Source organism: Schistocerca americana, chromosome 11 (genome assembly GCF_021461395.2).
Source record: "Schistocerca americana isolate TAMUIC-IGC-003095 chromosome 11, iqSchAmer2.1, whole genome shotgun sequence".
NCBI lineage: Eukaryota > Metazoa > Arthropoda > Insecta > Orthoptera > Acrididae > Schistocerca > Schistocerca americana.
This window is the reverse complement of record NC_060129.1, coordinates 133,783,648-133,855,736: the sequence shown is the minus strand read 5'-3', so window position 1 is coordinate 133,855,736 and position 72,089 is coordinate 133,783,648.

The following is a 72,089-nucleotide window of genomic DNA, read 5'->3' as shown; positions in this document are numbered from 1 at the left end:
TGTATTCGGCCACTGTCCATGACATATTTCTGTGCCTAAGACTTCGTCTCCTAAATGTGGAGGCACCACCAGAGGCAATAAACAATGACACAACACTAACTTGTGGAAAGAGACCTATCTGAGATTTCAATTTTGATGTATTCTAGAGCTTCCAGCAGATAAGGGCAACGCTACAATGCTCATGAAATAATGAACCTACTGCAGAAAAACTTGCGTTGTATTACAACCACGAAGGTACAGTGAGATTAAAAGCAATCTCTCAAGATCAGTACTTAGGGTAACGCATCAGCTAGTAAAAGCCTCTTCGATTTCTCTCACCAACTAGAAATGTCTTACTAAATCAGAACTGGTCCCATCAAGATTGTGTGGTATACCAAAAATTCACAAACCCCTCATTCCATTAAGACCAGTTGTTAGCGCTAAGGACTGTTCGACAAGCGTGACTGCCAAATAGCTGGACAGTCTTCTACAGACCTCTGTAGCAAAAAAAGACGTATAAAAGGTTCAGTTCATTATGCAAAAAATAGAATCCTTCATGTCCATCAGATATTAGTCCATTGACACGTTCTATTACTGCTTACTATAGTTGCTCTTAATAAAACGATGTCACATATGGAATTTACACTCTTAGACAAAAAAAGGAACACTCCGTGAAGGAAATATCCGAAAGATACAGAAAGTAGGAGTTGTGCTGTACATGAGCAGACAAACAAGTGGATGACTTCTTCAAGAGCGAAGCTTAACAAGTTAAGTAAGTCAATAATGCGTCCTTATGTAAGCAATTTTTCATCTTGACATTGATTGACAGAGTTATTGGATGTCTCCCTGAGGAACATCATGCCATATTTTGTCCAAATGCTGCGGTAGATCGTCAAAATCCCGACCTGGTAGGACGTCCCAGCCTATATTGCTCCAATTATTCTCAATTGCGAAGAAGTCTGGCAACCGTCCTGGCCAAGGTAGGGTTTGGCAAGTCTAAAAACAAATAGTAAAAACTCTCCCCATATGCGAGAGGGCATTATTTTGGAAAAAAAGTTAGCCAAGAATGGCTTACCTTGAAGGCAGCAAAACGGGGTGTAGAACAGCATAGACGAACTGCTGTGCTGTAAGGGTAGCACAGATTAAAACCAAAGAAGCCCTGCTGTGAAAAAAATGACACCCCACACCATCACTCGAGGTTTTCAGACCATATGGCGGACGACAGTAAGGTTGGTATACCACGACTGTCTGGGGCATCTCCAGATGCGACTTCGGCCAGGAATCTCATTAACTGGAACAGTCTTCTATGATGACCCTCGCCTCTAATTGAGCCCCAATGTCCAGCCAAGATGTGTCTGGAAACGCCTTTGAGATTGGGGGTGGGGTTCCAACCTGACTGTCGCCCACCATGAAGCCCAACAACCGAGAGTGATGGTCTGCGGTGCCGTTCACTTTCATAGCAGGACCACCTTAGTAGTCACCCACACAGCAGAGCGATACGTCGACCATATTCCACGTCCAGTTTTGTTGCCCTTCATGGCAAGCCATACTGACATTACAAATCAGCAAGGTAATGGCCGCCCACACACACAACGAGTGTTTCTATTGCTCGCCAAACATACCTTGACTAGGAAGGGCACTAAACCTCTCCCCAACTGACAACGTTTGGGGCATACCGGGGAGGGCACTCGAACCATCTCGGGGTTTTCATGACTTAACCTGCCAGCTGGACATGATTTCGGACGAAGTCCCTCAGGAGGACATTCAACAGCTCTGCCAGTAGATGCGAAGCCGAATAACTGAGGCGGACCAAAGCGTTATTGACTTCTCTCAGTTTGTGAGGCTCTGGAATAAATCATCCAGTTTTCTGAAACTGTACTCATTACAACATTACAGGAAACACACTCAGCACAGTTACAACGGAGTTTTATATGTAAAACTGGAAGGAACAGCTCATCAGCCCAGCAAGAAAAATCACTATCGTTGGTTTTGTTATATTGATGATACTCATACTTCGTTATATAGCCTCATGGGCAAAAAGAACTCAGAATTTCTAAACTTTCCGAATGATATTAGTTATAATATAAAATCCAGTATAGAAAAAGAGAAAGAAGTTGAAATATTTTAAAATGTACGTCTACTTAGAAAATCCACAGATGTTAGGCACAGAAGGTCTGCAAAAACCTCACTCACACATGTGGATACATTCACAAAAATTCCAGTCATTGTCACAAACTGAAAAGAGCGGTAATGAGAACATTGGTGTGCTTGGCTTAAATAATGTGTCACCAGAGTAGTTGGAGGAACGCTCCGACCATTTAAACACTACTTTCAGAATAAATGATTAATCTGAGAAAGAGATAAGTAGGGCAATAAGTCCATAAAGATATGGAGCTTCTCGTGAAGAAGAAACAAAGATTTACTCCCATTCGTAAAAGCAGTCATGGTTCACATGATCAGAGTACGAGGAATACATAGTATTGATGCAGTGTTTATACCAATTACGAAGGAGCGTGAATGTTTCGAACACTGTAAAGAATGTACGGCCAGCACTTGCCACAGGAGGAATATATAAATTGTCTTGCACACACAGTGAAGCACACATGTGTAGTACAAACAGAAGTACTCATTTCTTGTTTAGGGAACAGAAGAGTAGTTGTCATTTGCGAAATAGCAATAAATCGGCAGTCGCAGGACATCCACTCGGACCAGGGAAACTAAAAATTCGTCTCTGCAATACAGAACCAATATTACTGTGCTTGAATTTACAGAGAGGGCATTCAAATTCCAAAGCACGAAAGCAACTTTAACGGAAAGAGGAATGAGAGAAATTAGACTAGTTGCTGGCCTCAGTGCTGAATACAGAAACCAGCGCCAAGTGTTCCCCAGCAGAAGCTCGGCAACACACGCACTCGTGGCTCTGCGCTCTTATGCAGCCGTCTGATGACGTCACAGCCCGACTGGCAGGGATCCGAACAAACAGTTCAGCTTGTAGAGTTTATAGAAGTTTCAAACTGCTGCCTGAGCCTTTATAGCCTCTGAAGATGTCTCCAGCATTTTGAGACGAAACGTTAGAGACCTTTCCATTTTTTTTTTTGAGTCATCTGTCTTCTCATTCGTTTGATGTGGTCCACTACAAATTCCTCTCCTATGCCAACCTCTTCATCTCAGTGTAGCACTTGCGACCTACGTCCTCAATTATTTGCTGGATGTATTCTCCAATTTCGTACCATGGAAGTCACTCCCTGATGTCTTAGCAGATGTCCTATCATCGTGTCCCTTCCACATATTCCTTTCCTCTTCCATTCTGCGCAGAATCTCCTCATTCCTTACTTTGTAAGTTGACCTACTTTTCAGCATTCGTCTGTAGTACATCATCTCAAATGCTTTGATTCTCTCCTTTTCCGGTTTTCCCACAGTCCATGTTTCACTAGCATTCAAGGTTCTGCTCCAAACGTACATTCTCAGAAAATTCTTCCTAAAAATTAAGGCCTATCTTTGATACTAATAGACTTCGCTTGGTCAGGAATGCTTTTTCACCGGTGCTAATCTGCTTTCGATGTCCTCCTTGCTCCATCTGTCATTGGTTATTTTGCTGCCTAGGTGGTAGAATTCCTTAATTTGATATACTTCGTGACAATTAATCCTGATGTTATGTTTATCTCTGTTCTCATTTCTGCTACTTCCAATTCCTTTCGTCTTTCTTCGATTTATTCTCAACCCATATTTTGTACTCATTAGACTGTCCATTCCATTTAGCCCATCATGTAATTCTTCTTCACTTTCACTTTCAGGATATCAATGTCATCAGCGAATCGTGTCATTCATGCCCTTTCAACTTGAATTTTAATCCCACTCGTGAACATTTCTTGTATTTCCATCATTGCTTCATCGATGTACATACTGAAAATACGGGCGAGACACTACATCCCTGCCTACATCCCTTTTAAACCGAGCACTTCATTCTTGGTCATCCACTCTTATTATTCCCTCTTGGCTTTTGTACATATTGTGTATTACCTGTCTCTCTCTACAGCTTACCCCTGTTTGTCTCAGAATTTCTAACACTTTGCGCCATTTTACATTGCTCAACATCTTTTCCACGTCGACAAATCCTATAAACGTAACTTTATTGTTCTTTAGTCTTGCTTCTATCACGGACAGCAACGTCGGAATCGCCTCTCTGTTGCATTTACCTTTCCTAAGGCCAAATTGATAGTCATCTAACTCATCCTCAATTTTCTTTTCCATTCTCCAATATATTATTCTTGTCAGCAATTTGGATGCATGAGCTGTTAAGCAGACTGTTCGATAATTGTCGCACTTGTCAGCTCTTGCAGTCTTAGGAATTGTGTGGATGATATTTTTCTGAAAGCTAGATGGTACGTCGGCGGACTCATACATTTTATACATCAACATGAATATTCGCTTTGTCGCCAGTTCCCCCCAATGATTTTAGACATCCTGATGGAAGGTTATCTACCCCTTCTGCCTTATTTGATCTTAAGTCCTCCAAAGTTCTTTTAAATTCTGATTCTATTACTGGATCTCCTCTCTCTTCTAAATCGACTCTTCTTTCTTCTTCTATCACATCCTTCCTCATGGAGGCCTTCAATGTACTCATTCCATATATCCACTTCCTCCTCCTTTTTTGACGGTGAAATTCCCACTGCACTCTTAATATTACCACCCTTTGCTAACAATTTCACTGAAGGTTGCTTTGACTTTCTTATGCGCTGACTCAGTCCTTCCAACAATCATTTCTTTTTCGATTTCTTCACATTTTTCAGGCAGCCATTTCATCTTAGCTTTCCTACACATCCTGTCTATTTCATCCCTCAGTGACTAGCATTTCTGTATTCCTGAATTTCCCTGAAAATTTTTGAACTTCCTTCTTTCATCATGGGGAATAAAAGAAATACTTCAGTTATTTATTTTAATTCTCATGGTTTCTTTGCAGTTACTTTCTTTATACCTATGTTTTTCTTTCCAACTTTTATTATTGTCCTTTTCAGAGATATCCATTCCTCTTCAAGTGGACTGCCTACTGGGATATTCCTTGTTGCTGTATCCATAGCCTTGCAGATCTTCAAGAGTATCTCATCATTCCTTAGTACTGCTGTATCTGACACATTTGCGTATCGATTCTTTCTGACTTATCTCTTAAACTTCAACGTACTGTTTATCATTACTACACTGTGATATGAGTCTATATCAGCTCCTGCGTATGCCTTACAATCCACTATATCATTTCGGAATCTCTGTCGGACCATGATGTAATCTAACTGCAGTTCCCCATATCACCCAGCCTTTTCCAATTATACATCCTCCTCTTGTGATTAAGAGTATTACGCTATTACTAGCCGAAATTTATTACAGAAGTGAGTTAGTCTTTCTTCTCTCTCATTCCCTATCCCAACCCCACGTTCTGCAGTAACCATTTCTTCCACGTTTTCCCCTACAACTGCATTCCAGTCGCCCATGAGTATTGGAGTTTCATCTCCCTTTACGTACTGTATTACCCTTTCAATACCTTCATATACTTTTTCTGTCATTTTAAGCTTCCGACGTCGGCATGTAGCATCTGAACTATCGTTGTCGGAGTTGGTTTGCTGTCGATTGTGATAAGCGTAACTGTATCACTGAACTGTTCACTGTAACACACTCTCTGCTCTACCTTCCTAAAGAATCCGACTCCCGTTATACTGTTTTCTGCTACTGTTGATATTACCACAATAGCAGGCCAAAATACGACCGTCCCGCCCCGCAGCAGAACCCATGGATAGAGAGAGACATGCAGCGGTGCCTGGTTACCTACACAGCCTTGTACGACGATCCCCAGTCGACATTCGAAACCTGTACTCGCCGGTGAACACAAGCCCACTCCACTGATCCAAGTTCTGTTTCACGTGTCCCCTTAGGCAATTTCTTCGCACTCCAAGGTACCAGGTAGTTTGTTATTGTTGTTCGTAGTGGTCGCCTAGTGACCAAATTCATCGAGTGAAACTGGCTACTTAATGACTGTGTCGACGAGCCTCCGAGTTGACACCAAACAGATGGAGTACTTTTACAGATAGAGACTCCAGCAAAACACAAGCGGAACTTAGCCCACAGAGTTCTACCTCCATGATATAGAGGCACACAGGCAGTCATATGAGCCCCTGGATAGGACCAAAATTTCCTGCAGCTACTTCCTTAATTACCTTGGTGTCTCCCTCTTCCCGTCACTGTCATTTATGCAGCACTGCGCGGACCTGTGAAAGTCGTTTGGTTCTATTCTAAATCAACTGTACTACATTCCTGCAAAAAAACTGGGGAGCAAATGTAGACAAACAAAACAACGCTGCAATTTCTCTTGGTTATTGAGCTGTCGCATATTGTGCTAAAGCGTGGGAGAATGGCACTCATACAGTTAAGACGTAAGGAGCCATGTTGACTATTAATGACATTGCTACAACAGCTCCCACTTAGGAGTTGCACGTTCTGTCAAATTTTGTCCCTGCTAATCTCACAATCAAGGATGCCAAGGTGTTAATTTCTAAGACAGAGTGCTATAAGAATTCAGTCCAACAGAGTAAGGTAGCGCAGTATGGTCTTTCTTGTCAGGAGAGACCAAGATTCAACCTCATCCAAACGGCACAAGAGAGACATGGCAACGTCTTGAAAACGTGGTATTATAGTGGAAGTGCTGCTCGTGACTATGGCGCCAAGGAGCAGACGGTGAGCCATGTTGTGGGGGAGCGCCCACTCCATGCCTTTGAAGGCGGTCTGCTGTGATTGTCCAATCATAGTTCTGGCTGCATGTTTGTATGTGAATTCTTATATTTCATCAGAAATGATCAGTTCGCCAGAATATGTTAGCAGACTCGCATACCAGTCATAATGTACGCAACAATTCCTGTCTGACACCTCGATTCGTCTCTAAGGGCCTGGCGACCTCTATCAATGGGAAACGTAAAAGCTGGAGAAAGGCAAGTTGAGTTTAGTTTTCCTGTTCTATTCTACAAAATACAGTCAAGTTTCAGAGTATCATCTGTCACATAAGCTGACTCCATTTTATTTTGAAAGGTTGAACAACATGGAATGGAACGTGACAGCGCTGCAAGCGGCTGATCTGAGGCATCATATCCTGTCCCAGTCAGCGCATGCTGTTCGACGCATCACAAGAGCCACGGCCAGCAGGATGAACTGTCAGTGGTGGCGTCATGTTCAGTTTGAGTGGAGGGATAAACCTGGTGAGTATATTATTTGGAAGTTCGTTATTGCTAAATAAAGTGTAATGTGCTCATTTAGGTATTCTATAAAAACTCTCGTCGAGGCTTATGAACACATGATGATGGAGTAGCACCACATTTGAAAATTCAGTCCCAATAACAGTGCATAGAAATAAAAACATCAGAAGTAAATAATAACCACACTGGAGAAAAGAAACAGTTAGCTAATCACAACCAATTGCATCTAACAAGAGAAGATCACCAACCTGGTCTGATATACAAAACGCACACTTGCAAGGTGTGAGCCCCAGCTGTCTATGTCGCGCGGAGATTTGCGCCACGATTATGACTGTACGCAGTTAAGACCTTCTGAACACATAGGTTTTCAACGCTCGTGTACCACTTGTTTCTGGCACGCTCCGCTGCGTTCGCCCATTGCCGGAGCTCGAACTACTGTACGGTACGGTGAGTAAGAGGTTCGCGTTTATAGTGCCGGTGAACCGACAAGCTATAGTGTGGCACGTCCAGGAGCAGTATACAGCGACGGTCAAATTGCCACGTTTAAACGTCAAAGCTCGCGACAGTTGTGACCGGTAAGCGTCGTTACATGTGGCTATTCGACTAACTCTTACACGAGGCAAAAGAAACTCTATGAGCGTTTCTTTGTGCTACTATTTGTACCTTGCGATTTAGTTGCGGCAGTCATAGAGAAGACCCGTTAAATGGAGAGAAGAATAGTTGATTGACGTTGGACTATTCTTTATGAGAGGATGGTGGTGACAATGATGACGAAACCCTTTCACCACGATCATTTTCGTCAAACAACTTCATTGGCAGAATGCGACGGAGACGTAAAATCACGAACTGACTGTTTAGGAAGCTTGCGTTGAAGAAGTAATATTGTCAGATTTCACCTTGCCTCTATCCGTAACAGAGATCTGTGTGTGTGTGTGTGTGTGTGTGTGTGTGTGTGTGTGTGTGTGTGTGAAACACATGGGGCAGACGTGACCGGCTCCACGCATGTCTTCCCACACTTGCGACATGAAGCAGGTATGAGGGCTCTGGACGTCACCCCGCTGCACAGTACTCTGCACTCGTGCATCAGGCAGCTGCAGTAGGGCGGAGCCAGTGGCAGGCAACCTGCACATGCAGAACTTTAAAAACTCTGCATTCAAGACGTCTAAAATGAGTGTTATCTCAAGTATGGCCATTTATTTTAAGAGATGGCGGGTGTTTGGTATCTAGGGTTGAGATCTCGCAAGTGTACGTTTTTCTCCTTACAAAACAAGGTCGAGTTAGTTATATTTATGTGGAAGGTTACAAGTAATAAACATGAAGGTTGAGGACAGATTTCATTCGATGTCAGATAAAGAGAGATCATGCTGACACAGGAGTAGAGCACACCGCCTCTAGCCTCGACAAGGGCCTGAGTTGGCCGACAAGGAGAGTCCACGAGTCTCTCCAGTTGTGTCGTGTTCAGCTGACGTCACTCAGCAGGTCCCGAAGACCCGCCAGATCGCAGGGACGTTGAGACCGCCGCTGTCCACACGCTGGTGCCAGACATTTCCTGTGAGGCTGAGACCGGATGGCTTAGCGGGCATGTCGGGATGCGGCAGGACGGCTGAGTGTTCGGTCTTCCAGCCAGGAGCGTGTCCACGCGGCCTGTGAACACAGCTGCTGTCTTGGGAGCGTCCCCAGGGCACTCAGCATGAAGGTAGCGCACAGGTCCGGATTAAAAAATCACTATGCGATGTGATGCGATCTAGACTGCTCGCTCACTAAACTTCAGCACAGATCTCTGACACGTGACGTTTTAAGACTCCCGTTCATTGTAGTTGCAATAAGGGTGACAATGCAGGAAGGTACTGTAACTTTTACGAAATTTTTAGACCTTTAATGCCATATGCTACAGAGCGTACGGGGATCCACTACACGATGCCAACCCCAGCAGAACAGACACTAAGAGTCGCAAGAAAAGACATAGCCCATGTCCTTAGAAATAGTGTAATGTGCGTTATAAAAAGTAGCGGAATTTGGCACATTGTGTACATTTATTTACTTCTTTATGCGTTTATTCCACCTGATAAAATTAAGGCATTCGTGCACTCTCTTATATATAACCTGACAACTCAATGAGTCAACATTACGACATGCGAAGTACACGGGCAGCACACGGTAGTGATAACTATACTACTTCTGCTAATAACAACAACAAAAACAATGGAGACACATAAGAACACACGTTTCTTTTGATGGGACATGCACAACTGTTGATACACATCCCAGTGCTAAAATCAACTGCTGATGTATAATTTTCCAACTGTAGCAGGTATTATGACTGATGACAGAAATTAATGTATGGGGTTTCATAAATTCCACATGTTATGCTTTATATCAGAATACACATACTACAAAATTGTAGCTCTGCATCTTTAAGTTGACTTAGATGTAAAACAGTGTAACTGTTTCAAACTGTGGATGCATTACTTTTACATGTTTGTTCACCTTTCTTTTAACAAATTACATAATGATAAAAATATCAAAACTTCACGTACTGCAATTACATAACATTATTGCTTCAGTACAAACAGTCATGATTGCACACAACGTTTGGCCTTGGAGCGGAGTGGAAGAGAGGGGAGTCCCTTTTTCTCTCCCTCTGTCACTCTTTGTTTTAACTTTGTTTTAACTCGAAACCGTCGGTAGCTATAGAAAACTCTCGCTTCCCCACGGGAGGTAGGCTTCGAAAAGGATGGAGGCACAGGAAAGTTCCATGTGACGTAACGTCCTGGTGAGACTCTTGTTGATACTCGTACTTCTGTATTTAGGGGAAGAATTGTCCGATTATCTGTGTCTAGAAGTCGAAATCTATCGTTTTGTAAATCCTGCTCTTCGATTGTGTGGCACACCTAGGGCCAGACATAAGCTCAGATGTCAGTTGAATTGCGATCAAGGGTGGATTGAAGTTTAAGAGAATGGTCTGGAAGAACAAAATGCGGAGAGGAGTGGGACACTAAAGTGCAAAGCAATCACGAAATTCATTTGAATTTCTCTTGGTCTGTAGATATTACGTTGATGAATACCACACAGGCAGTTCATTTGAACAGAAATGGACACCTATGAAAAGGGCATCATAGAAATTGGGCAAACAAAGATAGACATAAGGAGCTAACGGAAAAGAAACCTTGGGAAACAGAAAAAAAACATAGCAATTGGCGAAAGTGTCAACCAAGAATTATTGAAGTTGGCGTCTAGAATATACGAGAATGGTGGTATACCATTAGACACAACAATGGAGATAAGAGCAGAAACTTGCAGGCCTATCGCATAACTAGCATAACACCTCATGTATGGAATTTGTCGACAGGACTAATATATACAGAGGAATGGAAAAGATAATAGAGAATATGATAGATGACGATCATTTTGACTGTCAGAAGGCTAATAGCATGAGAGGGCGGTACGTCTGATATTGTGACTGATGAGAGAAACAAAACTTGGAAAATAAAATGGCCACATTCATAGGCCCTAAAGACCTAGAAAAGGCATCCGGAAATGTAAACTTCTGCAAGATGTTCGAAATATTGAGAAAAATGGGAGTAAGTTGCAAAGAAGTACGGGTGATACGTACAAGAACCGAGAGGAAACAATAAGGTTGCATGACCAAGAACAAAATACTGTCCTATCTTCCTACCAAAGCGTTTGGTATGTTCCGTTCTTCACCGATTCTGCTGAGAACCTCGTCATTTTTTCTTTTATCAGTCCATCTAATTTTCGACATTCTTCTCTAGCACCACATCTCAAACGCTTCGATTCTCTTCCGTCCCGGTTTTCCCACTGTCCATGTTTCACTTTCATAGAATACTGTGCTCAAAACTTAAGGGGTAGATTTTGGGAAAGTCACCCAGAACTGTGGGTCAGGGGAAACTTACTGTACGAGATGAGAAGGGAAGACTAACTGTTAAAGGACTGCATCGGACGAGATTTGAAAACCTAAGAGCTTAAGACAAGGTGATATGCACGACAGAGATTACTGCTAAAACATTGATCACAAGTTATTAAGAGTGAGAAGGTAAGCACATTGTACATAACAGAGGTGGGATGGGGCTATTGTAGGAGGACACACTCTTGTTAACTCAAGATCAATGTTTTAGCAGTAATCTCTGTCTTGTATATTACCCTATCTTCCACCTTTAAGCTCCCTGGATGCGGTCCCCAACATTCCTTCTCATCTTGTACGGTAAGTCTCCTCTGATCCGCGGTTCTGGGTGACTTTCCCAAAATCTACCCCCTTTCCCCCTTTTCCAAGACCTGTCCAGTCCTTTTCCTTAACCCTTCTTCCTTCCGTTTCAACCCTTTTACCTGCAGAAGGAGCCACTGGCTCCGAAAGCTTGCCAATCACAACAGTTTCTATGTGTGTTATGCCGCTGCTTCGTAAGTCGATTCTTTTATCTATCCTATTAAATAATTTTATCAATGATTGTTTGATTTCGTTGTTACAAAACTGGCAGTTGATTTTAGTTGACTTCATTTGGCCGTGAACATCCTCTTTGAATGTTCTTCTCTACTCTTTACGTTCTCTTTCATTTTTCCATTATGAGTTAGTTTGTCCTTGGTTAAAATGGCTCTGAGCACTATGGGACTCAACTTCTGAGGTCATTAGTCCCCTAGAACTTAGAACTAGTTAAACCTAAGGACATCACACACATCCATGCCCGAGGCAGGATTCGAACCTGCGACCATAGCAGTCTCGCGGTTCCAGACTGCACCGCCTACAACCGCACGGCCACTTCAGCCGGCTACTTTGTCCTCAAGGTAGCAGAATTCTTTCAGTTCGTCTTGATCCTCGTCTACAATTCTGACAAGTTGAACACTGATCTGATTTCTGCTAGACCTCATTAATTTAATCTTTCTTTGGTTTAGTCTTAATTCATAGAGTCTACCCATTAAATTGTTCATTCTACTCAACATCTCCTACTGTTACCTCTGACTTCCATTGAGAACAGCAATGACCTCAGCTATTCCTGTCACTGATAACCTTTCAACATGGATTTTAATTCCATTTCTGAACCCCATTTTTAATTCCGTCATTGCTTCTTCGATGTACAGATTGAATCGTAGGGGCGATTAGATGTATGTCTTTTACCTTTCCTAACCTAATCTGTTTGTTATTGGTCTTCCTACTTTATCCTCTTGTTTGATGTACATATTGCACGTAACCCTTCTTTCCCTAGAGGTTACACCCATTTTCCTTAGAGTTTCGGAAATCCTGCAACATTTTAAATTATCGTACGATTTTTATCTAACTACAAATCCTACGGACATGCCTAGATTTTCCTTAAGCCTCGCTTTAATCATCAATCGCCAACTGAGAAGTCCTTCGCTGATGCCTTTATCTTTCCTAAAACCAAATTGATCGTCATCTAGCACTTTCTCAATCTACTTTTTCCTCTTATATACATATTCTTGTCAGCAACTTGAGTGTGAGAGCTCTTTAGGTAATTGCGCGGATGTCCTCGCACTTATGTGTCCTTGAACATACAGAACTATGTGAATGATATTTTCAAGAGATACTGATTGTTTATCTGGAGAACCAGTTTGAATAATAATTTGGCTTCCAAATTTTCGAAATTCCTAAGAACTCTTCCACATTCCTTCCACATGATTTGATCGCGAGTCTTCCTGTTTGTTTCTGTGGGCTGCAGAGGTAGGCCCCTCGACGACCGCTGCTTCCCGTGACGTCTCACGAGGCCACCTGAGGACAGAGCAGCGTCGACCTGACCGCCACAGGCAAAACCGACTCCCGCCGCTGAACACCACAGAACGCCCTATACTATGCTGCTTGTGGTGTGGTGTCAGTGGTAGCCACAGATCTCAACCCAGGTTACATCGGTCTGTCTGTGATGGCTGGTGAACTTCTCCCAACCCGTGGCTATACATTCTGCAGTCGTTGCCCTACAGCCAGATGCCAGTGTAATGTGTCGGTACGATGCTCTCAAGTCCCTCATGCCGATGATTCGTTTTTTTACAGAGACATAATGATGCACGTTCTTTGGACTTTCTCTTTTGCGATTTGCGCTGAGTAATTCCAATGCAGTATTTTTCTTAAAGACGTTGTGTCTGCCATTAACTGTAACATTATTTGTTTTCACGACTACATTTTCGATCCTATGCCCTTTATACAGGTATACAGCAATAACCGAAAGGTGAAGTGCAGATGGCATGTATAGAACGCCACTATCCTTGCATACATGAGGCAGTTATATTACAAAAAATGCTAAAAACAGCACATCACTTGCATCGGGCCACTGAAGGTGTCAAAATTTACAAATCTTCTGACGTGTGTATATCTCACTGTTCTCTCTGTATGTTGAGTCTCCTAACTCCGAGAGTACATCAACGTTAGATGAGCGTAAGGATCATAGCAATGGCATAAGGTAAATTTATTGTTACTGATGTTAACATCACTAACATGAATCTCCACAAATGACTGTTCATGTTGTTTATACGACAACTGAGGCGGTTGGTGGGGAACATATTCACAAGTCGTTTCCTCTTTGCTCTTAGCAGTGATTGTACATGCCACAGTAAACGTTTTATACCAGGGTATCTTAATATCGTGTTTACATTTGTTAACAAAATTTGGCATTCTGTTTACGATACAAGCATTTGATGTAAAGAAATAAGATAAGACATTTCTTTATTTTGATAGTGCGTAATAGTACATATGGTATCATCCATCGTCAAAGGCTTACAGTAGCTTGGCTGCTCATAAAAACATGGCAGTAATAATTATATATATCACAAAAGTATAAATCGCATTCACAACTCTCGTACATGAATTGATCGGTTGTCACAAATTACAGAACATTATGTGTATCATCATGTAATTGTAAAATGTACTGTTAATATGTAAGGTACTGTACCAGTACAAATGTAGTTATACATTTCCATGGTCCTTAGAAAGTTTAGGCCGAGAATGGCTTTTTCAGCTACACTTGCAAAACACCTTATTCAATTTTTTACTGCATTACTAAAATATATTACTTATGTTAAAATAAATACATCCTAAATATAAAAACGTTGATGATGTCCGTGCTGTAACTCATATGATTACTGACATTGTATATTGATCTAGTTTCAAAAGGTAAATGCTACCTGTATACACTTTGTGGGGGCAGAAAGTGAAAGCTGTGCTTCCTACAGAAGTCTGATCCACTGGCTTGTTCACCAGTCCGTCGTCTCCCGTCTTGTGCAGAACTGCAGGTCCAGGCGGCTGTTTACTGGGAGCGACTCTCCAGCTACTGGCGGGACTTGGCGCAGCTGCTCTCACTCGGTGCGACGCACGCCCCACAGCTGTTGGTTCCCCTCGCATTCGAACGAATGGTAAGTGGAGTTTTTTCCTCCTCTTATAAACTGTATTATACGTACAGGGGGTGAGAAAATGACACACACCACATGGTCAGTTCTTGGAGAGTGTTTCCCAGTTTACCTTCTTCACACTGTAGCTATCTTTGGCTCTCCAGTTCTAATACTAACCATCTGGAAGAATTCTGAACCAACCTCTACTTCTGTGAGCCTTTTGGGGCTATGATACCGGAAGGCTAAGCTCGAAATGGTTCGAGATCGAAGAAAATCGTCTGTATCTTTCTTTTCTCGTATTTTCTAGCTACTTCTTTAACAGATTCAGATAACTTTGCATCCAGTCCTGCTTTACAAGCTGAAGCATGTTAGCTTCATATTTAGTGGAGTGGTCTAGAGTCTCAGTGTGGCATTTCAAGTCTCCATCAGCATCTTCTCTTCCTAAGAATCTCTACTCCATATGGAAGGCCTATAAAATTACTTCTCTCAACATGGAGGTTCGTCAACTTCAAATCTCGTAATGAACCTGTATACATACCACATAATTTATACAGTTCGTTACAACTGCTCAAACTCTTCCCACCTTAACATTCACGTGACCATTTCCCACGACTCCATGGCCAGACGATAGCGCAGCTGACACCTGTGGCTCGACGCCATTGGTGGCCCCCTGTGCTCACCACTGCCATCCAGCACTGTCCGTGTGACACGGCAATGCCCCAGCCGCCGCAGCCACAGAGGACGCGCGTCAATAACGAAAACCTGCAGTTGAGGTCCACCAGTTGGAGCGTGTTGCGTCTGCGAGTGGCTTTGTTAAAGGCACTGTGCTACTACAGTCACAACCAGAACATTTTATGAATATGTCAAGGCCAATGAAAATCTCTGTCAGACTAACGTGAAACCGGATGCTGCTTTCTGAGAGCATTCATCTCAGTCGTTAGCCTTTCTGCACGTGTCTCGTGGCCTAACTCGAACCATTATCGAGTCTGAATTCTCTGTCTATGATTTATGAACACCACCACCAGTGATTTTACCACTACCGAGAGTAAAAGCTATGTGCTCTTAACACATACACTCGACTCGCATTCGGGAGGACGACGGTTCAATCCCGTGTCCGGCCATTCTGATTTAGGGCACGGCCGACTTCCTTCCCCATCCTTCCCTAATCCGATGAGACCGATGACCTCGCTGTCTGGTCTCCTTCCCAAAACAACCCAACCTTAACGCATAGAATGGCCACTGTGCATTATGACTGTTTGGATTCTGACAGTAGTATACATGGAAAGCACAAGGACGCAATATGATCTGTGTCTTTGTGTAGGTTTTTGTGGCGTATGTAGCAACGTGCCAGTCCCTACAGTATCGCGTGAGCCTCATTTTGGATCCTTTGAGAAGAGAATTACGCGATACCTGTTTTAGTGAACTGAAAAGGTTCTGGGTAAATTAAATCTTTTTTCTATAAATATTACGGATGTTTGCTGGATGGTAATTTCAGAGATTGATAGTTGCGGGTTCCGTATTTAAGAATGGTTTCTGCCGACATTGTATCATGTCCTGTCATTGCATCTTGTTTTCGTTACCATCATCCATGCATTTCACTGCAGCAAAGGCAATTTACCTGATACGTATCCAATATTTTGTAGAGTTAGTACCTCACAGCTTGCGAGAATGTTTAAAGGACGCCTTCTTTATTACGTTTGCGGTGCAGCTACACTTCGTTGATCATACACTGCACCTGCTTAGGAAAAGTGTAATTGCGAAACGTTATTCAGTGAAACTAATGTTGTACAGATAGTTTCGATTTAAAGACACACTTTGCTTTCTGAATGAAACTTAAGTCTTCCGACAGCTGCAGCAGTCTTGAGGTATTCGTATTCGAGATAATTCCTCTCGTGGTTCTTCACTACAGCCCTGCAAAGTAGTACGGCAGGGCGTGCTGTGGCCCAGGTAACGACGCAGCTCACGATTTTGACCCTGTGCCCCTGGTAACTGGGCTCTCACATAATACTGTGCACAAATATGTATGTATGTATATATGTTCAGAATAGTTGAAATGGCTCTGAGCACTATGGGACTTAACTTCTGAGGTCATCAGTCCCCTAGAACTTAGAACTACTTAAGCCTAACTAACCTAAGGACATCACACACATCCATGCCAGAGGCAGGATTCGAACCTGCGACCGTAGCAGTCGCGCAAATCCAGACTGAAGCGCTTAGAACCGCTCGGCCACACCGGCCGGCATAGATTAGGTCAATATGGCAGAGAGTGCAGTGGCACCATCGCAAGGACGACGGATTCAACGTTTTGGAAGGTGCCGATTCAAAAGTGTGCAGCACCTTCCAATTCACTGCTCCTGCACAACGAGGGAAATTCTGAATTTTATTTTTCGTTTTCTGTACTGCTTATCAACGTACGGGTAAGAGTCGACTGCAGCCACGTGTCACCACTACAGTGATTTTGGGTCGGTCCGTACGCCGCGAACCCTACTGTGTGGACTCGGCCCGTGTCGCTCGCTGGCCTCCCTCGCCCTGTGTTGTTGTGACGCCCACAGCCGGGCTGTCGGAAGCGCGAAGCGGCTCAGACCGCAAACGGGATGTTGGCTGCACGCTGACCGCTAACCGCACGCTGTCACAGCGTGGACGTGACACACGTCCCACACACACACACACACACACACACACACACACACACACACACACACATGTAAACGCGTGCAGTATTCCTGGCGCACATCCGCAAAGCTCTACTTACGCAAATACGAATTGGAGGCGATAAATCGCGATCCCGCCTAGAACCGGTCGGCCATATATGTATGTATGTATGTAAATTAAAAAAATATTGTATTCGAAAAGGATTTTTTTTTCTCTGGCACCTGCCATCAATATAAAACTTATAAAGGAGGTATTTCATTCAAAAAATATGAAAAAGAAGAACAACTGTATTGTGAAAACAACTGAAAGCTTTTTAATTTCCATTTTTTCTCGTATTTGTGATATACGTAACAGTTTTGTTATTTCGTAATTGATTCATTACAATATACACATTCTTTTGTGAATAAGGAAATTTTTTAATTTCCAATGTCTATTAAACACTTATTAGTAACTCAGAGAGAGAGAGAGAGAGAGAGAGAGAGAGAGAGAGAGAGAAGTCTTCAGTGTGTACATACTTAGAACAGCAACAGCAATGGCAGCTCAAAAACAATACACACACACACACACACACACACACACACACACACACACACACGCACACACACACACACACACACACACACACACACACGCACCGTAAACATATAAAATACTTTCTTTACACGGATGCATATTGTACATGTTCCACACGAAATATATACTCTCTCTCTCTCTCTCTCTCTCTCACACACACACACACACACACACACACACACACACACACATGGACGCACGCAGTGTGCAATGAAACATTCATAATCTCAAACATGCAGTCAGAACTGTGACAAACAGCTCATCAAACTATTCCACACACACCCAATCAAGTGGAACACCTTTTTACCTTTTTACTAACAAATAAACCCACCTAGACACGTCAGTAAATAATGTGAGTGCAGCAGATTTCCACACCTATGCCCCCCGATGAACCATTTGTGATCGTGGTAGGACACCCCTGCTTCCAGCTGGAATTGCAGTATATACCTCAGTAAATAACCTCAATCGAAAGGTCTCCTGATAAGCATTTGTGGCGCAGCGCCAATGCCCTAGAGGAGGCACCTGTTGAAGTCCCTGAACGTGAAAGTCTTTCAGGCTGTGCAAATCACCGTGTCTGTCATGCAGACTTGTGGGATAGTCCAGCTCTACCTCTAGGACATATCCCTCAACAGCACCAGCAGCCACATATTTGCTTTCCCCAGTCTGGTGATTTCCCCTTTGGACATCCATGAGAGCCCTTCAAAAGGGAGACTTAGTTGCACGGTTTGCCTTTAGAGACAGTTTACATCCAGGTAAAGGATGAAACTGAAATCGTCAGACAACCTGTACTCCCCCTCGATTATTTGCAAGCTATTTGCCTTGGCATACCTGCGCACACATTGGCAAAGTCACTTGTGGACCGCATGTTCCAGGAAGACATGCATCTCAACGTTGGTCAAGAATTCGCTGCTGGCTTGTGTCTTTCTTAACATGGCATCCCACGAAATCTCAGCCATATGCTACAGAACTTCTCGAAGATGTTGCCGGTCAGATGTACATTCGTGTTCATCATTTTACATGTTCTGATAAATCAAAGATGCCGAAGTCCTGCTGTTCATTCACCAACTGCCCGTTCTTTCCATTCATTATGGAAATGCCTCTTAGTTTACTAGAGAATCCAGATATTCGTATGGAAAGACCCCTTCTCCGTCACAAGTTGAAACTCTTGAAACTCTACATCATCGGGATAAGAAGTGTCGGTGACAGGCATTCTTAAACTTCGGGAACCGTTTATCCTTGATAAGCATTTCCACACCTATTGTTTCCTGGCTCTAGCAGTCAATCAAGTGTCTTTCAAGAAACATGCTCTTGGTAAACGACTTGAGCCATCTACAGCAAAAATATCTTGCACCTTTTTTGTTTTCATTTCAGAGGAACGTATGTGGGACATGCATTTTATCCATACTTTGTGTTGCTTATCGTCTTCAGAGATTAGCAGCAGGTCTACACTTTTTGGATGTTTCTCGGCTAATATGGACAAGTAGAGGGGACCGCCTAATTTACGCTCGACTTCTTTGTCGATGTGCCACACAGCGTGTTAATGTTTGTCTTCTTCTTATGGCTTTCCTACATTCGGCCATAAACGAGAAATTAGAACGTCAGTGGACATCTGGTGTTTGTTGTGTATCTGTATGCCCTGTATTTTTTGGTTAATTTCTATCACTAGTGAGAAGCAACCATGGAAATCAATTTAAATTCCTCTCATCATGATTCTGGGCATTAGGACATGCTTTTTGTTAGCAGTGTATACTTTTGAACAGAGATGTAACTGAACCCCACAATAAGTTGATCAAAATCTTATGAACATAAATCAAGGCAGAGCATACAGCTGAGTGTCTTACAGGACTCCCTTTCCTGCACCTAAGAAAAGTGACTCAGTATGACCACTCTGGTATCGACTCACCCCATGACGTCACGACAGCTCTCCCCCTAACTTGGACAATGCTCTTCTCCTCAACAACACGTCGAACTCCTAATAACTCTGCACATGAGAAGGAGAAAGAGACGCAGTTGATATCTAAGGAAGGAGAAATAAAAATCCGTATTCGTATAATAATAATAATAAATTCTGAGTACTTACAAGTAAAACTGTTGTTGTGTTCATTACTGGAATACACTTCCAGCAACTCATCATCAGTGGGCACGTTTGTCATTAAGGGCATATCCCACATGGGTACTAGAGGAGCTGCATGACGTCGGCAGGGGAATGTGTCTGAAAGAATATGGACAAACCCAAACGAAAACACAGGTGCAAAAGAACTAGTAGCTGGTGGTCGTGTCTAAACACCTATATTCGCATTGAGAACATCTACAAACTAGAGCATCTCAAAAATAACATTTAATACTGTAGAATAAGCGATATCTGCCTCTGAACGATCGAAGTCGTTCCCCAGAGATCGTCATCATCATTATCAGCTGCTGGGTTCAGATCCCACAGCGAGTAACGCCTGCTCGCACCTAGAAAAGAAGTAGAACCCATAAGAATCACTTACACTACTAACCATTAAAATTGCTACACCAAGAAGAAATGCAGATGATAAATGGGTATTCATTGGACAAATATATTATTCTAGAACTGACAGTGATTACATTTTCATGGAATTTCGGTGCGTAGATCCTGAGAAATCAGTACCCAGAAAAACCACCTCTTGCCGTAATAACGGCCTTGACACGTCTGGGCATTGACTCAAACAGAGCTTTGATGACGTGTACAGGTACAGCTGCCCATGCAGCCTCAACACGATACCACAGTTCATCAAGAGTAGTGACTTACGTATTGTGACGAGCCAGTTGCTCGGCCACCATTGACCAGACGTTTTCAATTGGTGAGAGATGTGAGAATGTGCTGGCCAGGGCAGCAGTCGAACATTTTCTGTATCCAGAAAGGCCCGTACAGGACCTGCAGCATGCGGTCAGGAATTGTCCTGCTGAAATGTAGGATTTCGCAGGGATCGAATGAAGGTAAAGCCACGGGTCGTAAGACATCTGCAATGTAACGTCCACTGTTCAAAGTGCCGTCATTGCCAACAAGAGGTGACCGAGACGTGTAACCAATGGCACCCCATACCATCATGCCAGGTGATACGCCAGTATGGCGATGACGAATACGCGCTTCCAATGTGCGTTCACCGCGATGTCGCCAAACACGAATGCGACCATCATGATGCTGTAAACAGAACCTGGATTCATCCGAAAAAATGACGTTTTGCCATTCGTGCACCCAGGTTCGTCGTTGACTACACCATAGCAGGCGCTCCTGTCGGTGATGCAGCGTCAAGGGTAACCACAGCCACGGTGTCCGAGCTGATAGTCCATGCTGCTGCAAACGTCGTCGAACTGTTCGTGCAGATGATCGTTGGCTTGTAAACGTCCCCATCAGGACATGGCTGCACGATCCATTACAGCCGTGCGGATAACATGCCTGTCATCTCGACTGCTAGTGATAGGAGGCCGTTGGGATCCAGCACGGCGTTCCGTATTACCTTCCTGAACCCACCGATTCCATATTCTGCTAACAGTCATTGGATCTCGACCAACGCGAGTAGCAATGTCGCGATACGATAAACCGCAATCGCGATAGGCTACAATCGGACCTTTATCAAAGTCGGAAACGTGATGGTGCGCATTTCTCCTCCTTACACGAGGCATGATAACACCGCTTCACCAGGCAACGCCGGTCAACTGCTGTTTGTGTATGAAAAATCGGTTGGAAACTTTCCTCATGTCAGCACGTTGTAGGTGTCACCACCGGCGCCAACATTCTGTGAATGCTCTGAAAAGCTAATCATGCATATCACAGCATCTTCTTCGAGTCGGTTAAATTTCGCGTCTGTAGCACGTCATCTTCGTGGTGTAGCAATTTTAATGGCCAGTAGTGTATAAACAAAAACAATGTAGAAAATATGTATACTTGCTTTCATCCTCAGCCAAGGTGATCATCATGAGTGACATCACACCGTCGTCGGTAAACAGTGACAACAGTGCGGCGTCATCATTGTTGTCCAACGTGCGTGGCCATGACTGCAGTCACCATCGTCGTCACGCATACCGCACGAGCGCTTGACTCCGATATCAGGGCTGGCTGGCAGTCGGAGAGAGAGAAAGACTCGGGTCGCCCTCCGCAGGGCTGTTTACAAAACCCTTCAGCCACGCAGCGTGCGCTGATCAGCAATTCAAGTCGCAGTTCATCACGCTTCTTCTCTCCCCACTAACATTACTTACACATAGCGCATTGCGACAGTGCCCAGCGTGTTGGTACACATTTGAACAGGCCCCTCTCAACTTGCTACTACTCTCATTACTTACCAAGCGTGGACGCAAGGCAGCACAAACGGGTTTATTTCTCGTAAGAAGAAGAACTTCCACATGTTAAACGAGTGGGATTGTGCTGTGACAGAAATGCACGAAATGGAATATGCTGGCTACAAGTAGCTGCTGATCGGTTACGTTTTGAGTGACACATTGCAGAAACTTGGGAAATCATCTCGACAGTTCTCCAAAAAGAGTGTAGATGTCACCTGGTAAATAAACGTAGCTGACAAAAGAACTGTAAAAAATGAGCTCGGGAGTATCTAAATAAATACAAAAATTTTATTAAGAAAATAATATTTGCACATATCTGCAACACAAGTAAATCCGTTTTTCTCTCCACCACCGTGCACTTGCCTAAGGTGTCTGACTGACATACAGTTGAATGATTCCAAATTCAGGATGGCAGTGTTCTTGAAAATTTCCCATATTCATACCACCACCTCACGACCTTTTGACTGCATGACGCTCTCTCTGTGATCACACTTTCGGAGTGACGTCAGCATATCCTCACAGGTCATTCCTGTATCGTGGCGGCTACTGCGATAGTGGAATCGAGTCAATCACGCTACTGTCTTCCAAGACATGTCACACTTTATTGTTCTGAGCAGCTGGGCGGAAGTGACAACTGTGTAGAAACTTGTCGAAACACAGACTGAGTCGATGTGTGTGACAACAGCTACATCTTTAATCATCTTTAAACATGAAGCGGCCGCACTCGTCGTGGAGGCCTCGCCCGTGAGCAACAATGTTGTACCAGGAGGCAGGCAGCTTGGACCCTGGCAAGCAGGTCTTCAGCTGTATCTACAGGTGTTTTGTACATAACCTCAGAGAATGAGGTCTAGGGTTGTAAGATCCAGCGATCCCATGGCCATCAGAGAAGACCCCCGTATCCAGTACTACAATGAGTGTGAGTATTCTTCAGGTGCTTGGTGCTTGCAAACATTAACATCAAAGTGGAATGATCTTGGATAATGCCCTAAAATACCTTGAATGAGAATCTTTGCTGTTGGCCTCCGATATGGGTGGCGTGGGTGTTGTCCTCATTCTAGATCTGCCTGTTTGGCTTTTGAAAACAACATCACGGATGAATGAGGCCTCATCCACAAACAATACAAACTGTATGAAGTTGGACAGTACAGCGCTGTGGAAGACACTGGATTGACACAAGCAGACATAGGGCTCAAAATCCGTTCGTCGCAGTGCTTGCACATTTCATCTTTGATTACTCATTGTGCAGTGTACACAGCAACACACCTCACCATGAACACGACACAAGCTATCTGATGCAATGGACAGCTGACAGCAGGGTCAGTGGTGTGCTTGCGGCACAGGTTAATGCGCCACTGCGGTGCTTGAGTGCTACGAGCCTAGTTGTGCACAGTAGGTCCGTTTGGTGGTCAGGTGTCTACACTGTTTATCAGCTGCTACTGTTCGAGTGCACACCGGACACCCGAGATCTTTGCAAGAGTGTGAAGAACTGCAGGCATCATTGCAATACATGCATTCATTCAGACTGACAGTCGTTGCTTTGAAGAATTACTATGAGCTACATTGTTGTTAGGTGGTGTATGCTGTGTATGCCCTTAACACAATAAATATGCACTTTCGAGTGTTGGTTTCATATCTCAATATAATCTATTGCGGAACCACTGTCACCTGTTTCAGTGTGACCCAAAAGGATTGGGGACCCCACGTACAGAGAACAAGAGCAGTTCCGTCCCACTTCCCTCAGACTCTCCCGACGGCACCCATGTCTGTGGTGAGCACTCACCTTCCAGAACAACATACTGGGTGATGCTAGGGTAGACAGAAGAAAGGAAAACAGAATGGGCAAGTGCGAGAGGGACTCACGCACTAAGGGTTCTGTACAAACTCCCCATCTTGGGAAACGAGATTCCCAATAATTTTTGCCTGTTATCGACACTTTGTAACTTTATTGGCAAGATACTCCTCCCAGGAATACCAAGATCGGTTCAGAAATTCTACGTTATTTCCTCAGCCCAGCCCAAACAAAGAAGAACAAGCAAGCAGAGGACTTTAGTTTATGTATGTAGGGAGAGAAGATTTAATAACGTATTTCCGTTTACGTACTAAATCATGAATACAACATACATTTTGTGTTTGGATGCAGTAATGTTCGTATGTTATACTTTCAAAGGTCATGAATACAATGTATGTCCAAATCGAAAACGACATTTTTATGTGATATAATTAAAAGTTAACAAGTTTCAGATTTTTTGCTTTACTTGTACCGGAAAACTTAGTTGTTGCCAAATCTCACGATTCCAAGTCAATGGAGAGCACCCTATAGGTTTCGATGAGTGAGTTTTCGATTATCAAAACACGAGACATAAACGGCCGTATCTGTTGACTGGAGTCAGTTATAAGCTTACAGTTTTTACGCCGCCAAGGGTCCATATACCTTTGTATGTAATATAATTTGAACATGATAGTCATAACTGATCCAGAGAAAAAGATTCCCAACAGATGGACAGACAAATAGACTGATAAAAAATAATACGAAAAGTATTTTCTAGAGTTATATAGTTACCAATTACGGATTTGAAGATTTTTTCCTTTATTTGCACTGTGAAATCTGGCTTCTTCCAAAATGTCATGATTCTAAATCAACAGGGAGCACCTTATAGAATTTTGTGAATGATTTTTCAAGTATGAAAATGTGTAATTTAAATGGCCATATCTTTACTGCATTGACTTAGAAACCTACAATTTGTACAACGCCAAAGGAGCATAGACCTTAATATGTGACATAAATGCGAACTTCGTACCCGAAAATGGTCCAGAAAAAATGATCTTAACACTCGGACAGTCAATACATTCCTTCAAATCTGCAATATTCGAGACGTGTTCAGATACAGACGACATTGTGTTAGATGACGAGCAACATACGCAAATTTTTGGCAAAAGCGATCAGCCAGGCAACAGACAAACGCTACAACATTTTGAGTCAAACTGACATTTCGTGTGTGCACAATTAACTCAGATAATGTTTCAGATATGGAGCGGCTGATGTCTATCGTTGCGTTTGTAGAAGGTCATAACATGTGTTCAGGTTTCTCACATCGTTGGTAACGAGTACGATTTTGACCGATTTGTCAACAGTCTGGCCATTCTATTTTCGAAAATTGTCCAAAAGTTTGAATAAAATCTCGTCAGAGCTCCAGCCACGCCATGTGGCTTTACACGTAGGAACTCGACGCTGCTGGCAGCTCCAGAACATTTAAGTTGGATACATCGGCACGGGAGTATACACTCATACATTCAGACGTCTGTAATGTCAACTACCAAGAAATATCTGCACCTCTCTTATCGGATGTCACAGTTTGAGTAATGTATTTATTTAATAAAACCCCACTAGGCATCTGCTGTGCATTAATGTTTTTATGCCTGCACAAAACTGAATGTACTACACTCATGCGCTGGCAGTAATTTCAGTGTCATGTAATAGTGCTACATGTAACTGTATATTAAGACAGGCTGCTGCTTGTGGATGTTATGAAAGTAATTTGAACTATTTTCTGTGTGTCTCAGGGTATCCACGCAAGTGATCAGCAACTCCACGGTTGCATTAAGGACATGGAACGTGTGAAAGACATGCTGCGCACGAAATTAACCGGATGGGTACATGACATGCAATTAGCCAGCAAACAGGCGGAGCACTACGAGGTGGAAGAAGACAAGGACAGGCCAGGGAACTTGATAATCAGGTATAAACCAGTGTACACTCAAATGTCTGTCGCACTCACTATGGTTTATTGGAGTTTATCTCACTTTTATCCATGGAAGTATGCATTAAAGTTATAGAAAACACAGGGATCATATAATTCAAAATGGAGTAAAGAACTAGCACTAATAGACAGTAGTGAAGGACATGGTTACAGAAACTCGAGATTTACAAAGGTTTTTGACTCCGTTTAGCCTTCGATTTTTTGATTCGCATTGTGTCTTAAAATGTGCCACGTATTACGTAACAGACCAGCGGAGAAAACTCACACAAAAAACGATGTTACTGGAATTACTAGAGAAAGTATTGATGGTTACAGATACTTCCGAAGTTTTCATAATTTGTGGAAACAATGATGTGGAACCTGAAACGAAAAGTCTTATTCGGGACAAAAAAAAAAAGAAAAAGAAAAAAAAACACTTGGGGAGAAATTACGGTAATACCATGTAGTAGCGACTCTAGTCCAGATACTGGCATCCAGTCGGTCAGGAAAAGAGGCCACAAGGCATGTTCATCTCAATAGATGGAGGAAAAATCCAAGCAGCGATGAGGGCAGGAAGCGGATGGCCATCGTGCTTATATTTTGTCCTGTGTTTGGTGTGTTTAAATCAGTCCGCAGCATAGAGCGTAAATACTGGAGGCTGCAAGCGGGAGGAAAGCGGAATAGTCTCTCGTGTGGTTGACATATGGGGCCGTGGAATGGAGTAGTGTAGGAGATATGTTGGCACTATGGAGTGTGACCAGGTGGCTTCCTGTGTGGGAATGGGCAAGCTCCCAGCAGACACCCCAGGTCTTGTGGCGGTGTTGTTGGATTCTTTTAGGTGGCTTATTGTGGGGTAGCTATGGAGGTGGAGAACATGGATTAGGATGGACAATTAGACTCAGTCGTGATTGCTATCAATTGGATGAAAGACTTCTGCAGTTATATCTGAAGAGGTCGGTAGGGGAGACACTTTGGGATGAGTGTGTCTGGGAAATGGACTAGGTCTTCTGAAACGAAGGTGATCATCCGACATCTACAGTTAAGTTCATCATGGGAACTGATCTGGGTAAACAGCTGTGGAGAGGCAGTGGTCAGTGTGAGGAGCGAAATTATGTGCTATAGGATGATGACAGAGACAGGCAGTAGGACAGATCACGGCCAGGGTGGTAAAATACACACTCAGGATAAAGTATTATGCAGGATGATTGAACATGATTTGCAGCCAACTGGAGCTGTTTTTGAGGAACGGTATTGTTACTCCACAATGTTTATTGTGTGGGGATTTTTGGTTTGCTACTCCACATCTGTCATCAGAATTGTGAGTGGGTTACCGGTTCACTGTGTACGGACACATGCAGATAGTGTGACGGGATAAAACTATCGATATTGTGTCAGGCAGTGGGAATGAAGGTAACAGTGGTTGGGAAGGTGAACTGAAAATCGGAGATGGGTAGATTTCAAAACAGGGGTGCACTACACAAAGGAAGCAGCTGATCGGATAGCAGAGTACTTGTGGAGTGCACATGGGGGGTTTCAGACTGGCCAGTAGTTTGAGGTACTCTCATGAACACTCGCCAGTTGGTACACATTTAGGGAAATCAGATAGCTTTCAGAGTAAAGTCAGTTCGACTCTGAAACTATTATCAGTCAACTGTCGAAGTATTTGTAACGTAGTTCCCAAATATGCTCTCCTCCATGAACGTTCTCAGCCTCAAATTATTCTTGAATTGAGAGCTGGCTAAGACCCAAAGTAAAAAAACTCTGAGATATTTAGCGAGTCCTGGAATGTTTATCGGAAAGACATATTCGACGCCGTAGGAGTGGAAGCGTTCATTGCAGTTGACAAAAAATATTCTCTTTACTGAGGTTGAATTTGAGTGCAATAGTGAAGTTACGTGGTCGCACATAACAGGACTAGGTGAAACCACATCAGTTGTTGGATGTTTTTACCACGCACCCGACTCCACTGGGACAGATGTGTAGCCATTCAAAGAAGGTAAATAGTCAGCATTGCATAAATATCCAGATCACGGGACACTAGCTGGCGGTGACCTTAACCTACCGAGTATAGACTGGGACGTCTATGGATTCACTGCAGGTCGAGCAGACAGACGGTCTTGTGAAGTACTTTTGAACACGTTTTCCGAAAACTTTGTTGAGCAGCTAGTTCGTCAGCCAGCACAAACAGGCAGGACCTTATCTATGGCGTCAGCATAGAGATGGGGATTAGTGATCACGATGTCATCATAGCGACTATGGTTACGAAAGTCAGTAAATCAGTCGAGAACGCTAGGAGAGTTGATATGCAGTTGTCAGCGTCTCACTTAGACAATAAAATACAATCATTTAATTCCAGAATTATGGCCATGGAGGAATTATGGCTAAAGTTTAAAGAGACTGTAAATCGTGATCCGGAAAAGTATGCGCCTACTAAGTGGATCAAGGGCGGAAAAGACTTATCGTGCTTTAATAACAAAATTCGGAAAATGCTGAGGAACGAAATGCTGTTACATTCTCGGTTCAAAAGAGAACGCGCAAATGAGGACAGCAAGATTTGTAGACATTCGTGCGTCTGTGAAAAGATCTGTGCGCGAAGCATACAACAGCTACCACCGGAGAACCGGAAAAAGTTTTGATCCTCTGCAAAATCGTTAAGCGGATATAACGCTTCCATTACAGTCACACGTTGACCAGTCTGCTTTGGCGCTAGAATATTCCAAAAGGAAGGCCGAAGTTAAAAATTCCTCGTTTAAGAAATCGTTCACGCAGGAGAATGGTACAAACGTGCCGTCGTTTGACCATCGCATAGTAATGAGTACCGCAGGCGTAGAGAAACAGCGGAAAATAAATAAGTGACAATGCCTAGGTGGAATGCCAGTTTGGTTTTACAGAGAGTAGTGTGCGGCACTGGCCCCTTACTTAGCTTGCATTTACCGCGAATCTTACGATCAGCGCTAAGAACCAAGCGAATGGAAAAAAGTGCAAGTGAAGAAAGGTAAAAGAACGGACCCAGAAAATTGCAGACTAATATCCCTAACACCTGTTTCCTGCAGAATCCTTGAACATATTCTCAGTTCGAACATAATCAACTTTTTTTAGACTAAGGAGCTTATGTGCACAAATCAACACGGTTTTGGTAAGCATCGCTTCTGTGAAACTCACCATTTCCTTTTCTCGCATGATGCACTGAGAGCTATGGATGAAGGTCAACAGGCATACTCCATATTTCTAGATTTCTCGAAAGCATTTGACACGGTGTCCCATTGTGGGGTGCTAACGCAAGAACGAGCATATGGAATAAGTTCAGGGACTGCAGGTTGACACAAGGTGACGGCGACAAAATTTCTGCTTGGTGTGATGAATGGCAGGTGGCTCTTGCTGTAGAAGACAGTGGATGAGTAGCAAAAACGAACCCGTAATATCCGGATACGGCATTCCAAGTGTCCTGCTTACCACAGTCACTTCGTTGAAATATCTGGGCGTAATGTTGCGAAGCGAGATGAAATGGAATAAGCATGGGAGGATTCTGGTAGGGAAGGGGAACGGTCGACTTCGGTTTATTGGGAGAGTTTTGTGAAAGTGTGGTTCGTGTGTGAGGGAGACCCCGTTTAGGACGCCAGAGCGACTTCTTGTTCAGCATTGCTCGAGTGTTTGGGATCTGCACCAGGTCGGATTGAAAGAAGGCATCGAAACAATTCAGGGGGAGCAGGTAGATTTCTTACCGGAGTTTCGATCAGCATGCAAGTGTTACGTATATGCTTCGGGAGCTCAGGAGGGAATTGCTGCAGTGAAGAAGACACTAAAAAAAATGGCTCTGAGCACTATGGGACTTAACATCTTAGGTCATCAGTCCCCTAGAACTTAGAACTACTTAAAGCTAACTAACATAAGGACATCACACACATTCATGACCGAGGCAGGATTCGAACCTGCGACCGTAGCCGTCCCACGGTTCCGGACTGCAGCGGCTAGAACCGTACGGCCACCGCGGCCAGCGAAGACACTCATTTCGAAGAAAACAACTGAGGAAATGCAGAGAACCGGCACTTGAACCTGGCTGCAGAACGATCCTAATGACGCCAGCATACATTTCTGGTAGCGACCACGAAGACAAGATACGAGGAATTACGGCTCCTAAGGAGGCATATAGACAGGCGTCTGTCCCTCGCTCTGTCAGCGAGCGGAGCAGGAAAGGAAACGACTAGTTGTGGAACAGGGTACCCTCCGCCACGCACCGGACGGTAGCTTGCGGATTATGTATGTAGATGTAGATACAAAGGACGATAGTTGAGAGGAATTATTGGTTTCATGTTCGTAAATTTAGTGAAATCACTTTTGGCTTGGTTTCATTTGGAATCGTGATGTTTTATTCTATTTCATTTGTTTGGTCTTATGACTGCATGCATGGGGCTTGTAGTGTAATAGGTGGCCCCAGTTGTGTGTAGATAAGGACATTGACAGGAGTTTATGACGGCGGTGACGAAGCTACAGTGGTGGTGGATGTGGTTGGAACTTCCTGCACCGGCAGTGTTGGGGGCGATGGGGCGGGCCGCGGATGGGGGCTGGCGACGGTGTTGGCGACAGAGCCAGCGACGCTGCTGGAGAGGGAGTCGACGGTGGCGCAGGTGGCGGCGACGGTGGTGGAGCATTTGACGGAGGCAGTGGCGAAGGGGCTGCCAGACTACGGCTCTCTGTGAGTGGTGAAGCAATGAAGACGACGGCGAAGGGTGGGAGATGATCGACGAAGAACCACTGGCAGAGTCCATGTGAGAGCTGAGGTGCTGGCGAAGTATAGTGGGGCGTGTCAGTAAAACGGAGGATATACGTCGTACTGGAAATTTTGGGAGGACATTTTGATGTTCACATGAGTAAAGCGAGTCAGAGAATATACTGCAGCCGAGAATGCGCTCATCGCGAGTAAAAGGGTGAGGGATGTTGCTCAAAACAAAGAACGTTCTCCGATTTCGTGTGAACAAAACTAGAGGAGCTTCTCACAACCGGAAAATATTGAAGCGAGATCTGTAGCATTCTTCGGGCTGAGTAAGTTCTGTTAAGTTTTACCCACATTTTGGCAATGATGGCAGAATTCATATTGCTTGGGAGGCAAAAAAAGAAATATATAGCCTAACGAAGTGCTGAATTGAGGAGCTGTAGAAGTTTATATCGCTTTGACAATAAGAACATCATCTGCGGACGACCTCTCAAAAGAAGTGAAAATTGAAACATTTTTAGTGCTATTTAGTAGACCCAAGTTTTCAGACTGACGTACGAGAACATTCAGCTGTAGGCCTACACCAAACAACCGTGTCGCTGACTTTTCCAGACGTTCATCATCATGTCTTCTCACAGCATAAGTCTTATATAGTGTGATGTTAGAAATAAGTAGGGTTACCAGAAAAATTAATAACTGGTTTATCGCAAACCTAGCGACCTGTTACTCGTAACGAACGCATGGTGGGGCGCTTGCGTGCTTGCCAAGCGAGCAGACAGTTGTGGGCCGTATTTAACCAAAATTATCTCGTGTTAGAGAACTCTGACAGAGTTCCGGCTTGGAGTAGATAAAAAGTCATGTAATCTTAAGATTTCGTTCGCATAATGTTCGCCCGACTTCTATAACTGAAAAGTTTTCCGCATGTTGTAAATTCGGTAACATCTCAAGAAAATGCATTTTCGTAAGCTGTACGTAATTGTCTTAATAATTTGTTGCCGCACATAAAATAAACAAAATGAAACGTAGTGCAACTCTGCCTGAACACACTGGTGCCGGTTCCAGACATGTCGCCCGTTTGAGCGAGCTGAATGACAGGTGACACTGCGCGTGCTTTCTGTGCCGGACACGGCAGACCACACACACCGAGAACTCAGCAGGGAGCAGAGGTAGTGAGAAAAAGGAATCCTCTCGTCACAGATTATGGCTTCGAATGTTTTGCTCGTAAGAACTTTCCCTGAGAATGTTCTTTGGATGGAGAATCTTCTCCAGAGAACGTCGTCTTGTTTATTCATACGACGCAGCGTGTTTACCTTCTGGTGGATGTCAGTACAAAGGCGATAACCAAACACGCATGAGGGGTCACAGAGCTCCAGCGGCAGTGGTGCAGCTTAGGTACCGCCCCCCTAGTCCAGGCAGCGCACCATTTCGTGTCTCTTCTGTAGTTCACGTATCGCCATTTACAGTCGGCCATTTCTAAATTCCGCCAATCCACTTCATTACTGGACTCGCATGATAGCCTTAGTAATGGCTACAGGCCAAAGCCGCCTATAGCACACTGACCCTGCCTCTGCACCCTAATTGACGACGATTGCCTTCCGTGGCAGCGGTCTGCCCCGCTTGTCGACACTCCAGCTCCATGTGGCGAGTATTTATTGCGTCCTCTGTTGATATGGCACTTTGTGTTGCAACGCACTTGCTCCTAAACTGAATATGGCAGTCAGTTTTGTATCATTATAGCAGTCTAGTACATTCGCAACTGTCCAGAAGTTTCGAGATTTTCTTTAGAGCTTGTTTCAGTGGATATTGTTTGTTCACTTCCTTGCTGCATTTAAATCCGTTCTTTCGTTGCCTTAGGGAATGAACGGCTCTATTACGTTAAAAACAGCCCTTTCCCGAAATTCTTCCCCAACCAAATCTCCGTATAATGTTTACTCAGATCATTGTCAGTATGCACGTACATCCTCCATCTGGGGCGTAGAAATGATGATTTTCATCACGGCACAGATTCTGAGTCCCAGCTTGTCAGTGGAGTAGGTGTGGTACTGTAGCTCCAAGCAGAACAGCGTGCTGGTGTACGTGGCGTGGAAATGATTTGCGAGCCTTAGCACCATGGCACCACATGTCTACTATGTAGGAATCAACATGGATTCCGGAAACAGCGATCGTGTGAGACCCAACTCGCTTTATTTGTTCATGAGACCCAGAAAATATTAGATACAGGCTCCCAGGTAGATGCTATTTTTCTTGACTTCCGGAAGGCGTTCGATACAGTTCCGCACTGTCGCCTGATAAACAAAGTAAGAGCCTACGGAATATCAGACCAGCTGTGTGGCTGGATTGAAGAGTTTTTAGCAAACAGAACACAGCATGTTGTTATCAATGGAGAGACGTCTACAGACGTTAAAGTAACCTCTGGCGTGCCACAGGGGAGTGTTATGGGACCATTGCTTTTCACAATATATATAAATGACTTAGTAGATAGTGTCGGAAGTTCCATGCGGCTTTTCGCGGATGATGCTGTAGTATACAGAGAAGTTGCTGCATTAGAAAATTGTAGCGAAATACAGGAAGATCTGCAGCGGATAGGCACTTGGTGCAGGGAGTGGCAACTGACCCTTAACATAGACAAATGTAATGTATTGCGAATACATAGAAAGAAGGATCCTTTATTGTATGATTATATGATAGCGGAACAAACACTGGTAGCAGTTACTTCTGTAAAATATCTGGGAGTATACGTACGGAACGATTTGAAGTGGAATGATCATATAAAACTAATTGTTGGTAAGGCGGGTACCAGGTTGAGATTCATTGGGAGAGTGCTTAGAAAATGTAGTCCATCAACAAAGGAGGTGGCTTACAAAACACTCGTTCGACCTATACTTGAGTATTGCTCATCAGTGTGGGATCCGTACCAGGTCGGGTTGACGGAGGAGATAGAGAAGATCCAAAGAAGAGCGGCGCGTTTCGTCACTGGGTTATTTGGTAACCGTGATAGCGTTACGGAGATGTTTAATAAACTCAAGTGGCAGACTCTGCAAGAGAGGCGCTCTGCATCGCGGTGTAGCTTGCTCGCCAGGTTTCGAGAGGGTGCGTTTCTGGATGAGGTATCGAATATATTGCTTCCCCCTACTTATACTTCCCGAGGAGATCACGAATGTAAAATTAGAGAGATTAGAGCGCGCACGGAGGCTTTCAGACAGTCGTTCTTCCCGCGAACCATACGCGACTGGAACAGGAAAGGGAGGTAATGACAGTGGCACGTAAAGTGCCCTCCGCCACACACCGTTGGGTGGCTTGCGGAGTATCAATGTAGATGTAGATTTAGATGTCTTATGGGAGGGACAGCTTTCCAGTCAAACTGGGGACGCAGACATCACACGGAACTCATTATGATGCAGCTTCATGCTGTAATTGGCAACGTCGTTGTCAAGTAACAGTGATAACCAAGAACCATACTACAAGGAGTACAGGGAGTACTGATTGTTCTGCATTGTATCTGGCAGTATGGAAACTTTCCATCGTTGATGGGCTATAGGGAATGCATTCGTAGATTAATCAGGAAAAAATGGTCTCATACCCGATTCTGAGGGCTCCATTCTCATCACAACATGTACCTGACACATATGCATCGAATCGATGTACGGAACACTGACCTTAGGACAAAGTTTTACGGCCAACAATTTCTATATGATAATTTTCACTGCCAAACGAGACACCCGCACCAACCACTCACGAAACGAGACCGAGCGAATGCTTCAGAGTCAAGTAAACAAACATTAGTATGCAATACTGAAGCGTCATTTTGTCAAGTTTTACGTCAACAGACATGTACTTTTGCACGTCATGCATACAAGTGTGAGATGGTGGGCTGCGCACTGCCGGATGTAAGCGGAAACGTTATAAAAATGCCACAACTGATAAGGGTATAATGAGTAAAGCAAAACACGTATTGAGAAATAAAAACACATGTTTGGCATTTGCAAAGACGAATTTGAAATAGCTTAAGTCATCGTATCGCGCTGTCCTTAGCCGTTGGATTAGCTGAAAGGGACTGAATAAGTGGACCTGCTTGACGGTACACTCACGTTTGTCCACTGAACTCATCTTCCTGTGTCATACAGTCTTTACGGAAAATTATCGCACATGTCACATCACCTAAAGCAGGTAGGAAACTCCCTGGCAGGTCGGATCCGCGACGTTTCAAGTGACTGCACTCTCCACTGCAGAGTGAGGATTCGCCCAGGAAGCAACTCCCGAGGCCTCTGGTCACTGCAGTGCCCATCCTTCCGGGAGCGCTGGCGCCGCCGGCCGTGCAGGGGAGCTTCTGTGACGGCTGGAAGGCAGCGGCTGAGCTACTGGCGGAAGTAAGGCTGTGACGGCGGCTCTCGGTTCCTGCCTGCCCAGCTCGATGTCTATTTTTTTAAGGACGTCATATTCGCCATTGACTATAAAAATTGTTTTACAATTGCAGTTTCGACCTTATGAGCCATTTTCAAGTGGTAATGTGGAAGATATTGCTTCAGCTCATGACAGACGTGTCTACATGTCAGCGTCTAAAATCAAGTCATTCATATCCTTAACATAAATATCACATGTTCACTCTCTTGCAATGCATACGAAATTCTTCTTTAAAGAAAAGAGGTATTCAGCGGCAAGCGCTGCAGTTCTGCTGTTTGATGTGTCTGAAACCAGTTAAAACGATATAGCAGCACAGAACGGAGTGGATGATCTGCAAGAAATAGTTATGATCGGTGTCTCACTCAAGTGCTCCGAAATCTGAAGATGAAATCCCGATGCGCTAAAATGATAAAAAGACCAATGGATTTGCGATTGTTTGCTGTGTTACTATGTATCTTTTAAAGAATGAAAAAGTTCCAGGTTTGTGTCCCAGTCTGGCACACAGTACTCATCTGCCAGGAAGTTTCTAATCCACTGCTGAGTGGAAATCCGTTCTGAATACTTGTACGTTCTTGCATAAACTATCCATGCTAGGTTTTCAACTTTTAACCTGGCACCTTGTGTGCTACAGGCGGCCGCTGTTGAGTGAACGCCTGCTGCGCTATCAGCCGTGGAGCCCCTCCTCTGACGACGACTTCAGTGCGCTGTGCAAGGAGCGGCAGCCAGAGGCGTCGCAAATGTTCAGCCTCGCTGACGAACTGTACGCCTTCCATCATGTCTACTGGTACACTGCAGCTGAGTACATCGATTCATTCTACAAAGATGATGTCAAGATTGTAGGTAAGTTTAATACTGGGACCCGGCCACTTCACGGTTATGCGCTGACAACTGTTCAGTTGTTCGAGGAATGAGATTCAAATATCCTTCTGAATATGTATTTTTAGCTCTTGCGTGATTTTGCATGCCACGCAATATAATCTCTGGTGATCTTTCCAAAGTCAGTGTTTAGATTCCTCGGCAACTCTCCGTCTGGATCTATGACAAGCTAACTACTCCATTTCGATGTATTATTGACTTCTTCATTATACAGGGACTAAAAAAAGACTACGTACACATAATTTTGAATTGTTTACAGAAGATTAAAAAAAACAAAGTTTATGTGACACAAATGTCACAGGTGTACCCTCCACCTGCACGTGGCCCATGAAGGTTTCGACGCCAGTTATGTAGAGAGGCTGTGTGATGTTTTAGAGACGTTACTCAAGTGGCAGCTGGGTGCTAACGATTGTGTAACACACTCGAAACAAGTGGGTGTCTCACAAATAATGTTTGCAGCCTCAGTCTAAAAGGCAACCACCTCACCTGGGGTGTCCGCCAGTGCCTGGTACACTGAACAACTCGTCTCCCTCCCATAGGAGGCCCGCAGCACCTCTAAAACGGTGCCCATCCCACAGCACTTTGAACTCCGTCTCTGAACGCCAGTGCAGATAAGACCCTCATACATGTGCGACACGTGCCTCATATAAAAAAGTGTTCCATTTTATCTTCTATAAACACTCTAAAATTCCGTACATGTAGTTTTCTTCAGACCTAGTCTAAGGCTTTTTAAAAATGGCGAATGGTCTCTGAAACATAACGGCTACAGAAAAGGTAATTTTCTGTCAATACTGTAACTCGTGTAGTGATCTAAATTTCTCATGTGTGATCCTAGCACGATACTGTTCGTATTCACTAATTTTCTTTGACGAATATTATTTCGATTTGTAACTGAACAGTCTATTGTATGAGGTACACTGTTAATATTATCCTTAGAAGTGTTAATACTATGAACTGTAGTAGGACTGAGGAAACACAACTATCGCACTTGTCTGCTCAACAAATCTATTTGTTCGAATCACTATATTTTTTTATTTTATTATTTTATTATCGTTGCTGCACTTTATCTCTTACTCGATCACCTATCCATCGTGCACCAGACATGAAACGAGTTGTAATAGTTTAATTGTCTCTTTGTACCTGCCTGATAGCTTCTTGTTCGGCAGGGAGTACATCCATTTAAATGACAGGAAGGGGGGACAGTGGGCTTGTGCTCTCTCAGCGGAAAAATTATTTATGCCTGCCGTTATCACTCTTTACCGCTTCAGGCAATCGAAATTGCAGGGTTTTCATTGGTAGTAAGCGGACAAATTAAGAAACTAAGGTGGTCGAAAAGGGTTACAACAGATAAGGAAGTAAGTTATCGTAAGAATATCCGTATATTAGAACCAGGAGCTGTAATACTGAGAAAAAAGGCCTTTCCAAAATTTCGGCTGTCGCCGATAATTTACTGCAGACACTCATACGATTAATACTGGCACATAAAAGGAAATACGCATTGTTAGCAAGTTACCAAACAAGCAGACTCTTACCCCATCTGTTGCTAGACTGAGCTACACTCTGCAGCATGTCTATAATTATGACTGAAACTGTTATGGACACCGAGAACAAACGTGTGAGCTGTAGTTGATGTTTCAATTCCTCACGAGTGGCGACAAGATATTAAAGAATGAGCAGCGACAAGACCTTACAGAGTAGTGGACAACTAGCTGTTTGTCTGGAAGCTAACTTTAAGCCCGACATTGAAGATATCTTCAGGGGAAAGTTCTCGTGAAAATCCAGAGAGGACGTGGCAGTTCGGTCGAGATGGGGTAGGGGGGGGGGGGGGGGGGAGGGGGAGGGAAAGAAGAAACTGGTGCGAATCTCTTCTGAGCACGTGGCGATGTTCGAAATGGTTTGCACCATCCAGCAGGCTGCTACAACGGCCCTGTCTGAAGGAGTTGCCATGGCCACTATTTAAACCGTGGCGCTTCTCTGCCGGCTTCTTCACGCATCACTGTCCAGCAGAACTAGATGCTTGCCCACAACAGACCAACGTATCAAGAACTGAGCCCTGATCTGTTGTCGCTGCCATTGTGTAAAATCACCTAAATCGCAAATCCAAGCTTACACACCTCACAAATACTTCCTGTGTGACGACTATCTGACCCAGTATCGCCGGCCGGTGTGGCCGTGCGATTCTAGGCGCTTCAGTCTGGAACCGCGTGACCGCTACGGTCGCAGGTTCGAATCCTGCCTCGGGCATGGATGTGTGTGATGTCCTTAGGTTAGATAGGTTTAAGTAGTTCTAGGGGACTGATGACCATAGATGGTAAGTCCCATAGTGCTCAGAGCCATTTGAACCTTTTTTGACCCAGTATCGCAGAACCACCTGGCCTACCCCAATTACAAACAAGACCAGTCCAAGTTGCAATTTTTTATTTTTTATTGATTCGATGATTTGTTTCGGACCGACACCCATTTTGAAATCACCATAACATAGTCGAAAATGGCATTTCCGAAGATGTCAAAAACGTGCAATGAACATTTACAGTGCATAGAGATAACTCATCGAATGAACAAAACCTTGGAACGGTTTTTCGTTCACTGATTACCAGATGTTGCTGACCCAAACCACTGCAGCATACTGGAAGTTCGTAAAACCACCCATGTTAACTATGCCAAATGTACAACCCTTGCACAATTGCATCATCTACACAGCCTCAACTCGAATGATCTAATAAATATAAAGTAAACGCATTATTCACGACACTAAACTTACATTTCGCACCCCAACAACTACATGCACTGCACCCTCACCATGAAAGATATTGAGTTCAGATCCACAGTTTTCTACACCGTCAGTCGAGCTCACCGTCATCATCTCAACAGTTTTTTGTGTCGCATCCCTAACATGAAAGACATCCAGTTTAGGACCACTGTTTTTCACAACATTCACTCTCTTTCAACGTCCACATATCGTCCAACAGATGACGATAACAGCCACAGCCACCTTCCATTTTAACATCCAAGTCACCTATTCCAAAAAGCAATCCAACTTTATCTTCAGCCACACCAAAACATCAGCTTAAAACCTATACCTAACCTTGTTTCGCCACATAAAACATCAAGACAAAGCAGCAGCATAGCATTCCATCCATATGTCTGTTCCGTCAGCTCCAACGAGATCTTCATCACTCACATGTTATCTCAATGCTACAACTATATTTTAATGCAAATTGATACAGTCACGTGACACAGTCCCAGTCACTATACACTCTACAAAGCACAGATAATTACTACAACATACAATCATATGGTACTGCCAATGGGTGCTTGTGAGATATCCTGATACCAGCACCTCATTCTGCAGATCAGAAACCCTGGGATTGGTGATACACATGAACAAAAACACTGCCACATTTTCCATAAACTGAACAATCTATTGAAAAAGGATTCATTCTCCTCTCATCCATAACAACCACACGTTACCAAACAACCTCAACAACGCAGACTCAGTGCTTCATATCTTAAAGATATACTCACTGTATCTAATGACTGCTCGACAATTCGGTACATACAGTGTCACACAAATACGACCACCATGTTTCTTGGTCCCAGTTTAAAATACCTGTCTATAACGCCACAAAACGAATTAAATATAGCATTTACAACACAAGACTATAAAGTCACACATTTTGTGAGTGTGTGGGTTGGTGCTATTCTGTCATTCTGCACAGCAGATTAATCTGAGATGTACCCTTTACCCTTTGGCCCCTGCAAGATGCAATTTCCACCCCCACACTACTACAGAAGTCAGACGGACACTCCTAAAGTTCTAAAGAGAAATGCCTGAAAAACTTTCAGCAATAAATACCTTCTGGAGTCGTCCACTGTAAGGAAATGACATAAAAATTCACAAAATGTCTTACGTAACTAGTGGGATACCTGGGTACTGGAGTAGTGCTAGTTAGTGTAAGATAAACATGAAACTAACGAAAATTTTTATTTATTTTGCAAAAATTCTGAGAAATCACAATAGCACTTTTAGTTATGAATTGAACACATTATTTGCGGGTTCTTTTCAGAATGTGAAGTTACCTCTTAAGGATAGGATTCGCTAATGAAATTTCTATACAAAGTTTAAGATTGTTATTGACTTGGCAGAATGGCTGAGAGCCGCACCTACTCAACTTGAATAATTATCAGTTAGAATGTTGCTAGGTACAGTTGAGGCTGTCACGTGTGATATGCAGTGAAGGGTACTGTTGTGGAGGAAATGTGGGGGTCGAAGAGCTGTAGCTGTGATGACTGCTGTCTGCACCGCTCGCTGCCGACAAATAAGATAACTCTCGTTCTATCTGGATTGACCTTCGCCAATCAAACTCTCCCTACACCTTGATGAAGTCAAGGACTCCTATTCGCCCCTAGTCTATTGGCGTGGTACACCGGTCAGATAACCAGTCCACCACGATGCCACTCAAAAATTCGCTCGCAGGCGTTTAACTATTACTCAGTCCATTCACACTGCACAATAAGTGTGTCGGCTAACACAGTGAACAACGCTTAATCGCAAGGACTCAATATAGAGTCGCACTTCGATTCGCTCTCGACAGAGGTGCTCTCCCAGTGAAGTACTGAGGAGAGACTTGTTCCTCGCTCTTTGAGTACATGTACGAATGCACACGCTCTCGTTACGTGTTCTCGCTCCAAGAGCGACAACGGAATGGACCCTCTGCACGCCAGACGTGAAGGGGTATATCTTTCGACCTCTTCCATTACTCCTTCAGCTCAAGGCGTCAGAAATATCGTCTGCCAATCAGCATTGCTCTTCTAAAACGGGAGAATGACGTTTTGTTTAAGGTGACCAATCCGGAAATCTGTAGTATCGGTGTTTGGCGTTTGCTGTCTCCCTGTGAAAATCTCTGAAACTGCATTCTAAGTGTAAAGAATGCGTAGGCTGGCCGCTCCCACACAATGTAGCGGAATTTGCTTTTAAGCCGAACACGGGGTCGTCCTTTCACTCGGGCTAACGCTGTCTGCTCTACAGGCAGTCACTGGCCGATGTAGACAGCTTGTGACCGGCCTCCTGGGGTGCAGTTGCCTCTCTCGAGCTAAAAGCTCCTGTGACCGTCGTGTCTGGAACGTATGTGTGTACGCCAGCCTCGAGTATTTCAACCACGGTGCGCACTTGCGATTTATTAGTTATCTGCATATCGTTTACATGAATTCATACAATACTGACTTTATCTTATCGAGTTTGGGCTCGAATGAAGCGTCTTGATGTACAGAATATGATTGTGAGGGCGGAATATGTAACCAATGAAGGAGACCACGACGTCTTACAATTTCAGGAAATTCTTATGAGAGGCTGCTCATGACTCCATTACTTTCGACCTGCTTAAAAAACTCTTATTTCCTACTAGCTCAAGTTGTGTGATATCATACTGTATGCAAGTTTATATCCCAAGGCTCACCTATGATTTAAGGGTAGTGTCTTTGTATGCTAATCAAAACGTCATGGGACCCAGGATCAAACCTCGCTACTGCTTAAATTTAGAATAAAAATCATCAGTAATGATGGATGGGCGGATAGAGCTTCAAGGCACTTTCTTCCCCTGCTCCTAAAACCCTGAAGAGTCAGCAGGGCTCAAAGGCATGAGAATGCAGAAGGTAATGGGAACCACTGGTGTCTGTCCACAGGACATGTGGCCTATAATTGAAAAGTGGTATGATGACTGCTCCATTGGCGAAATATTCCGCAATAGTCGCACATTCGAATCTCCGGGAGGAAACTGGCAAGTGCAAGTGTCCCAATGAATTATGTTTACTGTATAGCTCCTTGTCTGGCACACCATGCTTCTTTTGTTACTGTAAATCTTACTCAACAGCATATCTCCATCTGCCTCGATAACTTCACCTCTTGGTGTAGCCTCTGCTACATCAAAATCACTTATGTTAAAAACCCAAGGAATTATTACAATAAATACCGCCAATCATTTCTCTCTCCCTAACTTCCACCATGGCACACAAACAGGACTGTGTGGTGGTACCCTCTTCAAAGGTAAGCTGGTTCGAATCCAGGTGATGGAAGAAATTTGCATTGCTGGTATTTCCCCAGTAATGGGAGGGGGAATTGAAGCATAAAGTTTCTCATCACCAGACCTCGTGTCAGTGTTCTACATTACATTACCTCTCCTCAGTGTATCATGATACACTGATGCCTGTGACACTGTTGAAGGTGACACATGTGGTGTCGACGATACTCGCCTGCAGCAAATCGACAATCGACCACCGCAGAGATGCTGTACACGTAAGCAGCATCGCCACCGCCTATGAGAAAGAAGTAGTAAGCCACTCCTCCTGTAGCTTCGAGGCGCCACACACGACAAGTATTTCCAGCTCTGCCAGTGCCTGGTACGAGTTCTGCCAGAGTCCAGCCTGACTTCTGTTCCGTCTACGAGGGTATCAACAGTTCCATGACGACTGCAAAGAAGCGACGAATTTCTGCCTTCAGAGTGCAGTGTCGGCGTAACGTCACTCAGTCAAGCCTAGGCCAAGCATGCACGTACAGAGAGTCGAGGGCCAACAACAGACACATATTTGGCACAGTTGTAGTAAACGTTCAGTGCTCATCATGTGCAGACTTGCACTGTAATGCCGCTCAGTGTTTTCAGCAGCTCCTGTGTATTTGGACCCCAATTAATACCACACGTGCTCACACAGCCACAGCCACGACGAGCTAAAGATAAGTGTATTGCTTTCCAAACAATAAGGCGTTCTGATCATTGACTGTTTCATCTATCTACTTGTAAATTTAATAAAAGCATGAGACAACAACATGTGTGTCAGATGTGGATGTTAAGCTCTTAACGCATCCATTACAGTCATGTACACTCAACAGATAACACCGAGTCACAGTTCTCTCACAATGCAAGGACAGTGCCCAATTACGTGGAGGAAGATAAGCGCTTGCAGTAAGGCGGTGGACTTGCTGCTCCATTCCTCTCTGCTGACATGGGCAGAGGACTCCCACTTTCTCATATCTTGGAATAATCACGCATCCCCAGCTTACAACAAACTCAAATTAAGAAGACAGGAAACTCGACAATGTGGGGATTCCATCATTCAGCCATCCTCTGTACTTGGGTAAAACCCACTGAACGAGGCGATGCTGTGGTAAGGTGTTGGCTCCAAACTTGATTTTCGACCATATTTAGTTTCTCTGCGATGTCCCTACACAACTTAAGGTGAATGACACGACGATTCCTATGGATGGACGCAGCTGTCCTGCTTCCCCGTTCTTCCCAATTCTGGGTTATGCTCTAATAGCTGTTTCACCAACAGGACGTTAACCCCTGATCTTGTCTCTTCCTTCGTCTTTCCAAAAGCCTTAGTGGCCCCAGTGTTACTTTCGCCAATATAGCTTGGATCTCAGCACTCTCAAAAATTTACCATTCCTTACAGTCTTAGAACACCTTGCATTCTGTATCATATCTGCAGTCTCAGACGCAACCTCTACCAGCTGATTACATTGCCCTCTCTTCTGAAGTTCATCAGACTTTGCCACAAATTGTAAACGTCCCATAAACTTGGGGAACACAAGCAATTTTTCTCGCCTATCCTCTGGATACCTAGGCTTCTGGTGCGCCTATACCAACATGTCATATCCACCCTCCACTTGCCACCCTTCTGTATCCTATTCGAGTGGAACTTCAGCTGGCTAGTTCTTCCTGTTCCAGAATAGTATGTAGACACTTACTCCTCCAACCAGCTATAATCCTAGCGTCTACGCCTCTTCAATATGTAGATGATCCCGCTTCCAGCCTCCTGACCACTGTCATCCCTCCCTCACACCTCCCTCAACCCACATCAACTTGTCAATCATACTTCCTAGCCCTCTCCAACACCTTGAATACATACACCCTTTCTGGCCGGCACCTGCATCATACTGTATTACCCTCGTAGTAGTTATTGGGAACTGACTGCCAGTGACTTGCCAGAAGCACGAGACTTATCTTCACCATAGCACCATCATCAGCTTCAATGTACATGTGTTTATGTAGAGACGCTATGGCTTTTATTTTTTTGAAACCTATCATTTTATTCATTCTCCCATAAAAGCTATACTGGCCTAACTTCGATAGGCTGAAGAGCAGCAAAGTGTCCGAAGCTTGCGCACCATACGATAATGTGGTGGGAGAGGAATGAATAACAAAGAAAATGGAGTGTTTACGACAAAGTCGTGCATTCGGCCTTTCACAGAACGTGCCGGTGTATGAGAATCTTTCAGAACTTATTCTTCTTACTGGGTATACATTTGCGCTCAACACGCCAATGAACTATACAGGGTGAGTCACCTAACATTACCGCTGGATATATTTCGTAAACCAGATCAAATACTGACGAATCGATTCCACAGACCGAACGTGAGGAGAGGGGCTAGTGTAATTGGTTAATACAAACCATACAAAAATGCACAGAAGTATGTTTATTAACACAAACCTACGTTTTTTTTTAAATGGAACCCCGTTAATTTTGTTAGCACATCTGAACATATAAACAAATACGTAATTTGTTGCATTGTAAAATGTTAATTACATCCGGAGATATTGTAACCTAAAGTTGATGCTTGAGTACCACGCTGTTCGATCGTGTGTATCGGAGAGCACCGAATTGCGTAGGGATCCAAAGGGAACGGTGGTGGACCTGGAACAGCACATTACGTCCACATGCTAACACCTTTTTATTGGTCTTTGACGCACATGTACATTACAATGAGGGGTGAGGTACACGTACACACGTGGTTTCCGTTTTCAATTACGGAGTGGAATAGAGTGTGTCCCGACATGTCAGGCCAATAGATGTTCAATGTAGTGGCCATCATTTGCTGCACACAATTGCAATCTCTGGCGTAATGAATGTCGTACACGCCGCAGTACATCTGGTGTAATGTCGCCGCAGGCTGCCACAATACGTTGTTTCATATCCTCTGGGGTTGCAAGCACATCACGGTACACATTCTCCTTTAACGTACCCCACAGAAAGAAGTCCAGAGGTGTAAGATCAGGAGAACGGGCTGGCCAATTTATGCGTCTTCCACGTCCTATGAAACGCCCGTCGGACATCCTGTCAAGGGTCAGCCTAGTGTTAATTGCGGTATGTGCACGTGCACCATCATGCTGATACCACATACATCGACGCGTTTCCAGAGGGACATTTTCGAGCAACGTTGGCAGATCATTCTGTAGAAACGCGATGTATGTTGCAGCTGTTTGGGCCCCTGCAATGAAGTGAGGACCAATGAGGTGGTCGCCAATGATTCCGCACCATACATTTACAGTCCACGGTCGCTGTCGCTCTACCTGTCTGAGCCAGTGAGGACTGCCCACGGACCAGTAATGCATCTTCCGTAGATTCACTGCCCCGTGGTTTCTGAAACCCTCTTCATCGGTAAACAGGTAGAACTTCAACGCATTCTCTGTTAATGCCCATTGACAGAATTGCACTCGATGAGTAAAGTCATCACCATGTAATTGCTGATGTAGCGACACATGAAACGGGTGAAAGGGGTGACGATGCAGTATGCGCATGACACTACTTTGACTCAGTCCACCGGCTCTCGCAACGTCCCGTGTACTCATGTGTGGGTTCATGGTAACAGCAGCTAACACACCAATTGCACCCGCTTCTCCTGTGACGGGCCTGTTACGGACCCGTTTGCGTGCTACGACCATACCTGTTGCATACACTTGGCGGTAGATGTTTTGCAATGTGCAGCACGTTGGATGCTCTCTGTCCTGGTACCGTTCTGCATACACCCTGCAAGCTTCAGCTGCATTTCGTCGACACTCGCCATAGTTGAGTATCATCTCCGCCTTTTCAGAGTTCGAATACACCATGGTCACAGTTCCTACAACACTACACTATCACAGACGTCTGGTAACACGGTGTACTACAGTTGGTCTGCGTGCGGAGACGAATGCAGAATAACAATAGCAGCAAGCGCTACATGCGGACACTGCGACAGCTAGGCCAAACCACAACAGTGCACTACAGCCACACTCGTAAACACGGTCGTCATCGTAAACATGTCCCTGCAGATGCTGCTCGCCGACCGTGGCCCGTGTTTGTTACAAGACGCAACTGAATGTCGGAGGTTTCAAGCGTCAACTTTAGGTTACAATATCTCCGGATGTAATTAACATTTCACAATGCAACAAACGGCACTGATTACATATTTGTTTATATGTTCAGATGTGCTAACAAAACTAACGTGGCTCCATTTAAAAAAACCTAGGTTTGTGTAAAAAAACATACTTCCGTGCATTTTTGTATGGTTTGTATTAAACAGTTACACTAGCCCCTCTCCTCACGTTCGGTCTGTGGAATCGGTTCGTCAGTATTTGATGTGGTTTACGAAATATATCCAGCGGTAACGTTAGATGACTCACCCTGTATACATTGGATGATGTGTAGCATGTGTATCATTGTCCTTTGATTTGTACTCTGAACAGGAATAGTGCTCGAGGAAAACGACCATCAGCACTTCTCAGAATGCAGTAGGTAAAGCCGTCATCAAGCTGAAGCCTGGTTTGGTCACCACAGTGCTTCGCGAGCCACTGTCCTACTGCAGGTTGTGGTCACTCGCCGTCTTCCTACTTCTGAACTAACTTACCGAGTTAATAATTGTGGGACACAGTTAATTATTGGGTCTCCGAACAATTCTACAGTTCCAACATTTTCGATTTCCATAAATCAATGTCAGAGGTGAAAGAAGAGATAAGTGAGAGAAGGAATCTCGGGAGCAATGCCTGAATCCCAAATCTCTGGAGTTGTAATCCGACATTCATCCACTCAGCAGCTGAGACATATATGTCCCAATTGCATTTATTGCTGCATTGTTATCATTACACAAGGTACGAGTGAGAGGAAGTAATTACATTTTTCTGCGTGTTTTTGAATTTATGCAAACAGAGTATTAACAGCAAATCGTTCATTGTGGTAAAGGTACTTCCAAAATCGTCGGCTACTGTATTTTGTTGTGCCTTTTCTCGACATTCTCGTTCTAACGAAACAAACTGGTGACAAATCTGCTCCATCACTTTTTTTTACGCTGCGTGATGGGGTCACTACACGGAGGAAAGTGAAATATCAGAAAGACGAGAATTCAGCCTCCACCCTATTTCTTTGTACAGCACGCCTATATAGTTATGTCAAAAGAGTATATTCAATGTGGACGTAGTTAGATATAAAAAAAAATACGTTTCCAACGGATCAGCGTGTGGACGATCACACCTTCCTCAGATATCTATGTGTCTCGCTGTCCCCCTTGCTTTATTGCGGATCGTTCTAGTAATTCTGCTTAGAAAGACTTCCTCAACACTTGTGTCAATTTTCCATTAATCTTTCAACGTTGAGCCACATGCGGCTTTATTATTCTTCATATTCAGTTGCTTGTGTGGTAAGATCAAAAGTTTGTCATGATGATTTCAAAAGGTTGTTGAGGTGGTAATGTTGGGATTTCGTGGTAACCATTTTAATATGTCTTTAAATGTTGCAGAACCAAATAGAATCCGAGAATAAGTTGTTCATTAAGAAACCCACACATCTGAACAACAAAACGAGACTCAAGCTCCTTCCTTCTACAACCACACAAGATCCGTGACTGCCTTGTCATGGAGCTGAGATACTGAAAACTTATGTTGTACTGAGAGATGGAGGTTCCCATTCATGCAAACTTCAAGAGAATGTGGTCCTGACAGGTATTCTGATCACACAATGACCCACATAAGGTGAGGTAGGTTCCCTTGCAACTCTTGCTGATAATGGGTACTTCCCTTAGACAAGAAAACAATATTTTTCCTGAGCAAACAGTGGTATATGGCACATTTATAAGTAAACAACACTCTTGAGCGAGACATGGCACAAGTCGCCACAACAAAGTACAGTAGGTTACAAATCGTTGCTCTACACCATTGTCAGATAATTCAGTAACAAACATGGGCCTAAATCCTTTCGTATTCATATTTTTTCAGTTTGGTCGTGCATTGTTGAAGAAGATGCTTGAAGTCCAACTGCTCTTTTGCAAATTATTTTCATTGGAGACTGCTAATCTGATTAAGAGTGGGTGACACACGTTTCCTGTCACTTTTTATTGCTTCCAATATGTGGTATGTTTTTGAGACAGCCTAAAAATACAGGACATTTATCTCAATCAGGCATGGCTACTTTACGAGGGGGACTGAGGCAAATGGTCTCATCATACCTTACATAGGTTTTCCTATCTGCGGATGTTCATGCACCCACGAATCCTCCACTAATCTCTCCTTTACAAGATAACTGTTGGTCCATGGATTCGGAACTCAAAGACTGCAGTGCTGAAACAAAAATATAATTCTGATAACATTGTTTTTTTGCCATCTTCAGTGCAGGACTATCAATAAAACCTATTTACTTCCTCATTTTTACTATGTCAAGAGCGATACAGGGACTTCTTGGACACCCTGTAGATGAAATAGACGTGCATAGTAACACGATATCTGTCTTTCTTAATACTCCTACTTTGTGTTGACATGCCGCCTTACATAGTTCTGGGTAACTAAACCTGGATAATGTGGGTAAACGACGCCCAGGCTCGTCATCCAGAGAAGACTTTGGATTCAGCTGCCTACAGTGTACAGGCACCACCTACGTGCTGTCGTTTTCTTGCAGACGAGGAGTGGCAGCTGGAGGACAGAAGCCACGATACGCTCTCCGTGGACACTGACTGCGTGCAGCTGTTGGTGAACGCCCTGGACCACCCCACGTGTCCGCTGGAAGACCTGCCACTGGAAGCCGTGAAGCAGCGCTTACAGTGCCGCGAGCAGCTGTGGGACGACGTGGTGCAGAGGTCGCCCCACATACCCGTCACCAGCTACCTGGCCTACACGCAGAGGGTGGACGTCAACCTCTGTCTGCTGGCCTGGATGGCTGTCAACTCGTACGGCATTTGTCAGGACGTCCCGTTTAGTATGATACAGTCCGTGCACGATGCTCGCTGCTATTTCGATAGTCCTGACGATCAATCATGTCTGCAGTCGAACGCTACAGACGCCATCTGCTCTGTTTCCAGAGCTATTCTGTTGCTAAAGTGTCGCGACTTTTCCGTCATTCGGACTTCCCATAATTGTACGTTCACTAGGTTCGGATTTGGAGTATTCCGTAGTACTAACAGGATGCTCTATCAAAAGCTAACAGAAGAAACACTAAACTACAAGAACAGTTTAAACAACGCCACCTTGAAATACAAGGATTTCAAAATAGACAGCTTGAAGCCTTTAGAAATCTCATTTATACTGATAAATATCATTTTCCGTTTTTCGACTGCCGGAGTATACATGTATCTTCCCCAGTTACGCAACTTGCCTGGAAAGATACTCTTGTCCTTTCAGATCACGTGCATAGTCCAGATCCTGTGTTCTGAGGTCGTGTATCGTATGGCAGGCGTCCCTGACTTACCTACAGCAGTGCTGATAGACAGCGCCCTCACACTTCTCAGCTGTATCTGGCTGAACTCATTCTGCTACCAGATGTATTCTTGTGTTCGCCATCTCAGGCTTCCTAACCAGCTACTACCTGCTGAAGTAAGCCAGTTATTCTGTCGTGAGGTGCTGTGTGTGCTTATACCGTGGAGTATAGTATGTGTGGCAGCTGTTGCTTTGGAAAAGACGAGTAAATATTACCTGATCTACAGTCGTATGGTAGTCCTTGCAGGGATTTCAGTGTCTGTGGCATTCAATTTGGTTTGTCTCGGACTGCTTGGATACATGTACCTACGTAATCGGTGCTCCATGCGGCAACTCGAAATTGTTGATAACAAGAAATTTGCCTCAAAGAAGGAATGTCTTTTTATGTCAGTTAAGGCCATTATATTAAGTGGAACAGGAATTATTATTAGAACTGGGTTCCACCAAGCTCAGGGAATACCGCAGGTAGTGTACTATATGCATCTAGTTACGATGGTGCAAGGACCAGTGCTCTTCGTCTGTTTCGTTTGCAATGGAACGACGCTCCCCATACTCAAGAACAGGATACTTCTTTGGTGGGACCCAACCAACATCCCTGCAGGTCTAGAGCTGTGTTCGGCAGCCGAGAGGAATCTGGCCAGGAGAAACAATGAACAGTCTCCCTTTTCAGAATCCTCGCTGTAGCCTCCTTCAGTATTTTTCGCAAATAACTGTTTCCACACTACACTGCATTAAACCCAGCAATAACAATGGACTCTACCTGGTATGACAATATTAAATGTCATTAAATCTGATATGGTACAGCCAGTATTTCTCTTTCCTAACGTCTCCTTCATTTATAACTGTGTGCTTATTTGTGAGTGGTAGCCTCTGTCTACCTATTCTAATGCACTGAGACTACTTACTAAAATTGTTGGGAAATGCTTCGTGTATACAACAGGCTGCGTCAATCACACGGCCTGTTATATACAAGGAAAACGCAGCACGTTGTCGGAGGAATTCCCGTTCGTCAGTGTCATCTACCGTGGCGATGGTGCATTTCTGGACACCTGTTCGTAGGACGTTTTTTCTCCGTTTTCCTTCGAGGATCTGTCTTTGCAGTTTGTCGGTTTTATTAATGTATAATGTATGATATTAGTATATAACATTATGTCTGAAACAAGGAAATTTTCCATATGTGTGTGAAAGATGTACTTTTACATGATTTGTAATTCAAGTACCATGACAAGAGACATTCAGATACTTATAAAATCAAAAGAGAGGGGCCAATGACTGAAGTGGTGTGTGCATGAAAGTGTAAATGGGTTTGTTCAGGTTATTAGTGGTTCGATTACATAGAGTGGCTCAAACAGGTATAGTAATAAAGTAACACATCACGTGTTGTGTGAAATGTGGCTTGAAGTGAACGCAAAGTGTCGAATGGCAGAGTTATAAGAGATTAGTATTATTGGGTTTGTGAGACAAGATGGTGATTTGTTAAGCTAGAGGTTTGTAAGGGTACTATGGCAGATGTTAAAAGTTAATGTTCCATGTGCCACTCTTGAGCAAGGAAGAACATTACTTAAAGGCGTATTTACAGGAACAGTACTGTGGAAGGATAAACTTGTGCCAGTACTGTGAGTCCTGGTAAACATGTGCCATAGTAGCTTCACCAGAAGCACACAGTACGCCGAAATTGTTGTGATTCGTAATCAATAGACGATCTCCCATTTGTTCAAATAAAACCTGAGTGAGCAAAGTAAAGGAGTGTCTGTGTGAATTTAGTGTCCAGCCCAACTGAAAATCCTGTGATAAATAGTACTACGTGGAGTGATTTTCGTGAATTTTGCACTTAGCAGGGACCCGCAGTATTAACCGCGATTTTCGTACTGGACGCAGTGGAACCAGAGGGAGGCAGGTGCCGGGTGCTGCCCACCTGGCCGCAGGGGGGCGCCGGCAGCTCAACACATTCTGTAAACCCGTTTGACGAAGATTTGCAGGCCGTGCGCCTCGATTCTGTCAGCGCAGCGCCAAGCCAACCCTGGCCCGCTCTGCGTGAAGTCACAAGAGCGCGCCGCGGCCTTCTCTTTAGGTGGTGGCGGCCAGAGCCGACACGGGGCCCACCCAGGCAAGCGTCCTGCACCACCGGGACACGCGTAAAGTCGGTCCGACACAGTGGTCGCCAGCCGAGCCTCGACCCGCTGGAAAGTACCGAACCTCATCGCTCGAAAGCCAGTAGTTAACGGCCCTCATGCTACCTACTTACCCCCAGGCAAGATCCCGAGTTCCCACCGCAGTACTGGGAACATTCACAGCCGAGTCCAGGAAATAACTTTCGACTGGCTGCACGAAATATACAGTTCAAACTCAACAGGAATTGTTCAAGGAATAGAGCAACATAATCGCACAAGAACAAGCCGGGATCAGCGGCAACCACAGCACAGGAGACCCGGTCCCAGCACTGAGCAGCAGCGCGACGCAGGCTGAACGCAACACGGCAGGCGCGACGCCAGCACGCTTTCTCGTGGACGGCGAACGCGCCTTGCATTGGTTGTGGCATGCTGGACTGCTCTTTGAAACGTTACTTTTGAACTTCGCATGCCAAAGTGTGCAGTTTACTAAAAACGTTGCTGGAAACAGGTAAGTACTAGCGCTGCTTGGTGATCACCATTCGACAGACGCAGAGACGCCACGTGGGACAGTCACGTCTCCACTGCTACACACCAGCAACACGGCTGACATCGCTAAAGGTCGAGGATCGAAAGAAGAGCCCTGTACACAGATGACACTGCGTACTGTTGTCAGGGCCCGACATGTGGCAGAATTAACGAGCAGGTCAGCCCCTTCACAAACAAGCAGGAATCATCGCTAAGCAAGTCGAGTAGGTTAAAATACAGTGGATCCACGAAATCTATCCTTCATCACCAACCTGTGATCTTCAACCACCCCTACTTTAAATAAATATTTATTCCTCACGTCATCTTCAGAGGTACTCTGACAGTCAGTTATAAACAATGAGGAAATACGCCAACTGGAAAATAAGATGTTATAACACAGAGAGATGTTGTTTCGCCCCTCAGTGTGAAGACTGGTTTTAAAAATAGCTCTCCATTCTACTGTATAACTTGCAGTCCTCTTCATCTCCAAGTACATACTGCAGCCCACATCCATCCCAATCTCCTTACTGTATTCACCACCCGGTCTTTGTCTAGGATTTTTAACCTCCACACTTCCCTTCAGGTTTAAATTGGTTACCCGTCGACGTCTCAGAACGTGTCCTACCAACCGCCCCTCCATTTGGTCAGGTTGCGCCTCGCATGTTCCCACATTTCTCAGGAATCCAAACTTATCTTCCCTGAGGTCGGCGTCTACCAGTTTTTTCATTCTTCTGTAAAGAATTTGAGTTAGTATTTTACAACGACGAGTTATTAAACCGATAGTTCAGTAATTTTCACACCTACCAGCAACTGCTTTCTTTGGAATTGATAACATTACATTCCTCGCCTGTCTCATACGCCTGGCACAACAGGTGGGAGAGCACCGCCGTGGCCGGCTCTCCCGAGGCTGCCTGTAATCCTGCCAGAAGACTGTTTACTCCCTGGGCCTCGTTTCGACTTACATAGTTCAGAACCCTGTCAAATTTGATCTCGTACTGTTACATCTCCCACCTCATTTACATCCATGACCACTTCCCTATCTGTAATATTACCTTCAGTAAGATATATATCTGACATAACTACATTAGCAAAAAACAAAACCTATGTGATGTCATGACAGCAGAAATTCTAAATATGATGTAGCTGTGCTATTGACTATACAAAGACTTAGACCACTACACCATTCAGAATGACTCCAGTTTCTTCTATATAACATGGCACTTACCTCTGACTTACACGGTTATGTTACAAATCCCTTCGTAACATACTAGAGATTAGTTCCTAAGCATTAGTCTTAAAGACTACTAGTACAATGTAACAGGACACAAAATGCCATAACGATCGACAAACAATCGCAGGTGATGCTTTTTTAAAGGAAGGTTTTAACCCACTCATAAGGCGAATGCCAGGACTCAGCTGTAAGAATAACATCGTCCTCCAATCCGCCAGGATTACACGCTGCGTCCAAACCAAATAAGAGCCTCAGATTAAAGATGAACACTGTCACCACTTCATTAAGCACATTTCCGTTCAAAGAGTAACACGTTTGCTAGGGCACATTGCTGCTTGTACTAAACTTAAAAATTTTCATTTTCACCTCTCACCTGTCAACAGTGACATTCTTTAACAAAGTCAGTCTGAAGTACTCGACGAATGATCTTGACATTAATCACATGTTATTAAGACCTGACTTATCAGGAGCTCCATTAAGTGATCTTATGTATTTCTAAAACTTAATTACGAAACCTTTTAATTTTCTTGATCGCAAAAACACATTGCTTTACCATTCATTACACATTTTGGTTGCCAATCAACTATTGTTAGCTTGTAAAAGAAACAATAGACAGGGAATTGCCTTAGATTTAACCAAATTTAAGGAAGTTACGTAGTATTGCGTAATGATATGCCAATCATGGTAAATGCAATGTGGCTATGAATTCTGTATGCTTGAACGCCATCATCTAATAGCATATCTTGGAACTGTGTAAGTAATTGGAAAGTACGTATCGGGTGAATGTGAATAGTAAACTGTTTTCAGATATTAAAGAATTAAGCAAATAGAAATAATGAAAACATACCATGCTGACTAATGAACCACATTTTCCACAGACTATTGGTTACACCAACGAAGTTACAGAGTGCAACTCTCAACATATAGTAACAATCGAAACACACTCTTTCGTTAAGAATAAAGGCGCTAGCCCAGCTTAAGAAGCGAAAGTAATTTAAGGAAGATACACTCTCTCTAGTTACTTATATCGGAAATGAGTATGAGCAGAAATTAGTAAGTGTAGCTGCCTTTTTGGCCCTATCAGCTGTTCTCGACACTGCTTGGTGAGAAGCACTTCTTTAGAAATTCACGATTGTGTCGTAAATTTAAGGACTTACTTAACAACATGCTCAGCAATAGACCATTTCATATCCATTCTCACAATGACAGATGCAGGGTACGTAAACCAAGTGATAGTTTACTTCAAATGTCTGTTCTGAGTCCACTACCACTTTGGTCTGTACATGCACAGCTTACCAAAGGTCTTCAAAAAAACTGATTTATGCTGATGACATTTGCTTGGTGGCTCAGAGCCCTAACGTTTATGATGCTGAAACCTCTTTATCTACTGATATGGAAGTCTTAGATGTATACATCAAGAAATAGTGGCTCCACCTAAATCCACAGAAAATAATTGTATCTACATTACATCTATGCAGAAGACAGTCAGAGTGCACACCAGAAGACAGATTCAGAGACCAAGTCTCGTTGTACTGCATTACACCATAATACATAGGAACAGCGCTAGATAGAACTCTTGACTTACAAGTAGCACCTAAAGTCAAAACGAGAAAGAACAGTCTTCAAAAATTTGGTGGTATCTTATGGGGAGCTAATGCTCGTGTTTTGAGATCCATAGCTTTAACCCTATCATAGCTGCTCTGTTGCTGGAGATTACTGTTCGACCAGGATCAATAGTGCTCATACTAAGAACATAGATGCCCAACTGAATCAGGCCTTACGAGATGTATTCAGAGTACAATCACTCTAAGACTTCCTGTTCTCAGCATCATCCCACCCCCAGCTCTAAGAAATCAGCTCTCCTAAAGGTCTGGAAGAACATTCTGAAGAATCCTCAGCTGGCCAGTCATCGAGATGCTCCACAGGCAGAACATCAACACTTGAAATCAAGGGAACCCTCATCATGCACAGCAGAAAACCTCGTTGTGTTCTCTTTGATTGTCAACCATTTACGGAAAATTCAGTGGAATCCGTCATCAATAGTCAACAAGCATCTAGTCAAGGACCCATTCATGCAGACAGGATTCGATCTCCCCAGACATCAGTAGAGGATCTTGAAATGGATTAGCAGTGGAGAAGGCCGATGTGCTTATCTCAAGCATGGGGTGAGTGTTCTATTTACAGACAATTCAATATCACTTTCTAAATATTCCAGTTTCAATGGCCTCAGTGTTATCACAACAGAAACAGGGTCACATGTTGCAACATACTTGAGGCAGCTGCACGTCCTGCATGTTATTGCATTAAGCAGTGCTGGTTGAGCAAGCCCTTTTCTTGGCTTCGACACTCGTCTTACCGACCTCCGCTATTCCATATCACATAATCGGTACTGTTTAGTTATGCGGCTCTGATGCTGCTGTCGCGATTTTGCATGTCGCGTGCTGGCGTTCCAGTGACGTGGCGGAATATAGGCGGATGATCGGGCTTGGGACTCATTCAATGACATACGTGTAGCGTACATAAAAAGAGTACAATTTAAGCAGTGCTGGTTGAGCAAGCTCTCCCACCCAGTAACGTTATATCGGGTGCGGAACAACAATTTGACCAAAAGTGCAGGGCGGAAAGACAGTATGAAACGTAAGAATGTCAGTGTCGTAACTAAGGGTCGCACATGCGTATTTTCGGCGCTATAGGTACGTAATTAAAATCTGACATAGGGACGTCTTTACTCAAAATGAAAGGTAATCCACAGAAAATGTACGCGTGAACACAGTCTTTCGACTAACCAGTCTTCAGGACGAGAAAAAGCAAAACTTAGATCATCACATACACGTTTATCATACTTAGCCGACGTACGAGGCAGTACTTCTTTAGAAATGAAGACAATCACATGTCCATGTTTCATGTAGTAGTAAATGTATAAATGTCGTGACACAAGCGTCTGTTACGTTATTATGGGGCAACATACGAGACCCTACACCATCGGTATTAATGAAAAGAGAGACAGTGAGCCGTTGCTCAATTCCCAATGCACGGAAAATGAAACACAACTTTTAATGGCGTGGGTTGCATTGCGCCTATCATCGTGAGTAGAGACGAAATAATTTTATAGCGTCTGTGATGTGGAAGTGATGGCTCAGAGACCGCTCAATAGTGTGATATCAAGTTGTCTCTGTATCTCCACATACACCTGTCACACACTAACCTATGGAGCCAAGTTGCCCTCATTTGTCCCCCTCTCAGAGGCAACCCGTATTCTATTCATTCACGGTTTAGACTGTACTGAAATGTGGTGAATTTTGCCTCTACGCCGCCATCAAGGTGTTTGATACCTGCTGCGAGTTCCCATGTTTGTACTGAGCAGTCAAGATGAACGGTACGACAGAGACGACGACTACACGGGAAACAACATTCAGATGGCGAAAATTTGGGAAACCGTTTTCCTCTAATGATGTGGTTACATGTTAAACGTTATTCGACTTTGCTACGGCGAACAAACGTCAATGTCTCGAGCTTCATAACTTTTACACGCATGGTCTGTACAATGCAGCTATCCTTTGACGAAGCGAACTTATCAGTCTTTTTGTAACATGAAGAGCAGACATTAACAGATGGTGGAGAGTACGGCTTCCTGACAGACGCCAGTGCAGTCGTGATGTGGTGGAGGGTGAAGAGGAGACTGGAAGTAGAGCAACGTTCAAAAGTCACGTGCTCGGCCATTGAAGCTTTCGTAGGTGGTTTCTTGAGCGACCAGGTTTACGCTCGTTGTGGAAAGAAGTGCGAGATGGACACTGTTGCAAACACATTTCACCAAAAAGCTTTAGGCGTTTAGGCACGGCGACAAAACTTCTCAAACGCTACAGACCCATCCACACGGCTGTGCACAGGAGATGTTTTGTCTCCGGCCACTGTTTGCCGTAGCCCTCGCCACTAAACGAGAGGCTGGCTCTATCTATAAGCACATTTCCAGGATCGATATCGCAATGTTACGTGATAAGACGGAACTGGTATTGCCAGATCGATTTGCAAATACTGCCCTCCGTACTATGTAGTAGCAGTCCTACTATTTGACGTTCACAGATACGCTCCCCTACGTAAGTATATTACTGAGAAGTCGGAGATTCGAATACTAGAGAACAATTCTATCATCACAAATGTCCCGCAGATGTGTTTGTCTCATATTGGGCAATGACTTCGAGAGAGTATGTAGACGTACAATTCGCGCCCATCTGTGGTACAGCGTTGCGATGTCGCCTGTTGAAACACGACGAATGGCACGTCTAATAAGAGGAATTAAAAATGACCACTTTTGTTTTCGTGGTCATTCAAAAAAATTTCGGAATTGTTTTAATATATACCAAGAATGTGAAACAGACTACGGTGGAATTTCGAGATGTAAGACGCTGCAGGAATATTATTAGCATGTTGCCAACAGAGAGCACGTGATCCGTTTGACGAGGCGAACACAAAACCACAAGGAGTATAAGGTCTGCGCTCATAGCCCGGACAGGTATCCGCCATCGGACAGATATCGGCCATTTGCACGCTTTCATAGAGGTTTAATACCTACACTAGAAGAAAAAGTGTCTTATTAAACGGAAAGAATCACCTCTTCAGAAAATCATGGATCTTTTTAGAGTACTTAATACATTATTCTAGTGAGAAGCAAAAAGGCCATGCTCACTCGATTTCACACCTAGCACATGTGGCAATGCAGAGCCGTTCGTAATGAATGAGACGAGTGTGTGGGTGTTACGACGTCACCTTAGTGTGTGAGCAACATACGCCTGCCGTGGCCTTTAGATAATCAAGTGCTGTCCCCCCCCCTCCTTCCCCCGCCCAAAAGAAAAAATGCAGAGATACTCACTAACCTCTTGATAGTACGAGATAAAATAATAATAACAACTATTTCTTTTCGCGTCGCAATGGAAAACGCCATAATAACGAAAACATGTCAAGCAGTCAACTCTTACAACACAAGTAAGGCCTGAATAAATTCGTCTCCGATGCTGATTTGACGGCGGTGAGTTTCCTGCTCTGCTAATGGTGCATTTCATTTGCTTGCCAACGGCCACTAACACATGTGAAAACAGAGAGGGTATTACGAAACCTGAATATGCTTAGGACGACAATGCGGGAAAACAGTTAGCAATAAGTATACATATTCGCTGTAGTATTTTAGGCAAAATTAGTTACGTTATTTATATTCAGGTAAAACTATGGTACACCAGTTCCGTGGAAAGCCAGGCCGCACAGATGGGAACGTACAGCAGAAACTTGCACCGTCACCACGGCTACCGTCTTTCCTTGAGAAGCTGCACAGGATCTCCGAGACTCGCAAACGTTACTGGAAAGCATCTTACAACTGGCAGCAGACGCGAAATGACGTCTGCCTTTTTCATAGAAGATCAAAATCGCAGCATTCATTCACACTATGCAGTACTTAACTCGGTTCGCCCTATTACTAAATATTCAGTTTATACAGTAAAGTATGGATTACATGCAAAGGTAATTGTAAAATCATTCCTCTGTCGGAGAAAGAAATGCTCTGGATAGAGGAATTATTTCCTGGATGATTGCGTGACAGACGCAAGACTGCTTTCTCGTCTGAGCATTTTGCTAATTCCTTACCTAAAAAAAATACGAGAGTGGTAGTAGAAATAGTCAACTTCGTCATGAATTACAGGCTAGGTAATGTGTAGTTCATTGGAAATAGTACAATTCCGTTGTGTTTAAAATGAAACTTGGCAAGTACGATAACTATAGTGAGTTTGTCTGTGGAGGGCCCAACTTAAAACCTGGGGTTCTGTAATTGCTGGTAACTCAATCGCATGACGAAAGTTATCATTCAAATGGTCAGCGCATTAAACTACCAGAAACGTACTGTTTGATTCCGAGTTGCCTCATTCGTTACTTCTTTCTGTTTTCATTCCTTTAACAGAATCCCAGTTACTCCGGAGAAACTCTGAATGTTAACTGCCATCATTCCGTGGCGCCAGCAGCAACAATCGACCGCTGATGCAGCGACAGAGCTCTGTGGTCTGCGGGAGACGGAGAATTAACGGAAAGATTTAGTCGGCTTCTACATTACTATGATCTGCAATTGCGATTAATGTCCGAATGTGGTTACGACCAGTACAGTGTCACTATGCGAATCTGGTGCTGGTTTCGTGATTTTGAGGATCGCGTGCTGGATTTCCAGTGACGTGGCGGAATATAGGCGGACGACCTGGCTGGGTGTCATTCAGTGACGTATGTGTAACGAACGTATGAAGCGACTAATTTAAACAGTGCTGTTTGAGCGAGGTTTGCCATCCAGCACCGTTATACAGGGCGTGGAGAAACAGTTTGGCCAAAAAAGGAGGGCGGAAGGACAGCACGAAACATAGGAATGTGTATATGGTGACTAATAGTCGTTAATGCATATTTTCAGCGCAACGGAAACGTAATTGAAATCTGACATACTGAGGTCCTTGTTCAAAATGATAGGTATTTTACAGAAAATGTATACATAAACAGAATGTTAGGACTAACCAGTCGTCACGACGAGAACAAGATAAATTTCAAGCGTCACAAACACGTGTATCGCATTTAGCTGACGAACGAGACAGTACTTCTTCAGAAATGAGGACAATCACATGCCCATGTTTCTTGTTTGAGTATATTTAAAAAAAGTGAAAAATGAGCCACCACTTAATTAACAGGAGTATGTACAGAGAATGTTCTAATTAACCACCGTTTCCATGCTGCCGTACCGCCTTAAATATTTAACTGCGACCTGTATTTTCTATACTCAGATTCCTTCGTTTGGCGCTCTCTTTGTGCCCTACGCTTTTGGTCAAATTGTTTTTCCGCCCTGTATATGCCAGACGATGCGTTACAGAATGTTGTTCGAATTCTCAGGAGTCCAGTACACTTAATCGTTCGTAGGATGTGCTAACAACGGCAAAATGTCAGAATGCGTCGGTAGCGATTTGTAACTATAGAGTTCAGTAGACAGTAACTATGTAAAAGGAAATGTGACACGTATAACGAGGCACTACGGAATTAGACGTGTAATATGTTTTCTGATTACAAAAAGTTCTCTAGTAGAGCGGTAACCGCATAAATGTCGTGACAAGCGTGTGTGTCACGCTATTATGGAGCAACGTATGAGACCCCACAGAATCGGTATTAGTGAAAGCATGCACCGTTGGTCAGTTGCCAAAGCGTTCAAAATTAAACAAAACACTTAACTGGGTGTATGACATTGGAACTATCATCGTGAATGAAGACGAAATAAATTTATAGTGTCTGTGATGTGGAAGTGTGGATTCAGAGACTGATGAATACGGTGAATTTAATTCCTCTATATTTTTTTTTTTTTGTTCGATAAATATCTACGACACTATGCAACCAAGTAGCCCCTATTCCTTCTCCTGACCAGAGGCAAACACTATTCTACTTATTAACTGTTTTGACAATACTGAAATGTGGTGGATATTGCTTCTAGCCCTGCACCGAGGCGGGCTAACAGAATCGTATACCTGCCGCGAGTTTCCATGTTTGTACTGAGCAGTCAAGATGAAAGGCGCGGCAGAGACATCGACTACGCGGGACACAACAATTAGATGACCAAAATTTCGGAAACCAATTTTCTGTTGTGATGGTTACATGTGAGACCTTAATCGATTCCACTAGCCGGAAGGAACGCCTGCGGTGCGTTCCAAGCTTCATACGTTTCACACCTATGGTCTCCGCTGAGCAACTGTCGACGATGAAACAAACTTGGCGGTATTGTGAAAGGAAGACGTCAACATGTAATGTAGAGTACGAATTCCTTACGGACGCCAGTGAAAATATAAGGTGGAGAAGTGTGAGGAGCAGATCACACGTAAAGGGTTGTTCAAAAGTCTTATCCAGGCCCATTAAAGCGTTCGTGGCTGCTTTATTAGTAGACCGGAATTACGCTCGTTGTCGAAAGAAATATGAGGCGGGCACTGGTGGAAGCGTTTTGCACCTGAAAAGATTAGGCGTTTGGATGTGGGCAGAAGACTTGGAGTAAATTCACATTCCCACCGCTGTACGCAGGGTTATGGGACGTTTTTGTCACCATCCACTGTTGTGAGCTCGAGCATTTGCCACTAAGCGAGAGGCGGCTGTGTAGCAGTCCTACTATTTTACTGTCAGAAAACGATTTGAAGGCCGGGTACACCTCCCCAAATATGTATATAACCGACAAATCAGAGATTCGAACACTAGATAATAATTGTATCATAACGAATTTCCCGCAGATGTGCTTGTCCCATACTGGGCAATGACTTAGAAAGAGTACGTAGACATACAAATCGCACTGGGTCGCGGGACAACTTTGCGATATCGACTATTGAAACACGAGTGATAGCACGTTTAATAAGAGACAATCAATATATAATAACTTTAGTTTTACGTGATAACAATAGGACACTACGGCAGAGTTTCGAGATTGGCCGAAGGTACGGAACACGGTTTGTGTCCAAAATTTTGCACAGGCTGGCGTGTAGCTTGTAACGCATTCAGGCACCGTGAACAAAGCTCTTGTGGCGTTGGTTCTCGCGACCGGCTCTGCCCAGCAACAGGACAGAAGAATATGGATGACAAGTTTTTCTGTTTTAATTTTCTGCCGCCTTCTCAGTGAATTACTGTTTGACTTGAACGTGTTCTTTGTCCTCACAGGTGCAGTGTGTAAAGGTTCTGGGTAGATATATTTTAATCTGTTTCCAGTTACGAATGGAATCTGTCGAAACAGAGAAGCAACTGCTGGACTCTCTGCGTTTATATTCCGCATCGGCACAAAGATGATGACATAGTCGACAATTTTTTATGCATCTTCACAATCGGTGTCTGTTGACAAAATAGACGCTGATAATGCGTATATGATTAAGACTTGGCCGTGACTCAAGACGAATCTTTCTAGCCGTTACAAGTCTTCATAACCTTGGAGCGTAAATACGTAACTACTCTTAACACACAAAGCGTGTTATCCAGGTGAGCGCAATAAAACAGAATCTCATGCATTAACTGACCCGGATAAAAATGTTATGACGGTGTTTTTTGACGATTTCTATACTTGTTTTCTGGAAGATTTTCTGACACAACCTCCTCCTCCTCCTCCTCAGAAATTTGGGACAGCATCAGCTGGAGGCAGCTGTGACAGAAGGCCAGCCATGAGTGTGCGGACTGCGAGACAGCACTGTCCGGATGCTTTAAAATGGAGCAGCTGGCCAGCGGCTAGGCGTGTGATTCGCAAGCTGGAACGGACGCGCATCTCGTGAATGGCGGGCGACGCGACGTGCTGCTGTGGCCAGTAGCAGAACGATCGATTAGATGTACGGCATTTATTTGTTTTGATAACATATTGAAGCAGTAGCAGAACAAACAGTACACCATTTAAATGCTAAAACTTAATAATAGGACAAATCTTTCGCAATATTAAACGCATCGTCTTAGTGAGAAGACTGTAAGGCCGAGCTCTGTGGAAGGCAGGGGCTGCACGTGCGGCGCTGCGGAGTCGGCCGAGATAAACAGGGCGAGTGTGTCCGTGTTGTGACGTCACGGTTGTGTACCACGTAACGAGGCCTGCCGCGATGGGTACAGAATGTGCGTCCACTTTCCAAAGTAGGTGTCTACATCTGCATATTATCCGTTTCCCGGGCTGCGTGGGCGGCAGTGAATTATCAGCACTGCTTACAAGTGCTTGCAGACCGGCACAAACACACGTGAAACAAAAGTCGTTACAGTCTGCCCAGTGGCGGAGCACTGAGGAATGGTTGGACACTCTTCTTTCAAAAGGAAGAATTTTAACCCAACTGACACCACAAGCTGCGCACCAAACCTGATTCAAAATCCTTGCACGGGTTGAAAGCAGGGATGCGTGTCGTTCGTCAGGTGTAAAACGCTACGAATGGCGAAGATTTTGAGGCGACAGGAGGTTAATTTCTAACTGAGTATACGGGCGTCCTCCATCAGTAACGTATTCGGTTCTTCACGCTTCATATCTCGATACTGTGTCGGTATCTGTACTGGAGTATGCAGAGATCGTAGCCTCTTATTCTGTGTACATTCGGACATCACAGATGTTAGTTCTTAAGGCATAATGACACACACCACACGTACTCCTGAGGAAACGGCCAGAAAACTGTATGCTTCCCGCCAGGCCGATATTTGCTCTTCAGTAGAAGCGGCCAGCTAAATGAGCCACAGCCCAACAAGAACAGGAATTCTGTCGTTCGTGAAAATAAAGACATGTCAGGACAGTGTGTGAAACGTTTGCTGTCGTCCCACCTGACCAAACGCAACAAGGATAGATACCGGATTAGCACTGCGAGTCTTGGGGAAATTAGCTTAACGGAATTGCTACACGCGTGACGCTAATACGACACGGAGATCCGTCGTTGAAATGAGTGCTTAATACCGCAACTGTCTTATCCACCTGGTTTCGAACCTCGACACGGCAAGGATAGATGCACTTGCCGTCTACATGTGTGCGACTATGGTCTAAGGTATGACACGCTGTGTGTGTCCAAAGTTTCACGTGCGCCGTGCAACGCAAACAGGCGCCGTAAAATAAAATAAAGCTTTGGTGGCGTTCGTTCTCGCGTTCGGCGCCGCCCAGAGGCACGACAACAATATCGCTGGCGCAAGATTTTTTTATATTTTTACCACCTTTCCAGTAAATTACGGTACTCTTTTGTGCACTGTGTTAAGGCCGATGATAGATCTTTTTCCTTATCCGTTACCAGATACGAATGCAGTCTGTAGAAATACAGAAGGACAACAGCTGGACACATTGCCACGAAGTAAGACAGGTTCTCACACTGCGATTATATTCCGTCTCGATGCGAAACAGACGACGCTGTCAACTTGTTTATTCAACCTTCACAATCGACGGGTGGTGACAACATATCTGCTAATCCTGTGTACTTGTTTAAGGTTTCGCCTCGACTCGACAGGAATTTTTCTAGCCATCATACGTCTTCAAAGCCGTTGAGTGTAAATAAGTTCCATCCCTTACCGCTACACATATTCTGCACCACGTGTGTCATTAAAGTGAGGATAATATAAGTAGCACAAGCGTTAACTGGCTTGGATAGAAAGGTTCTGAAGGTATTTTTTTGGCGATTTCTAAACGTGTTTTCCAGAAGATTTTCTCACAGAATCGTCTACTTCTTAGGAGTGTAGGATACAATCAGCTGGAGGCAGCTGAGACACAAGTCCATCCATGTACTGTAGGTGCGGTGTGCGAAAGAGCACACTTCGAATGCATTACAATGTTACAACTGCCAGCGACTAGGGGTGCGATTCACGTGTGGGAATGGACACGCATCTCGCAACTGGACGGCTACGCCAGGCTCTGCTGCTCGTAAATATTAAAAAATTAAGCCGCTGTGCCAATTAGGGATTCACTCTCGATCAGATGATGCATATACATTTTTCTCCCGCTTTCGTTTGCTTCAGAAAACCGCCATTACTCGCGGCAGATTTTAAAATTGACATCGTTCTGCGTAGTAGCAGCAACAATCAGTCGCTGAGGCAGCGACAAAGCTCTGTCGGTTGCAGGACGCGGAAGACTAACGGAAAAAGAAATTCATCTTACACATTACTGCTATCTACATTTGTGATTAACGTTGAAATATGCACATAATCGGTACAGTGTAATTACGCGGATCTGATTCTGGTTTCGTGATTTTATGTGTCGCGTGCTAGCGTTCCAGTGACGTGGCAGAATATGGGTGGCAGTCACCCAGCGTTCGTAAGAAAAGAAAAATTTAAGCTGTTCTGATTCAGCGAAGTTTGCCATCCGGCGTCGTCATACAGGGTGCATAGAAACAATCTGACCAAAAGTATCGTGGAAACGCAGCACGAAACACAAAAATTTGAGTATAGCAACTAGGCTTCGCGACTGAATATTTTCGGCGGCACCGGAACGTAATTAAAATCCCACACACGACCGTCTTGGCTCCAAATGACTGGTAGTTTACAGAAAATGTATACGTAAACACAGGCTATGTGAACTAACCAACCGCCACCATGAGAACAAGATAAATTTAAAGCGCCACTTACACGTGTACCGCACTTAGCTGACTTAGGACACAGCACGTTTTTAGAGATGAAGAGAATCAGATGTGCATGTCTCATGTTTCAATATGTCTTAAAAAGGTGAAAATGAGTAAGAAGGGAGCCGCCACTTATTGCTATAAGTATGTCATAGCAAATGTTTAGACTGACCACAGTTGCCATGTTGGCATAGCGCCCGAAATATTCAACTGACACTTGCAATACCGAAATTCCTTCACTTGATGCTGCCTTCCTGCTCTGCACTTTCGGTCAAATTGTTTTCCCCCACCCTGTTTCTTCTAGACGTGACGCGACAGTAATGGTCGAATTCTCAGCCATCCAATACACTTCGTATATGGTAGAAAGTGCTAAATACGGCAAAATGACGGAATGCGTTACGAGCGATTTATAACTTTGAAGTTCAGTACACAGTGACTACGTAAAAGCACATGTGATACATTTAACCAAATCGTTACGAAGCAAGATTTAAATACGTTTCCTGATTAGAATGGGCAATGATTTCTGAAGAGTATGTACATACACAAATCGTGCCAATCTGTGCTACAACTGTGCAATGTCGATCATTTAAACACGACGGATAGCACACTTCACAAAAACAAATAAAAATGATAATCTCGTTTTTCGTAGTAAAAAAAATTGCGGTATTTTTTTAACGTATAGCAGAAATGTGAAACACTACTGTAGAATTCCGAGGTGGAAGACGTGACGGGAACAATGTCCGCATGTTGTCAACAGAGGACAGGAGATTCGTTTGTCGAGGCGAAGACAATGCCTTAAAAAAGTATTTTTGCGCTTATCGCCCAGAGAGTAAAACACAGTCGAACAGATATCCGCCATTTCCACGTGTTCAAACTGTTTTACACTTACAGTAGAACAAAATTGAGACGCTTTGAAATAGCGAAGAATTTACTTTTTTCCAAAAACCATAATGTGTCAGAGCACTCACTGTATTATTTTAGTGAGGAGAATGTGAGGCCAGCCCCACTCCATTACAGAGCTAGCATATGTGGCAGTGCAGAGCCATTCGTAATGAATGAGTCGCGAGTGTGGATGTTATGACGTCACCATAGTGCATCAGCAAGAGACGCCTGCCCTGATCTTTAGATAATAAAGTACTGTCGCAAAGAAACTGCATAGATACTCACTAAGCTCTTGATAGTACGAGACACAATAAGAACAACTTTCTCTTTTCCATCATCATTGTCATCAGGACAAACTTAACACTCTCTTAATATGTGGCCGGAATACGTATAGGGCCACAGCCCCACTTCGCAATGGAAAATGCTGTGATAAGGAAAACATGTCACCAGTCAGCTAGTAAAAACACGGGTAAGGCGAGAAAAATAATATGTAAGGTGCAGAGTTGCAAACGGTTACATAGACACAACTGAATGTTTTTATGGCGTTTTAAAGCTAGAGCCAAAGAAAAAGTGCGCCCTTGACATTCCCTAAGCTACTAAGCAGACGGAATTTTTCGAGTGCTAATTTTATTTTCTTAGTGTGGGCAATAACAGAGTAAGCTGTGTAGGTTCCAGAATACATGTAAACTCTCGTAAGTAGCTACCTTTCCAGGTACGCAAATTCGTCTCCGATGCCGGTTTCACTACGATGAGTTTTCTGCGCTGGTAATGATGCATTTGCTTGCCGACGACCACAAGCACATACGAAAACAGTTAAGGTATTACGAAACCTGAATACATTTAAGATGAGTAATGCGAAAAATCAGTTACTAGTAACTGTAAATATTGGCTGTGGTGTTGTACGCAATACTAGTTACGTTACTTATATTCACGTAAAACCGAGCCCCATCACTTGTGTGAAAAGACAGGCCGCAGAGAGGAGAATGTACAGCAGCAACTTGTAGCCGCACGGCGGCTGTTGCCGTAGCATCGACAGATGACAGAGGAGTCTCAAGACTCGTTTACCTTTTAAGCATGGGGGAAGCAGCGTCGCAGACGTCGACACCTCGTTTGGCAGCACGGCTGGAGTCAGCTGGTCCAGGAAGAGGCGGTGGAGACATTCATCCGAACCTCGATTTGTTACTCACGTCTAAGCCGGCCAAGAACGCCGGAAGTGTGTGTCGGAAGAATGTCGTTGCGACACACTCCGTTCCCAGTCGTAACGGAATTTTCGGCGCAGTGCTGTTTTAGTGGCATTTCATAAATACCTCGTCTTTGAAACTGTAGCTTTATGTATTGCTGAAGAACTGAAAACCCTTGAACTAAGAAGAATGCAATTAACAGTTGACGAAACATGGAAAAAGAACGGTTACGGAAATTACTGTCGCTTTTATCAATAAGTACAGTTTTCTAGAGACGAATACGATAGTTAACTCATGTTCGGATGAACGACGAGTTTTGTGAATCGGTTTACACATGTTCTGTTTGATGACAGTAAATCATTATCTCTCCGTGTGAACAAACCGGTAGTCGACGCTCACATAACATATGCGAATACTGACGTGATAATTAAGAGGACCAAAGGTGACAGCTTTGAGTATCTCCTAAATTACTATTGCGGAAATATTGAACTGCTTCTACATCGGACAGAATGTGTAATAGAGCTCACAACCGTTTATTGTAGTGAGGTGGAAGTGTTATGAAAACATTACGCCACAAGTGATTAGTGGAAGTCAGTGGCATTTTTCATCGAAGAATACGATGCGTAATTTCGTTTGGACATAACGGTAACTTTTGCGACATTGTGCGTGGAAGCCCCAATTCTGAATGTGGATTTATGCAATAACGGTTATGTGTGCCCCATTGTCGTAATTTATGGCTTAAGGCTTTGCTCGCCTATAACTTCGCTAAACGTTACGTTTGACTGGAGGTTGTGCAATTATTATCATTTTCCTCCGTTTTCATTTACTTAATAAAATCAACATTACTAGCTAGAAAGTTTAACTGCCGACGTTGCGGATGGCTAGCACCAACAATCAATGGCTGGGGCACTGACAAAGCTCTGTGGGCTGCAGAAGAGGGAGAATCAACAGAAAAATACATTCGGCTTCTACGTTACTAAGATCTGCAAGCATAATTAAATGCGTTCAAAGTCAATACAATGTCATTATTTGGCGATTTCGTGCAACCAGTGCTGGTATTCGAGTGACGTGGCGGAACTTGGGGGGACGACCCGTTTGGAAGTCATCCAGAGACGTATGTGCCACGTATGTGAAAGAAAGGCATAACTTAAGCAGTGCTGTTTAAGCGAGATTTTGTCATCGTGCACCGCCGTTCGTGCCAGAGATGAGCCGACTAGAGCGCTGACCGCATTCCCAGGACTTCAATACTTACTTAGTCGCTGATAAAATGATTGTGCTACAAACGGTAAAATGATGCAATGTTGTGGTAGTGTGTTTTAACTTTAAAATATAGTAAAAAATCCGGAACCGGTAACCGCATTTCGAAAACCGATATGATAGTGTTTACATGACGAACCACAAGCGGTGGTGGAAGATCGGTTTGTGAAAAACACACTCGGTAGACATGTAGAACTGCTAAGGAATGTTTTACATTTTGTTTCACGCAATGAAAGTAAATATTAACATACCTTTCCTGTTACAAAAAGGAAACACAGAGAAGCAATGATTTTATTTTTACGCTTAACATTTCTCCCGCTTTCCATATTTACAATTCTCAACAAAAGGCTATCAGAATTTTCGTGTGCACTATTATATACAATGTCCTTGATCGCCGCGTGTCACAAGATGCCCAGTAGACATGTGACTCCTTTCCCCGCTATTTATTTCTTTTTAACGTCTTATTGTTTATATCACTGCCGGACACTGCTAGTCACCTACTGCCATCTGTCGACCAACGGCTGCACTGCGTCCTCCGAAACTCCTTTCGCAGTCAACGTCTTCTGCCACGCGAGGCGCCAATACAACGTGTCTTTCCATATCGCTGGTTCGGCGCGAAACACGCATTTTCGTAAAATGAAAAAAAAAAAAAAATAGAAATCTGTTTTTGTGTGCATGGAGAGAAGGGTGCGGTCTTTTAGCATGAAAGGAGGTAACACGAAATATGAAGTAACTGTGAGCGAACAAGACTGCCACGTCACAGAGACGGGCGGCTGCGATTTCAAATCCGCCAGCACACAGCGCCAGAGAGTATCGCATAACGCAGTCAGGCGGTGGGAAATAAACTTTGGATTGCCTTCGTTCCCTACCGCAGCGTTGGCCAGCCCTTTCAAATTAATGTATATTGCAAATCTGGGATTAGTTGATTTTTTGTACTGTTTTTCTATAGAATGGAAATAAATAGATTCCTTTTTTCGTCACAGCTTGCAACACTACAGGGAACACGTTTTTTCCTTGAAGGAAAGGTCTGATTTGAATATCGGGTTGGAGGTTACTCGCTAAGAACTGTTACTTCCATCAGTTTAAAATAAGAGTCTACGTTGCATTTTCATTCAGCTCTTCGTAATGCAGATCACCATTCATGGCATGGAGTAACAAGAGGCATCAGTCATTAGAATCAGCGCTGGAACAAACGTTATGTGACTGGAGAAGGAGCTAAGTTCACAATCGGCGGCAGACTGCAAAGAAAGCGGTCGTGAAACGCGGACTGGGAGCGACTGTCATTTGGCAAACCTTGAAACGGAAAATGTAAAACATATAAACTGGAGATAAAGGCCGCGCACGTTCTGTTGCGGAGTAGTAGTAGCCAATAATCTCTGCACGGCGAAACAGCTGTCTCTGGACAGATTACAATGGCGTAACTGATCAGTGACTATACGTTGCAAGTGGCAGTATATGCGAGGATGAGCTACGGGCGGAGTTTCGGACATTTGTTCGCCGCTTCAGGTTGGGAGAGACTCCAACGTGTATCTTAAACTGAGATAAGGATTGACGTCTGTCTTTTTCGTAGAAGATTAAGTTCTGCGTGTAAATTATAAAGACATGTTGTGTGCCTAATAATTCTAGAGATGTACCTGGTAAAAAGGTCCAAGTTTCGGAGGTACATGTGATTTGCTTGACGCTAACTGAGCGTAGAAAGAGGAAATAGGGTAACTAGCAAATAAGCTATCGATGAAAATTTAATGTAAGATTGTTAATAATAATGCCCTTCGTAAGGAAGTATTATACAACACGTTTCAATTGTTTATACTGATAACAAAAAAAAAACATACTGACGTTTCAGGTATGAGCAAATAGTGAATTGATCAAATGTAGCGAAACACGTTGTGGGTGGTCAACCGAGACAGGGGTGCCGTGTGACGTCACACCTCAGTGTGGGCTGCTGTGCGGTTGCTACGGCTGTAGACGCGCCTCAGCCGCTGTGGTCACGGCCAAGGTTTCATGAACCACTCGGCTGCAACGGTAGCTCTGTGTTGCCACTATTCTACAGCCAAATCTCGGCATTCACTGGTTGTTTGTTGTTGTTGCCACCAAAATTGCAGCAATTATTCACACTATGCAGTATGTAATTCGGTTGGACCTTTTACTAAATATTGAGTTTATCAAGTTAGAAATGATTTCCATGAATTCCATGTAGATGTAATCACAATATCATTCCTATGCCGCAACAGAAAATGCTCTGACTGTAGAAATTGTATCCTGGATGATGGCATGCTAAACGCAAAACTGCTATTTTGCTCGTTCTTTACCTAAGAAAGATACGATAGTAGTAATAGAAACAGACAACTTGGACATGAGTTATGGTCTCAGTTAAGTGCAGTTCACAAGAAGTGGTCAGAATCAGTTGTTTGTAAAATGAGATGTAGCAAGGACGAAAACTTTAATGAATTTGTACATCGAGGGTATAATGTAGATTTCTGTAATAGCTCTTAGTTCCACTGCGTAGTTTATTGTTTAAAATTGTCATAGCATTAAACCACCAGGAACGTTGAGTTGGAATGCTAGTTGCCGCTTTCGTTACTTCTTTCCATTTTCATTTATTTCGTAGAATCCCTTATACTTTGGAGGAAATTTGAATTTAACTGCCATCATTCCGTGGCGGCAACAGCAACAATCGACCGTTGATGCATCGATAGAGCTCCGTGGGTCGAACAGTACGGGAAACGGCCGGAGAAACGAGACGAGACATATTCATTGCTGCTTTCTGCAATTGCGATTAATATCGAAAGTAGCACACGATTAATACAATAGCTTTACAAGAATGTGATGCATGTATCGTAATCAAAGTCTTCACTGTATTGTTCGCCGAAACTTTCATCAGTGACCATTCTACGTGAATCTATTGTGAAACGACTCAAATTTATATACACCTCTTAACCGAGCCAGTCAATTTACTTCCTCGCATAGTCAGTCAGGATGACCTTGTGTAAATAGTGTCTTTGTATTAAGCTTTTAGAAGATGTTCACTACAACAACAACTTGCAATGTCATTTTACTTACGAAATTTATATTATCTCAGCAAACAAGAAGTGAATGGTGACGATGTGTGTAGGTTACCTAGCCCCATAAACTGAGTGGCTGTGACGTAAAGTCTTTATGTTATCTCGCTATATGCATACGACAGAGTAACGAATCTGCCCCTTGGATGGGACAGTGTACTGATACGAATTGTTAAGCTCTGTCTGTGGGAACAAATAATCGCTTTTAGTTTCTCCTGACCAGAGACTACTTTTATTCTACTTACTAACAATTTCAACAATATCGGAAGGTGGTAAATGTTTCCCATATTCCTTAATGTAGGTGAGCGACAAGAATAAAATACTTGCTGTAAGTTACACGATGGCGATATCGAGACATCAGTATGAACCATGCAACAGAATTCTTTGTGGAGGTTTGAAACACATAGTGGCATTACACTAGGACCTGAATCACAGCTATCGAACTGATTCGGTCAATTTAAGAGTTTCACATGTG